Here is a 72,089-nt window from a genome sequence, read left to right on the forward strand (position 1 = left end):
TTGTGGCTCTTATTTCTGAAATAAAACCCAAAAGCATAGAAGAAGCTTTATCGATGAAAGGTGGATTGAAGCTATGCAAGAAGAACCAGCAATTCAGCATTAATGATGTATGCTGGAGTTGACTCATAAACCAAAAGGTAAATCTATTATTGGAACTAAATGGGTTTCGGGAACAAGATGGACGGGAAAGGAAAGGTCGTAAGAAACAAAGCAAGACTCGTGGCCAATGGATATACGCAAGAAGAAGGGATAGACTATGGACGAGACTTACGCACCAGCAATAAGGTTAGAAGCAATTCGATTATTACTTGCTTTTGCTTGTTATAAGAATTTCAGGTTATTCCATGGACGTCAAAAGTGCTTTCTTGAATGGATTTATCCATGAGGAAGTCTATGTGGAACAACCCACTGGTTTGAAGACCCAAGGAAACCGGACTCGTATTCGGGCAAAAATGCCTTATATGGTTTAAAGCAAGCACCTCGAGCTTGGTACGACAGTTGAGTAAGTTTTAATTCAAAATGGCTTTGTTAAAGGTAAAGTAGACACTACTCTATTTATTAAAAGAGAAAACAAAAGTTTTATGCTTGTTCAAATATATGTAGCTGATATTATTTTTGGATCCTCTAATGAAAGTTTGTGCAAGAAATTCTCTAAGTCTATGCAGGATGAATTTGAAATGAGCAAGATGGGTGAACTAACCTTCTTTCTTGGACTTCAAGTGAAACAATTGAAGGAAGGGACTTTTATTCATCAAGAAAATATGCTAATGATCTTGTCAAAAAGTTTGGACTGGATAATTGCAAAAGGCTGATATACCAATGTCAAGTTCCTTGAAGATAGACAAATATGAAGGAGGAAAGAAAGTTAATCGAAGCTATATAGGAGTATCATTGGTTCACTTCTTTATCTTCTTTGCTTCTAGACTTTGACATTTTGTTTAGTGTTTGTATTTGTGCTAGATTTCAAGCAGACCCTAAGAATCTCATCTAAGTGCTGCAAAAGCGTATTATCAAATACATTACTTCAACCTCAAGTCTTGGTCTTTGGTATCCTAAAAAGGAGACTTTACTTTTCTTGGATACTCGGGCGCTGAATCTAGCTGGTTGCGAGTTGATAGAAAAGAGTACCTCGAATACACAACTACTTGGAAGCAGGACAAGTGTCTTGGTTTTCAAGGAAGCAAAATACGGTAGCTCTTTCTACGGTAGAAGCGAGTATCTAGCTCTTGGAAGTTGTTGTTCACAAATTATGTGGATAAAATAACAGCTAAGAGACTTTGGAGTGAAGATTCATGCACGGAGATTAACCGTGACAACACCAGCGCAATCAATCTCACCAAAATCCAATTCTTCACTCAAGAGTAAAGCATATAGAGATTCAACATCACTTCATTAGAGATCATGTTCAAAATGAAGAAGTTTCGATTCGGTTTATTGACTCAAACCAACTGACGGATATATTCACAAAGCCTTTGGAGAAAAATCAATTTGAAATCATCCGTTCCAAACTCAACATTTTGAGGTTTGAAGAAGTTAAAGTCTAGAGACTCTCGAGACTCGACAAACAAAATTTTGACCGGTAAGTTATTCTCTCTCATATTAAATCTCGGAAAGGTACGATCATCTATCTTTAATTGATTTTTGCTACTTTCAAATTTCAGTGATAAGTGCAATCTTTCTTTTTTTCAAAAAGGAGTTAATTTTTAAAATGGCAGTTATCTATTCCTTTTAAAAAGGTGGTTATTTTTAAAGGGCATCTTTTACTTTCCATTACGGCGCTTTGTATGCCTCTCTCTTCGGCTGATTTATATACTGTTCGTTCCTCTTCGTTTTACTCCAAAAACCCTAAAAAGCATCGATCTTCCACTCCTGTCTTCTTCTCTTGTTTAATCTTCGAAAAAGTTGTCATCTTTCTTGGGAAAGTCAAGTTTGGAATCTTTCAAAGACTGTGAAAGATGTCGTCTCAAATGAAGTCTTCGGGATTGCAAGTAGGGGACCGCAAATGCGTGAGGGCCTACGCACTTTGATCTCACACTGAGGAAGAAAAAGTCTCCCAATCAGCAGCAGAGCCCACAATATTCTCAGCAGTGTCATTCTCCTCCATCTAGTCCACAGGATGTTGCTCATCGAGAAAATGAAGAAATCATCGAAGGCGCAGAAACTATAAGAATTCGAAAGTCCTCTTTTATTTATAAGCTTTATCGTGCTTTAAAGAAGACCGTACTCCATTGAACTACATCGATGAGTTTATTAAGGACAAATGGTATGGAAATGAGTACATCTTTTTACGAAATATGGAGCGTTTGGGAATTGCCCCTGCGGGGTTGGCAGAAGAAACCCTTGCTAATATCCCAAGTGATCCGCGTGTTGGAGGGTTGAATCAGCCAGATGGGAATAATGATGATAAGATGTACAATCAGTTTCCACCGAGAATGGGTGTTGCGGCAAAAATTCGGGGACAACGGACCGACTTGTTTCGATCGGAGGAACAAAAGCTTTTATACTCTAAGTTGTTGAAGCATGGGGTGATAAACCCTAGAAGTGTGGATTTTAATTTCCTTGATGCTGTGAATGTCAATTTGAGGGAAAAATTCAGTCTTCTTCAACTTGAGCAGTTTTGTTCTAATTCTACAGAAGCCTATGCTGAACTCACTGCATATTTCTATTCGAACCTCAGTTTCTTGGATGCAAATTGATTCTCTTTTAGTGTCTGAGATCAGGACTATGTGGTGGATGTAGATATGTTGGCTGATGTCATTGGGGTTGAGAGAGGGAGATATCAACCTATCAATGTCTCTATTGCTCGTGCTATGTTGTAACTTGTTAAGGATAGAAAGACAAAGAGGAAAAGATTTCCTACTCGAGGATGAGTGCATTTAACATTCTGCTTCACACGATTGTCATTAATTGCCTCGGACCAAAATCTACTTCAAGACGATGTTTCAAACTCGAGAGGCAAAGGCGATGTATGCTATCAATCTTTGGGAAAAAGTTTTCTCTTCCTCACACTATTATGTTCCACATGTATAGAGCAGTGGTGAAGGACAAAGGTCAACTTCCTTATCCAAGTCTTGTGACAAAGTTATTCGGACATTTGAATGTTCGGCCTCACGAATTCTCGTACTCGATCTTGTGATCAAATGGTGGTAGGACTGAAAATGGTGTCTAAAATGCGTCTGAATGAACTCAACAAGGCGTTGGAGAAATTCATGGAGAAAACCCCTATCAAAACTCATCAAACCTCTTCGGCTGCAAAAAGAAAAGGGAATGAGCCCATGGTTGCTCCATCCAAGAAAAGAAGAGCTCTCATCGTTGAGGATGAAGATGATGAGGAAGACATCACCATTTTTGTTATGGCATTGAGGAATCTGAGTCGTTTTGTTCCAGAATCAATGGAACGACAAGAGAAGACTCAAAACAGAGGACTAGAGAAAGAGAAGATTTGGAAGACGAGAGAGAAAAGAAGCAAAGGAGAGAGAAGAAGAAGAAAGAGATCTTTGAGGAGGAAAAGAATTAAAAAGAAGAAGAAGAGAAAAGAGATCAAGAGGAAGGAGGCATGAGGAACACTCTTCTCCACACGAGACATGGAAACGAGGAGACCGTGAGAAGAGGAATGTCCTCATATCCTGCTACCAGTGAAGGAGTCGATCGCTCTCCCGGCGGATCAGAGGACATCTATACCTCTCAATTTCCTGAGGAGGGACATGATGTTTCATTGCCCAATCTGCGTAACTATCTTTGATTTGCCATCGTCCGCCTTTGCTCCATCGATTGTGCGAAAGCCGGTGCGCGGACCCATAATTCAGCGAGATTTTCGCAGAATTCTTGATGTTCTCTTGGAAATGCGGGAGTCGATATATGCTCGGATGCGAAGTTCGGAGTTTGCGGGAATGCATGTCAAGCTTCTTCGATTTCTTTGAATGATCGAGATCCAACCCCTTGCTCTTGATTCAAGCAAATGCTAAGGGTGAAGATGTAGCTCAACTGAATGAAGAATTAAAAAAGCTGGAAGGCATCGTCCAATCAATGGGAGATTTCCAGCTTGTTCGTGTTCCCAAGCCATCTTGACTCTATTCTATTTCCATCTCATTCTTTTTTTTTATAACAAAAAGGGGGAGAGATGCGAGATTTGAAAACTTTGAATCTTAAACTTTTTGAACTTTTGGATTGTTTTGATGTTTGACTTGACTTTTGTGTCTGGCTGTGGACTGAATTTGGGATTTGGATTTGACTGCTTATATTAAGTACTTTTGATATCTTATGAATGGCTTTACTTACATGAAAGACTAACCTATTTTATGTGGTTGCATATTCTAGTGTTATCATTCAACCATTTATCTTTATGAGATATCCATTTTTACTTGAGTAATGTTTTGCAGGTCAAAGTTATCCAAATCTGCATGAAAGTTTTGTCACCATAAAAAATGGAGAGATTGTTGAAGAAATCTTCCTGGAGTATTTTGAAGCCGACAAAACGTTTCCATCAGTCTAGTTTGAAGATTTGCAAACTCTACTATTTAAAATAGAAGACCTCCGGACTGCTAGACTCAAGACTCAAAGTCTATTCTCATTGGCCAGGTTTCTAATCCGTCGAAAAAGGGCTATCGGTAACGGGTGCTTCATTAAGGATTTGACCTTATCGGCTGGAGAAGATCTCTTGGCCGGATATGACATAACGGAATCCTTTATTCGAATCAAGATTGATTAAGGATTCAATGATTGACGAAATATACTTGGAAGGTTCTACTTATGGAAACCGAGATCCCGATTGTATGGGCGAGCATGATTGATGGGCTATCGACATGTTCCTTTAATAGCTCAAATGATCTTCCTAATTAATTACGTCCAACGGGTAGATTGGAGGAATTCCTTTGGTAAGTGCCAACGGGTATGATGACATAAAGGAGTATATAAGGAAGACGTTCCAATTGTTCAAGTGAGTGTGCGATAGAAGAATTCCAAAGTCTTGCTCCTTGTTCTTAGTCAATTCATTTTTGAGCGAAATCTTGTACGCAAAAAGAGTCTATATTCGTGAGAAATCTTGAGGAAGTGTGGTAGAATATCTACATTGTGGAATGAAGGAGAGCTTTGCTGTAACATCTCTTTTGTTCATAGTGAAATCCAGCCGGTGGGGCTGTCGATGCATGAAGAGTGGATGTGAGGCTTGGAATAGCCGAACCACTATAAATCTTGTGTTCAATTTTCTCTTCCCTACTCTCTTCTTTACTTTGATCATAATTCGTTTTGTTAACCAAAGGAGTTCTATTGTCTGCTTAGTATTGCTCTCTTATCTCGAGAAATTTTTTTTCACCTATTCACCCACTTCTAGGTGCTTATACTAGCTATCTCAGCTTCTACTCCATTGACCAAGTTTTTTTATATTTTTGGGTGATTATGCAAGGTGCTCTTCAATTTACTTCTTTCTTCTGGTAAGATTACTTTCTCGGATTTCTGACATGCTTGTTATTCTTTTTAGATAATAAAGTCCATTATCAAAAGGAACTGCAAACATGCCATCTCGGTACGTTTCTGAGATGAAACTTGCTTTTTTGTGATTCTAGCCTACACCATGTTTCACGTTGTCCATTCTTCCATTGTCGGTTTTCCAAGACAAGTAACGACAATGTTGGACGTACTCTGGATATTGTTTCTTCGCCATTAAGTGCTGAAAAGTCTGCCGGTTCGGTTGCTTAGGTCAAAGCAAGTTCTGAGAAGTTAAAACTACACCAGTGGGAGAATACCTGACTCCAGCATTGAATGACTTCGATTCGGATCAGTATGACAGTCTTGCTGCCATTTCTGATGGAGCAAACAAACTCTTGATGTTGGTATGCTCACATAATGATATTCACATGCCTTTGAAAAATAATGAGGGTGTTCATTAAGTGGAAAAGAAAAAAATCTGATGAATGTTTCATCACTGGTTTGTCATTCAACATGTATAAAGTTTTATCTTTTGTGGGTAGTAGTTTCATGATCGAATCGCTATCAATCGGTGTGCTTTGTCTTTGGTAAAGAACAATAGTGATTGGCGATAGTTTGTTACTTCGTCTTGTAATTTTTATCTCAAAATTGTTCATTTGCACTTCTCATTGGGTGTGTTTCATTCATTTTGTGAAAGACCAAAAGCAGCTTTTGGTTTTCTCTTCTGAACAGTTCGTTTTTGTAATTTTGAAATGATTCTACATGACTTCTAATGAATCTACATGCTAATTTTGTCTTTAAACATTTGACATGTTCAATGTCAAAGAAAACTCAACGTTCAAGTGCTAGAAACAGAAGCACGAGCAAGAGCTAAAAAGAAGTAATTGCAAGTACAGTATGTTTCATGAATATGCAATTTCTGATCTCCACATAATTGGGCCTATGTGATAATTTTTTTCCTATTTTAGAAAGAATTACAGCATGCTGGTGAATGGATGTTTCAAAAATAGAAAAATACTGCGGTCATTTATGGCATGTTATTAGTCTAATTTAGTATTTACTCCATTTGGCATAATTTTGTTATTTCTGTTGATAATGGTGAACTTCTTAAAATATATCATAGTTAATTGCCAATATTATCATAGTGCAGGTTTTGGCCGCTGTCATCAAGGCAGGTGCTTCCAGAGAGCATGAGATTCTTGCAGAAATTAGAGATGCTGGTTTTACATTTATTCATAAAATGGAACCGAAGAGAGTTATGGATACCATGCTCGTCTCACGTGTCGGGATATTGTATATTCGGTCTTTGCTTGCTAGATCACCAGAGCTGCAGTCTATCAAGGTAACAATTTCGGATATCTCCTTTAGGCTTCAAGTTAGGCTGTCAGCATTTAATGATATGCATGTTATTTGGATTTTTATGTATCTGACTAAACATTTCATTTTACCCCTGGTGTTTGTTGTCACTCTTTCAGCTGTAGGTTTTGCCTGTTGATTGCTTCTTAGAAAAAGCAAATTCTGGACGGAGTAGAAGCTCTAGCCGAGGTAACAGCCCTGGGAGATCACCTGTACGGTGTGTTGACGAGCAGATCCAGGGCTTCGGAGTCAACATAAAGCCTGAGAAAAAGTAAGTTTTCTTCAGTAGTCTTAAAAGCATCGAGGTATCGATCAGGTTCGTGCTGTTCTTCTAGTGTTGCTAATCTTTTGAAAGACATGAAAGATACACCTGCCACCAATTTAAAACCAAATAGAAATTGATGTAAACAACAGAACTACGTTGAAGGGCATCTTTAGTCTAGCCCCATTTTAATTTATATCATGAGCTTCTTGCTCATATTTTCTCAGTATTTCAACCTTTCCCTCTTTTACCAAATGCTATAACATCTTTTTTAGGAAACTTGGAGGCAACATGTCACCGGAGGAAAACTCAGAGCAATAACGGAAGAGGCTAAAAGCTTTTCTATTGGAAATAAGTCCTTGCTGCCCTCTTTGTGCATACACCAGCTGGGGAGCTGCAGCGGCAGATTAGATCTGGCTTGCAGAGAACTTCGAGTTCCTCTCTTTGACTGGAGATGATGCAATGGGAGGAACAGCTGGTCAGTTAGAACTTCTCTCCACTGTCATTATGGATGGTTGGATGGCTGGACTTGGCACTGCTGTGCCTCCCAACACAGATGCTCTCGGTCAGCTTCTATCAGAGTATACCAAGAGAGTTTATACTTCTCAATTACAGCACCTGAAGGTAGGTTTTGATCAATGGTAGACTTCATCAATTGGATGCATCAAACATGTCGCTGCAGCATAATTGCATAATTTTGAACAAATGAGTGCAAATATCTGGCGATTTTAGGGATTGACCCTTGATGGGCGGTTGTGTGTTTTTCATTATTACCCGTTCATTATGCATGTGTTGTAGCTCCAGAAAAACATTACTTATGTTTAGATGCGCAAATTGCTAGCATCACGGATGCCATCATGGGGTGCCTTTGTGAGGCAAGCAACCCTTGAAGGATATGAAATTTAAACAAATGACCTGTTGCTTTATAAGGAGAGTAGACGAATCCAGGAAAGAACAAAACTCACCATGTCTGGGTCGTCTAACGGAACTTATACTTCAACCAATAACCTAGTGTCTCTGTTTTTAAGATGATGCTAATTTCCATGGCTTACATCAGGATATTGCTGGAACCCTGGGAACAGAAGAGGCAGAAGACTTGGCACATGTAGCAAAGCTTCGTTCAGCTCTTGAATCTGTTGATCATTAGAGAAGAAAGGTACTCCTCTCTTCCATATTTACCGCTACTTGGGGCCTATTTATTCAAATTTAACATGATTATAGATGGATATATGAACTCTTAAATAGCAGTTAATATTAAAAAGTGACATACTTACATATATATTTGTATATATACATATGTATGTATGTATTTCCGATGCTTGGAAATTTCGGGTCTTTCCATGGTCAAGTATGAAGTTATGCCATATTGGTGCACTAGTATAAGAACTTCTCAATGCACAAACTGAAAATTTGCCGATTTTAGAGTACACTTTGGATTCATAATATTGCATACCATTAATTGTGAATAGAGCAGTTGGATTTGCATGAATTTTTATCTAATTGAGCTGATTATTGAAAGAATTAAGTGATGTTTATGATTGCTTAATTGATGGGGCTATTTCCTCCCCCTTTTCTGGCTGCAAATGCACATTTTCTTTCGCTTAACACCTAAAATACCTTTCAGATACAATTTTCCCAAGCCTTAAATTGCCACACCTCTCTTTTTCTGTCGCTTTCTAGTCTACATGCTGTCATGTTCCTATTTCCATCTACAAAATGATGTTTCCTCCTGTTTTGTGTTTCTTCAGTGCATAAGATGAAGAACATTGGCTTCCTCCACCCAAGAAAGGTTAAAAAAAACCAATCGGAATAGATTATTTTGGTAGAAACTGTTGCATATGTAACATGTTTGATCTTCAGTTCTTCGTTATCTTAAGATCAAGGAAAGATGAACAAAATAAGAGAGGGAAAAAATGGTACTGAAAGGGCCCATAGATGGACCTCAAACAAGAAAATCCTGAGAGAGGGAGGGAGAGAAGAAGGGGTGGAGGGTTAGGAGGGGGGGGATAGAAAGAGAGGATGATGGTTTTATTAGCTGATCTCCTCTGCTCTTGTTGGTGGATCTTTATCTTTCCTTACCGAGAAAGTTATGTGATGGGAAAGGGGCAAAGCTGCGATGCAGAGTGTGACTCAGGCCCTCTTCTTGTTAGTGAAGATAATAGGATTAATGCAATCAAAGGAGCTTTTTGGTTGGACTTTAGTAATTGAGACCTAGATGAGGAAAAGCAAATTTGACATAGTGCTCGTCGCTGTGTGTTGGGGGGTGGTGAGGAGAGAGAGAGAGAGAGAGAGAGAGAGAGAGGGAAAGGGAGACGGAGGGAAAGAGAGACGGAGACGGAGACGGAGAGGGGAGGGGGAGGGGGAGGGGAGGGAGGGAGGGAGAGAGAGAGAGCTGAGACCTAGGTGAGGAAAAGTAAATTTGACACAGTGCTCGTTTGCTAAGTGTTTTGGGGGGTTGGGGGGGCGAGGAGAGAGAGGGAGGGAGTGTGACATCCCAGATTTTTCAACCCTTTTTCTATTTAATAAATGGGCTTTTTCATCGACGCGTCATGTCTTGTTCTGAGTGATCACTTCTCGAGATAACTAGACTATCCTAAACCATTAAGGATTTTAAGGGCGAATAGACTTGAGAATTCGATCGGGGAATCGGCTGCTCGACCGTGTTCATCTGGGCCGAGATCATTACGGCACAGACATAAATTAATTAGAGATCAGAGATAGGTTGGTTCGACAGAGATGTGTGGCTAATCGTGGGTGACACCACTAAATTAGAAAATTCCCGTCTGCCGACACTAAACTGAATTCTCTATCGTTTTGTACCCTGTGTCCGTATATGAATTCTCGAGATTTCTACGATAATCGAGAGTCACCAATGTCTCGAGTGGGTTCATTGTGGCTCGAAGAAAATCGACCACGGGTTATTTGCACTAAAAAGTTCTGAAAACTACCAAATAGTCTAGGTCACGCTAAAAACGCGCCGAATGGAAATTAACCGCTAATTCAAGTCCGATTTCAGAAATTGAAATTTCCGTCGTGTCACAATCTATTTTAGGAACGTCAACTCATCCTCCGAATAATTTTCAGAGATTTCGAAAATTTTACGGAAATTTAATTCGGAAGTTGCGGAAAATTAGTGGAAATTCATACGGGCCAAATTAAAGGAAACTTGGACTTCCAAGTCAAGCCTTTGAGTGTCGGGGACTAGTAGAAAATTGTGCGGATTTTCATTATCGAAATCGGACATCAATTTGGGGAATGAGTAAAAAATGAAGGGCTAAATTATGAAATTCGGATTCATGGGAAGGGCTTCAATTTGGGTATTTTAGTGGAAAATTTGGGTGGAAAGTATTAAAAGGTGGGGACATGCCATCAATGCAAGGGATGTATACGTGGACTTTTGGCCTAAGCTATGATGAGGAATTGGATATTTTTTCTTGACTTATCTCCTCCCCTACGGCAGCTTCTTGATCACGCCTCCTTCGCCCCGTCTTCTTCACATTTCTCTTGTTCTACTTTCATTTTCTCTGCAACCGAAGCTGCCCATCATCTCGCCTACATCCACCACCGAAATTTCTCCACCGAGCTGCCAACTGCCCATGATTCAGCCCTCCGCAGTCAACAATTGAAGACGGTGTTGACTCCTTGCCACGATCTCCCACTCAGCAGCGACAAAACACTGCAACTCCACTTCATTTTGCCGCTACCAGCATGTCCACGTCCGCACGATTCCACCGAAGCAGTTGACTGCTTCCGCCTCTGACCTTGCTCCGCACGAACCACTGCAGCAACGACACAGCTTCATCTCCTGCCCCATTTGCTGCCACGAAGCCACTCCACCGATTCTCTTCTCCACCGTTGACCCATCTGCCACGTTGAAGCTGCCCGCGCCCGTCTTCACTGCTCGATCTTCGGCCAGCAAACCCAGCAGCTGCTTCACTTCGGCTTCAGTGAAATTTTGGCCGCCCATGCGTCTTCATAGTCAACCGAGCCGCCCACGTTCCAGCAAATGTCGAAGACCCAACAAGCTGCTCCCTTCGTCCACGATCTCTCCTCCAGCTGCCCGCAACCACCGAGCTTCCATCTGCACGCAAGGCCGCCCCGCCAGTCCACCCTCGAGGAAGCAGCTCAGTCGAGCAATCTGCTACAGCCCAGACTTGAAGCCCATGTGAATTTCCAGCAGCCCAAGCAAGTCCAGCCGTGAATCTCAGCCCATCCACAGCAGCAGCCCAAGTGAAATTCAGATTATTTCAGCCCGGTTCGCAATTGTTTTCAGCAGCCCATCATCAAAAGCCTGCGAAGACAGCCCATTCAAGGCCTGTTCAGTCTAGCGAGGCCCAGCCCAATTCAAAAGCAAATCTCAGATTTGGGTTGAGATTTGTTGGGCCCGTTCTAGGCTCGGTCCGAGTGTTCGTCGACGTCGCCGAAAACCCGATTTTCGGCCACCTTTGCGTAGTCGTCGCGGTGATCCAGTCTTCGCAAATCAAGTGAGTTTTACTCACTAATGCTTTCTTAGTTTGCTAATTATGCTTGGGGTTGATTAGATTTAATTAAGTGCAATTATGCGGTTAGATTAGAGTAGATTAGTGATTATTAGATCATTGTGATGCATGTTAGACAATTGAATTATGCAATTAGCAAGTAGAGATGTACTATTATTTATTGAGTGCATCTTGGGATTTTTCCCGACCCGTTTCGGGCTTCAATCAAAAGCATTATGGGCCTAAATTGGATTTTAGTATTTATTTATTAATTTTCAAAATTATTTATTTATTTATTTATTTATTTATTTATTTTTCGGAAATTAGGCTGGGATAGTGATGACCCGAAATTTCGTGATTATTGTCGTGGTGCAAAATCTGTTTATTTATTTGAGCACCGATTTGTGGAAATTGAGTGAGTTGATGAGTATGTGGGGATTTATCCCAAGATTGGTTAGTGTTGGTGTTCAATTAGAAATCGACTATGAGAGGTTGTGAGTTGAACCTCGGAAACCGCCGAGGTATGGCTATGCGAGTTGGGCCGAGATTTGCCACCGAATTTGGAGTCGGTCGCGCCTATTGGGCCGTAAACTGCCACCCGATAGAGGTCGCGCCCATTGAGCCGTAAATTGCCACCTGATAGAGGTCACGCCCATGGGGCCTTAAATTGCCACCTCACAGAGGTCGCGCCCGTTGGACCGTAAATTGCCACCCGATAGGGGTCGCGCCTGATAAGGCCGTAATCCGCCACCTATTAAAGGTTGTGCTCATTGGGCCGTAATTCACCACCTAAAGATAGGTCGTGTCCTTTGGACCGTAATTTGTTGCTAAGAAATGTGGCAAACTGTGCTCGTGAAGCCGTGAGTAAGATTTGAGACTGAATAAGGGAGACGACCGGGGAATGGTCGGATTGACATGAAATCGACTAGGTCGATTGATTGAGATATCGATCTGTGATATGATTACTTGGGTGCCTATTGAACTGTGCTGATAAGCAGGTGGAATCTGAGGCCAAGGTAAGTCCTCTGACCCGTGCGTGCATAGGCAGCTCGGATAGCATATTGGTTTACTAATCGAGTCTTAGGGGGTAGAACTTGCTGAGACGTAGTCTCATCCCGGTTGTGGGACAACATTTCAAGACCCTAATGAGGAGCCTGAGGAGAAAGAACCCGAAGAGGAGTACTTGGAGGAGAACCTCGATGATGATTCGAGTACGACCTGGATGAGGACTATGATCCCATCCTCTTTGTGAACCATGTTTGTAGGTGGTTGAGTGTGAGACTAAACCTTTGTGAATAGTATAGTAAAATACTTTGAAGTGTGGTTGTATAAAAGTTTGGTTATGAATTTCAATATGATAAATATGGCCCTACTTTTCTATCACATTGTTTTATTGTCTGTGGATTATAATTGCTTCCGCATGTGCATATTAAAATGAAAAGGGTCGGCGATACGTCCTAGGATATCACTTTTAAATCGACCAAAGGTAAGGGATGGGTGCATGCCTGAGGATCGGGGTGTGACAGGGAGGGAGTCAGGGAGGGAGGGAGGGGTAGGGATGATAAACATTTCTTTTGTCAATTTCTAGTTGGACAAACATTGTCGAAAAATGACATGAAACCAGTTGTTGGCTAGATGTGAGAGGGTTGTCAATTTCTAGTTGGACAAACATTGTCGAAAAATGACATGAAATCAGCTATTGGGCGCACGTGAGCACGAGAGAGAGAGAGTCTCTTGTCAATTTCTACTTCGACAAACATTGAAAGTGGGGGAAAGAGAGTCTTTTGTCAATTTCTTCTTCGACGAACATTGTCCAAAAATCACATGAAACTGGCTGTTGGCAAAGGGGGAGGGAGGGAGAAAGTGGGAGAGATAGAGAGAGAGGTCTTTTGTTAGTTTCTACTTTGACGAACATTGTCCAAAAATCAGAGGGAGAGAGGGAGGGAGGGAGGGAGGGGGAGGTCTACCATCGATTTCTACTTCAACGAACATTGTCCAAAAATCACAGGGAGGGAGAGAGGGAGGGAGGGAGGGAGGGAGATCAGTCTATTGTCAATTTCTACTTCGAGAAACGTTGTCCAAAATCACATGAAACTGGCTGTCGGGAAGGGAGGGAGGAAGAGAGAGGGAGATTGGTCCATTGTCAATTTCTACTTCGACAAGCGTTGTCCAAAAATCACATGAAATTGGCTGTTGGCAATGGAGGGGGGCGAGGGAGGGAGGAAAATCGGTCTATTGTCAATTGTCCAAAACCACATGAAACTGGCTGTTGGCCAGGGAGGGAGGAGCGAGGGAGGGAGATTGGTCTATTGCCAATTTCTACTTCACCAAACATTGTCCAAAAATCACATGAAACTGGTTGTTGGCAAAGAAACTGATAATATGGTCGAGATGGGATAAGAGAAAGGTGTTGTCCATTTAACTAATAATATGGGTGTCTGAAATAGTTATTGGAATTAGTTGACTGTTAATTTGCATTATGCAGTTCTATTCAATTCAATATCCGTTAGGTCAATTGTTAATCTCCTGTATCGCAAGTGAATCTGTCACTTGTGGATCTACGATTCTCTATGTATATACAATTCAAGTGATTCCTTTTTTTTTTCTTTTTTCGTGTAGGTTTACCTATAATCTAAGGAAAATCTTGTCCTGTTGTAATCTGCAGGCTATACTTTGATAGTAACAAAATAATTGAATATATGCTTCTTTACAATAAAAGACTAAATAAAATGACAGAAATTTGTAATTTACAGTGTAATACTTATGTTAATTAAACAATGCAAAAATTATCTTCTTATGCATAGGATCACTACACGTACTTGAATTTCAGTTTTCTTTGTCATGGATCATAAATCTCACTCATTTCATATTTTATAACATGGTTCACAAAATTGAAAAATGCCTAACACATAACCTACTTTTCGGAACTGTACCAAATCTTATGATTAAATTCGATTCAATTCTCGATCCTAGATTCATAAATTTAAGATTTTGATTAATGATACATACCTTGATTTGACAATTATGTTGAAGGTACTTTTGTTAATACCCAACAAAATGTGTTTTTGCATCCAAAGAAAGGTGTGCCAAAGTTGATTCATTGCTTAATTAGGAAAGTATAGGAGAATGACTTAAAACGATGTTTATTTGATAAATGCATAAACTAGAGGCAGTGGCACTTTGACTCATCTCTATTACATGATATTGAGTGACTTTCCTTAATGGACATATTGTCAGTGGTCACCAGACTTCAGAGTGGCTTTGCCTCGAGAGTATTCTCAATCATTGAAACACTAGGAACATTTTATTTGAGCGTGCTAGTGAAAGCAACAATAGGACATAAAAGCTTCCATCCTTTCTCTTTGTACAGGGACTGATTGACATTTCTAATGGAATATACAACGACAACGACGACAAACCAAGCCTTATCCCACTGAGTGGGGTCATCTATATAAATCCTTTCCTCACCATGTGTTAAAGCTTATGTAAGTGTTAAATGTTGTATATCTTTTCTATCATGTCAGGCTCCTCCTAGTTAGTGTCTCTTGATCACACTCCTCATTGAAGCATCCAACTGGTATACTCGGCCATCTACCAACTGTTATTCGGTTAACTTGAGCAAATATTATTTCTAACTGGTATACTGGAAATAATAAATAATTCGGGCTATTAGTGTCACGCCCTAATCCTCGAGCGCGTGCCCATCCCTTACCTAGTCGATTAAATAGCGATGTCCCAGAACGTATTGCCGACCCTTTTCATTTTAATATGCACATGCGGAAGCAATTATAATCCCTAGACAATAAAGCAATGTGATAGAAAAGTAGGGCTATATTTTTCACATTGAAATTCACAACCCAACTTTTATACAAACACCTCATAGTATTTTATCATACTATCAACAAGGTCTAGTTTCACACTCAACCACCTATAAACAGGGTTCACAAAAGAGGATGTGATCTCAGTCCTCATCCCGGTCGTACTCGGGATCATCATCGGGGTTCTCCTCCAGATACTCCTCTTTGGGTTCTTTCTCCTTAAGCTCCTCATCAGGGTTCTGAAATATTGTCCCACAACTGGGATAAGACTACGTCTCAGCAAGTTCTACTCCCTAAGACCCAATTAGTAAACCAATACACCGTCCGGGTTGCCTATACACTCATGGGTCAGAGGACTTACCTTAGCCTTAGATTTCACCTGCATATTAGCACAGTTCAAATAGGCACCCAAGCAATCATATCACAGATCGATATCTCAATCAATCGACCTAGTCGATTACATGCCAACATGACCTTTCCTCGGTCATTTCAATTCCATCAATCAATTCACAACATTAGATCCAAGTAATGATCAATCGACATAATCGATTACATGTCCGTCGGACCATTTCTAGGTCATTTCACCCCACTCCATATAACCTCCAATGGTATATTTAGTCATAAAGCTTCATCAATGCTCTCGAACGTCGTTTTCGCCAAGGTGACGTATACAATGGACAGCACTCGTGCAATCTTTAAGGCGCTCTTTTCACCAGTGATATCCTCAATCACCGAACCACGTATGTCCATAATGATGCATACAGTAGACAGCACTCGTGCGTTGTTTAAGGTGCCGTTTTCACCAGTAATTTCCTTATCACCGAACCACGTATGTTTATACTGATGCAGGTAATAGACAACACTCGTGCATTCTTTAAGGCGACATTTTCACCAGTGATTTCCTTATCACCGAATCACATATGTCTATACCTCGTACTTGATTGGTCTTAGCCAAGAGTATTCCCTATTCAATCCCACGATTCTCTTCACTTTACAACTCATCAAAGCATTATAAATGCTGAATAATCATACTCAGCCATCTACCAATCAATCATTCAATTTCACTCAATTTTAATCAATTTATGATAAATTCCTAAAAATATCACAATTAATTCATTTCACGCAACGTAGAGCTCAATAAATAAACGGATTGCACTATGACAATCAGCACGTAATTTTCGGTCGTCGGCTATCCTAGCCTTATTTCTGAAAAATAATTAATTAATTAAATTAATTTCAAAAATTAATAATTAATACTAAAAATCTAATTTAGGCTCGTAATGCCTAATTGGACGCCAGAACGGGTCGGGAAAAATCCCGAGATGCATTCAATAATTAGAAGTACGTCTTTACTTGCTAATTACACTAATCAATCACCTGACAAGCATCATTAAGTCACTAATCTAATCGTTCTAAACCAATCTAACCACCTAATTGCACTTAATTAAATCTAATCAACCCTTAAGCATCATTAGCAAACTAAGAAGGCATTAGTGAGCAAAACTCACTTGAGCAAAAAGAATATCGGATCATCGCAACAGCGACGCGACGGCGGCCGAAATACAAATTTATGGCGGCGTCAGTGGACACTCGGGCCGAGCCTACAAACCTTGCAGGCCCACAGAAAAAGCTGGGCTTGGGCCGAACTTGGGCCGACTTGCTTCGCGGGCTTGGGCTCAGAACTAGGCTTGCTGAACCTGTGGGCTGAACTTTGGAGATAGGCTGAAACTTGGGCTTCGAATGGGCCCGATCCAAAACTTAAGTTGGGCTGAACAAATGCGAGCTGGGCTTGCTTGAAGATGGGCTTGGGCTGCTTCGTGGCCACAAGACTGGGCTGACTTTAGCTGAATTCTTAGGCCGAAGTTGGGCTGAATCCCAATGGGCTGAACCGTGGGCTTAGCTTGTGGGTTGCAAAGAGGAAACCAGCGGCTTCAATGGCGAAAACGGGCCAATCGAAGTTCTGGCGAGTGGGTGGTCGGCAACCAATGGCTCCCAGGGGTCAAGGGGGTCTTGTAGGTTGATGGAATGGCCAAAGGAATGGTCAGAACAAAAGAAAAACGAAGAAAATCACGAAACAGTGCAAGCTGGCAGGGGACCGACAGACCGGCGATCGACGGCTTGCGTCGGCCATATGGGACGGCCGGCGGCTCTGTTCGGGGTGAGGTTGGGCTCGTTGGAATGGCCCAGATGTCCTCTTCACGATGATAGGTGGCTCGTTTGCTGGTTCATTTGGAAAGTTTATTGTTTACTCAGATTTTTGGCGAGAGGTCAGTTGGAGCAGAAACCGGTGGTGGCGCGGGTGGAGGCGTGCGATGGCTGCAGCTCCTTCTACCGGTCTTCTTGCTGGCTTGAGGGTTTCGAAAATGAAGAGGAGAGGGTCTTGGACGGTGGAGAGGTGAGAGAGATGGAAAGGATAGAGATGAGGGAAGAGATAAGAGATAGGGTGGGCCATTGGCTTGATATTTTCCACAAAATATCTCCAAGAATCAACCTAGGCCAAGCAAAATCCCTTGGCCTCCAATGATCCACACCAACACCTCTCATGACTTCACTTTTGGTCCATTTGGCTAAGGGGAAGGGAGAGTTACGAATTTTACAAGAATTATCTTCAATTGGTGGCTTGATCCACTTCAATTCCATCTCAATTGGCCTCCATAAAATCAATTGGTCATCCATCGACTATCTGGACATTTTTTCGCACTCATATATCCATCTTGCTTCCCAATTTCGCTATCAAAAAAAAAAAATCACTGGCTTTTTCTGTACAAGAATGACCCGCGACAACTTTTTCCCAAAAATATCTAGTGTCAAAAATCTTCGAGACTAAATCAACACTCCTAGAATTTATTGTGACATGACGGAAACTTCAATTTCTGAAATCGGACTTAAATTCACAGTTAATTTCCATTTGGCGTGTTTTTAACGTGACCTAAGCTACCGAGTAACTTTCAGGCATTTTTAGTGCAAATGGCTCGTGGTCGATTTTCTTCGAGCCACAATGAACCCACTCGACTCATTAGCGACTCTTGGTTGTCGTGAAAATCTCGATGACCCAAATACGAACACAGGGTACTAAAACGATAGAGAAATCGATCTAGTGCCAGTCGATAAGAATTTTCCAATTTAATGGTGTCACCCACGATTAGCCACACATCTTTGTCGAACCGACCTATCTCTGATCTATAATCAATTTACGTCTGTGCCGTAATGATCTCAACAATTGAACACGGTCGAGCAGCAAATTCCTAGTCGAATTCTCAAGTCTATTTGCCTTAAAATCCTTAATGGCTTCCCGAGATAGTCCAGTTATCTCGAGAGTGATCAGCTTTAAGAATAGCCCTATAGGCGCGTCAATGAAATGCCTGATTTATTCAGTAGAAAACGGGGTTGAAAATCTGGGATGTCACAGTTAGGCAGTGTAATTATATATGTGCATCTATTATGCATTTATAAGTTAAAATAGATATTAAAAAAAAAAAAGCAAATACATACATATATATATATAAAACTTGTGCATTTGCTGTGAGTCTTACTCGAATCATTGATGATACACATATTCCTAAAATGATGTTGATTATATATGATATTATCAACCTTAGTGGTTGTCAAATCCATATTAAAGTTAATTCTTTCATGCTTTGACTTGATTGACTTAGTTCTTTCTTTTTGCTCCTTATGTTGCTAACAAAATCAGATTTTGCAACAAATGAGAAGTGATGCGGTCCTATTAACACTGGAAGGTGGTGGTTCATCCATTCGCAATCCTTCCACTGCTGCTGCAGATGCGAGATTAGCATCTCTTATTTCTCTTGATGGCATATTGAAGCAAGTCAAGGTTTTAAGACTGTTCTTTGTACTTATTTCCCATTGTGTGTGCCTAGCCTATGAACAAAGTAAGGAGGCTGGTTGTTTTTCAGCAGGATATAACGAGACAATCATTTGTCAACACCTTGAGCAGAAGTAAGAAGGCAGCAATGCTAGCATCTCTGGATGAACTGGCAGAGCGGATGCCTTCTTTCCGTGACATGGACCATCCTTGTGCCCAGAAACAAATCTTTGATGCCCGTAGTGCTGTTGAGGTTTGTCAACCTTGAAAAAAATCCTCAATCCTGCAGATTCTTTTTTCGGGTTACAGTGGAATTCATGTGCATCTATACCATATTGTAGAGAACCATGCAGGATCTCATAGAAACCGACAATCATTGTCAGTTATCAGTAAGTAAAATGTTGGATGATTAGGGAAATGTCCTATAGATCTGCATAACAATAACAGTAAAGTCTTTGGGCAAAGAATCGAACCACGAGCTTTTGATGGCAGAACTTTTGATGGTCCAAGTGTTTGGTTGAGACGGTCTATCAAAGGTAATTGGAGACTTTCATGCTTCCTAAGACCTTGCTTTTGAACTTATAGTCACCCTCACTCTAGACTTTTATCGACATCCGGATCCCTCGAATGCCATACCTTAGCAGAAAATGGACACTTAAGTATCATAACTTACGAAAGATATACTTAAGTGCCAAAATCAAGCAAAATAGATCACTTGAGTTCCAATCCGACCAAAATCCAACCCGACGTGTCAATTTTCCGACGAAGCGAGTGCAAAACGGTGTTGTTTTAGTGCTGACATGGTAAAAAATTAATATAAAAATTAATTAAATTAAATTGAAAACTAAATTTATTTAAAATATTTAAATATAAAATTTTTAAAAATTACAAAAAATTTAAAAAATTTACAGAAAATTTAAAAATAAAATAAAAAGGAGGCGGTTGAGGGCTGAAATTTTTATAAATTTTTAAATTTTTTGTAAATTTCTAAAATTTTTGTAAAATTTTTAAATTTTTTTGTAAATTTTGTAAATTTTGTAAATATTTTGTAAATTTTGTAAATTTTATTTTTTAAATATTTTAAATAAATTTAGTTTTAAAATAAATTTAATTAATTTTTATATTATATTAAAATTCAAATTATTCCAAAACGACGGCGTTTTCGTTGATTTAAGGGCTCTATTTTGGGCCAACACCCGAAACAACATCGTTTGGGGTGAATTCAAGCTGACTTAGCTCTCCGGCGAGACACATCGGCAAAAAATATTAATATTTTAATGCCACGTATGATTTCCGGCTAGCTTCCTTGGAGATGGCACTCAGGTGCCTCACTTTTATTAAAATGTGGCACTTAAGTGTACCTTTAGTAAGTTATGACACTTAAGTGTCCCTTTTTGCCAAGTTATGATACTTGAAATGTTCTTTTGCCAACGTTTATCATATAGAGGAATCCCCTAATTGTTCCTTAAAGAAGTATTCAAAAAGACAAAAACAAGTAACGAGAATTTGATTAGGATTTGCACCTCCTCATTGATACAACATAATAGTTTTTTGCTGGGTCATTCCTTCTTTGATTTGCTGCTGCAGTCAATTCCCAAAGACGATAAGCAGGAACAGTTGCATGCTTCTAGACCCGCGGATTCAGGGCCTGCAGTAGACACGGATGTGGCTCAATGGAATGTCTTGCAGGCTCAACGACTCCATTCATTATCAAATGTGAAGCCAACTCTAACTCAGAATTGGTTATCAAAGCAAATGCCCATGTAAAGGCGGTGAAATCGTGAGGGTGGTTCCCAGGCCATTTGTTCTGAAAAATAAGAGCTTGGAGGAGATCAAACAGCTCTTCTCCCAACTACCCGAGGCTCTAAGCTTGCTTGCCCTCGCACGGACGACAAATGGGACCCGTGCTCGGTATTCCAAGCTGTACAAGACCTTGTGTAAGAGTTTTTATAATGTGGACTGCATTAATTGATAGTATAATTTACCGTTTTACGAGTTTTAGTCTAAGGTGAGATAGAATGTTTCTTAATTAGTCTAATATGGGGTTGGCTAGTGTGGGCCAAGTTGCGCCCGGCTCGTAATGAGGAGGCCTGGTTGGAAACTCTATAAATAGTGCTTAAATCTCTCCTCTAACCCTAATTTTCACATGTATTCTTACATAAGGAGCGTTTACCTAACGCTAAAGATGAGGGGGCCACTTCATTGAGCCAGTGATACGGAGGGCAATAGAAGAGAATAACTTGCCCGTGGAACATCAGTTTTCCACTTCCACATCAAGAACAATGGATTTCAAAACAGATGTGTTAATCTTTCTACTCAATTATGCATGTTCTTATTCTGGTTATGAAGATCTTGAAATTGCGCAATTTGCATTCTATACCTTGGCCATGAAGGTGCCGTCGCTTCGGGATTGTCGCGACCAATTTTTCGGGTGTGAACCACCTAAGGTTTGGCTAATGAATTGTTAAGCTTAGACTTAACTCGAGCTCTCCCAAGCCCATACCAATTCGCGACTTAGGTTCAAATTTTTAACATGCAAATGGATTTTATTTAGGAGTCACCACTAATCAGTTTATGGTAGGTCGATTAGACACCTATAAAATAATGAGAGAATTACTTTACTTATACGAACCAAAGACTAAGGGTACGGGAACTTGGTCTCTAATGCCCTTTCGGTACCATTCTTTTTATTTTCAAAAATGTTTTTTGCAGGCAGCTGATTTATTTTAACCTAGATTATTATGATGCAAAAAGTGACTACACATATGCTCAAACATTCAATAAATAAATTGCATCACACAAAGCAAATAATTTTTTTGGGTTTTCTTGAAATTAGAATTTTTTTCATAAAAACATGCATTTTAACTACATGACCTAAACTATATGACATGAAGAAATGCAATGATTAAATGCGATCTAAATGACCTAATATTAATGACATACAATGCAATGCAATGACATACAAAATTATTTCACCTAAAATGACATGTAACATGCAATTTAATATGTGAGTTATATGTCACGCGACATTTATTAAATGACCTAGTCTAATGATGAGCAATTCCTAATATAATGAACTTAACAACAATCACTAAATGACGTGCATTTCATGAACTTAATTCTATATGATGTACATATGATTTTTTATCCTAAAAATGCAATCTATTCTAAATAATGAAGTGAATTTAAAATGAAACTTGCAATTTTATCCTAAGATGCCATGACGTGCAAAGAATGCCCTAATTCTACATGATATATGCATGATGATTCTTTTGTGTTTTTATTTTTATAAAATTCGAAATTCACAATTGCCAAATAATTAAACGTGCAATTTAAAAAAAAATAACAACCTAAATGAATGCACTTTTTTGTTTTTATATTTTTATATTTTTGAATGGAAATCCCTATCCTAGATATGCAAGATAATAAAAAATATTCTAAAACAAACAATATCTTAATTCAAATATTTTTTTTTCTTAGTGGTTTTCCAAAACAAGCGATTATCAACTAAACCTTAAATATAAACAAACAAGATATTCAACAAATAAATGATTAAAATAAACGAAAAAATAACATGTTATCTCACAGGTTAAATTAACGATTACTTTTAACCCAGAACATCACGACAAGAAATCAAAATAATTAAAAATCTGATCCGAAATCTTACGGATCAAATTAATAATTATATTGATTCAACAATTAATATACTATCAACAAACCCCAAGAATTAATATAATTAAAAAAATGACCCGACATCTTACGGGTCAAATTAATAATTACAAATATTTTAGGGAGTAATGCCTACAATATCCATAACCTCAAAGTCACCTCACAATATTCAAACTTAAACAATAATAATAAAACCAACTAAAAGTAAATTAAAATAATATAAAATAAGAAAAATAAACAACCTAAGGAAAATGGAGGGGCAGCCAATTCGCCGACACCGGCCGGCGGGGGTTTGGGTCGCCGGCGTTCGGGGTTCCAGCGAGGTGAGTCGCCGGTGCGGCTGGACGATGACGGCTCAACTCAGCTCGGGCGGGGCGGAGCAAGGTGGACGAGGCGGTTGCTGTGGTGTGCGTCGCTCGGAGCAACTCGTCGGGTGGTGGGTGGATCGTGCGAGCTCGCGGGCAAAGGAACCTCAGTGGTGACGTAGCGAGGCGGATCGACTCGGGTGTTGCAGAGGCGAGAGATTGCAGCGGCGTGGGGTGCGGGATCGCAGCGTAGCGGCGCGGCGTCGACGGAGCGAGTTGTCGGAGCAAGGCTCAAGCACGGCGGGCTTCGGCCACCGAGCGAGCAGGAGGCGAGGTGCTGCGGAGGCGAGTTGCTGAGGCGGAGGTCCGAAAGGCGTGCAGTGGGGTCGCGGGTCACCGGTGTGAGGCGATGCTGGTGAGGCGACCGGTGCGGCTCAGTGGCTTCGCGGCTGCGGGTGGAGGACGGTGCCACTGGTGCTTGAGCAGATCTGGGCGGAGGGTCTGAGCGGTGTGCAGTGGTCACGGTTGGCTTCGGGGCGGCGAGCGGCGCGAGTCAGCAGGACGTCAAGGGAGCGAGCAGCAGGGGTCTGCCTGGCTTCGAGCAGAGCAACAGCGGTGGGTCGGATCGAGTGGGGCAGGTCCGCCTGGCTTGCGACCTGGGTCGCTGATCGGAGGTCATGGCGGTCGGATGGGCGGCGGTGGTGCATGGGCGGTCAGTGCAAATGGTGCAGCGATGAAGGAGTCGGACCCCAGGGATGTGTTGCTGAAGAAGATGAACATGAACAATTTTCCTTCTTTTTTACTTTTTCCTTTTCTTCTCTCCTCTGCAGCCACACACTCTCCTCTGCCTTCGTACTCTCTCTCTTTCTTTTCTTTTACTTTTCCCTTCTTTTTTTCCTTTCAACGAAGAGAACCCCCTTCTCTCGCCGTACACGATTGCTTTTATAGGCAAAAATAGGTAATCTTTGTAGAATATTTTATCTCGCTTTTTCAATATACACGAAGATAATCTTTAACCTTCCGATCACCCAAAATCCTCTTATTTTCCTTATCTCCTTAATATTCTCAACGATCTTATCACCTAAAGACTAAAGATAAGATTGCAACCCGATTCCAAAAACCACCGTAATATCGCATAAAATCTCAATTTCCCATGAGATAATTAATTTTGAAAACAACGGGCTTGAGCTAATTTACTCCTTTCGCAGGCCTAATCCGGCCTGCCAAGCTAGAGCTCAGAAATATTAACTCACACCCCTCCACCACCAGTCCTAAAAAATAAAATGCAAATATGCAGACTAAAAATAAATGAATCTAAATTTATATGCTATGCAATTAATATTTTTTCAGAGAAAATTACCCATAATTTTCTATGCAATAAATAAATGACCGACTCGCCAAAATTTAGGTGTCACCAGGGATCTAGTGGTCAAGTTGGAGAAGGGCGGTGTGTTGAAGGATGTTAGACCTTGAAATCGGTGTTCTCTCGTGTACTCCCACTGGACTCGCTGTCGCCGAGGTCTTTTTGTAAGGTTGACGAGAGGAGATTTTTCTTCTTTTCACTCGTCCATTCTTGGGATAGCGTCTATCAGTTTTTGGTGGGTTTTGAGTGGTGAGCAGAAGTGTGTAAGAAACCGTAGGTATTCTAATTTTGTCCAGGGCTAAGCCGATGGCTTCTTCAATGTAAAGATGAGATTACTGTATAGCTCGATTCTTGGGGGATCGGTTGGAGCGATAATTATGCGGCTTAAGCAGCTGTTTCACCCAATGTGCTAAATTCTAATGTCCCATGTCTCATGTCATGAGCATGTGACCTTTGCAAATTGAGAGATCTTCTTGAGTGATTTGTCGTTCAGCAATTACATTCAAATGGTTATCTTGTGTGGTTATTTAGAAAACAGCTTTTTGGGGCTTCGCCCATGTAGAGCATGTCTTTTGGACTATGTGGTTCTTTTCTTGGAGAATTTGGTAGTTGAATGTATCAATACAAGATTCGTTTTCAAATCATAATGGCCGGCAGCAATTGAGGGGAAAGTTTATGGTCCCACAGTCGAGGTGAAGGCCATCCACGCCTTAGTATTCGAGCTGGATTTGGGAGATTGATACCGTAAAATCCAGAAATTGTTGATCTTCGGTTTTGTTGTTTGGAAGCTGTAAACCTTTTAAATTCTGAACGCAATTGTTGATCTAGGGTGAAGATAGAAAGTGGTTGTTGGCAGTTTGATTGGCATCTTACCGACAACCAACTAGGCCTATTATTAGTTAGATTTGGAAGTAGTTGATGATGTTAATGATATTCTGTCTTTTGTGACGCAGACGGGGACGACTAGTTGTCAAGCAATTTTTTCACTTTGTTTGAAATTTAACAGCGATTGGTTAAGGAGCAATGACTTCATAAGTACATGAAACTTTGCATTTTTACGTGGGTATACAAACTAATATTTGTTCAATCAAGTATCTCAATTTTCCCAATCTGGTTCAATGTGAGGTACTTGTTACATAAGTAGTCATATCATGTGATTTTATTGAAACGACTCGCTTGCTCGATAAAAATTAAGCACAATCAGTGACGTGCCTCCTCTCCTTAGCCAAAATCGTCTCATCTCCGTTTAGGTGTCAGCCTGTCAGGTGATGAGAAAAGAGAGATAATACCAACTAAGATGATCTTAGCCATCAAATCTGCCTCAGTTTACTCGACATTTTCTCCAAAGGACACTATTGGACGTTAACATGGATTATTACCGTCTATTTGACGACATTGGTGTCCATTTTAGCATTTACCCATCACTAATTTTAGCAAAGGTTTCGAATTGACTCATATTTGAAAATTTGAGATAGAGACCAACAATAAATTTTAGCTACTCAAATGTAAAACAGGCAAAAGTTTAAATATTTACCTTATCACCACCTTAATTTTATGAACATGTGAAACTGTTTCGATTTTTGGTGTGCGTAATAATGAAATTCTGCTATTTATTTAGAGTCCAATTGTTTGAAGGAAAACTGTTTTTGGGAATTATTTTTTAGACTTTTGGTGCTTGGATGATGGAAGGCTAATTGATTTGTGAAAAATATCTTATGATAAGAAGGAAATCATATTCCCTAAACTCAAAACATCACATGCCACTTAGTCGGGAAAAAAAAAAAGCTAACATATTACTCAAACAAAGATGGTGATTTGACATGAGTCTTAGTAAGTTATTTAATCGTAACTGGGAATTGATCAAGTACGTGTCATCAGTAAGTGGCGGATAAAAAAAAGAGTTGATAACTCAAAACTGCTTTCTAATCCAATCAGATGAAAATCGGTAACTTGCTCTGATTAAGCTTGGTAATTAATTTGCGTAAGAGCTAGTAATATGTTTGACGAGTGGGGTAAAACCTACGCAAACAAAATGTTAGCGATTTAATACGAAAGTCAATAAATTACAACAAAATTGCAGACAAAAAGCAATTTATGGGTTTTCTTATTACCATATATAACCCCAAAACGATTTTAGATTTACAAAAAATATTTATCTAAACCCCACCCTGAAACTCTCCCAAGCGGAGTAGGGTTTTCCTTCCGTTCCCTAGCTCTAACGGCTACATTTTCAAACTCGTCGTAGTTGCCTTGGTCATCTTCCTCTTCCTCCTATGTATCTGGATGAGAGAGAGAGAGAGAGAGAGGGCATGTCTCCTTCTTCGATCGTACTCGAGATTTTCCTCAATTGCCATAGCTGCAGTTCTTCTTCGATCCCTCGGCATCTCCCTCTTTCCATCTTCGGCTTCTTTCCCACCAAACCGGCTCTCTCTGGTGTGAGGTGCGTTCCGAGACACCCCAAATTCCCCAGTGATTGAAACGTGCTCGATTTGAGTTTGAAGATGATCTGGATGCGAGGACCCATCTTGCATTTTCTGAACTTTTTTCTGTTTGTCTCTTGGGTTTCGCGCTCGCATGGTCAGTGAGCCGGAGAGCTTCCGTGCGCCATGGCCTGATGGCGGTGGAAATAATTCAGCGGCGGGCATTGCCTACTCAAAAGCTCGAGCGACTATATCGGGTTTGCTATGTCCTTCCCCCTGTTCTGTGATGGCGATTTGTGAGTCCCCTGCTTCGGAGGAACCTCAATACACGGCTGGATTTCTTCGGTCTTAATGATGCTATTTGTTACAGTCTTGTGGAGTACTTGTTCGACATTAAATTAATATTAAAGTAAATGCATGAAGCAAACGTTGAAAACTCTCTCTTCAAAACTTCTCCATGGAAAGCGACGTTGTGCAAACAAAAAGCACAAAATTTTCTGAACGATGACTTGTCAAACAAGCAGTTGATCACTTATATGGATATCTAGAGTAGGCGCGAAAAAATGAACTTGACACTAAAATGAAAATTTGCGAATTCAAAAAATAAAGTTAGAGCCAAGGGAAGAGATTTAATTTTTTTTGATTGTTATAATTTTCAAGGAATAAGTACAAAAAATCCTAAAACTTATCACGAAAGTGCAATTCAAATTCTAAAATTTTTAAAAAGTATAATTAAATCTTAAAACTTATTATAAAAGTTCAATCAATTTTTAAAATTTTTAAAAATGCAATCGAGTTCAAAAACTTGTTATGAAAGTACAATTGCGTCCTAAAATTTTTAAAAAGTGTGATAAACTAAGGACTTGATTCAATCATTTTGATAAGTTTTCAGATTTAATTGTACTTTTTAAAAAATTTAGAACTCAACTGTACTTTCATGATAAGTCTCAAGACTTAATTATATTTTTGAAAGTTTTACAACTCAATTATACTTTAACATTTCCAATGCACTTATCCCAATTTTTAATTATCAAGTGCCCAGTGCCTATTTACTAGAAATCTTTGGCAGATCTTCTAGCGACCTACAAGCTTGTTGCTATGTTCTGTTGTAATAAAAGGAATTTCATATAATAAGAGCCATTGACATTGGTCCTGTAGATCTTGCTGACCTGTAATCGAGTCTAGGGTAACACGTTTGAACAGCTACTCTAACCTGAGGTTGTTAAGCTATTCTGTAGCAAGTCTACTTTTGCCTCATGGGCATCTATATAAATCTGATTTCAACCTGCATTAGGTCCAAGTGACAGCATCTTTTAAATCAAATAATGGTGAGGTTACTTTTCTGCCCAAAGACCGGTGAAGAGCAAAAACAATATCTTTCTCAATTTCTGTTTGTTGCTAGCAAAACTGTTTTCAAAGGACTGTACCAGGGTCATCAAAATATGTTATTTTGTGATTTCCTCATTTATTTTATTGGTTTTCCTTACAATCCTCTGATTTTAATGTTTTTAATATTTATGACTAACTTATAGTTCAACAACCTTCGACTCTTCACTTATTCTCCGTGATGCAGATTGACATTGCAGCCACTGTAGCTCTCCTCTTCAATGTACCAATACCCAAAAAAAGATAAAAAAAATATCGGAGTTGTCATTCCACATGCTTCTCTCCTCCCCCCCTTCTCTCTCTCGCGTTGGGATTTATCGTCTGTGTACATATATATTGCTGACAGAGTAAGCATAATGCGGCTTCACTGGGTCAGTCCTTTGTTTCTGCATTGGTTGTGGCCCATTAATACTATTGGAGATGCACTGATTTATTTTCTTCTTGAGCTAAGTCTACCCTGTCATGGACATGCATGGCTCAACAAGTCAAACAATTTTCAGATACTACGAATTTCAATAATCACAATATTTACTAATCAACTGCTTATTGATCAGGTCAAGCATTTCTCCCCATATTGGCTGTGTCCAATGGGATTTTCCTTGGTGCAGATAGATGAACTGATCTCGAGTCTTTCAAATTTAAGAAGGCTATTTTCAACCAACCCATCAAATGATAAATTGTGTAGTCACATCCACATCCTTATGCTGTGTAATCCCGCAAAGGTAGAGCGAAGGATGGCTAGCGGCCGATGATGGAGCTCCAGTGATGAGAAGTAATTGATAGTGTAGTACCGGGATGTTCTTTGCATAAGGTTTAGGCCTATAATCACTTAATTCGTCTATTACAAGCATTTAGTTAGAAGATTGAAAGTGAATAGAAAGAAACATTGACCAAAAAGAGGTGAGGGTTCGAGTTTTGGGTAAGGGGGGACTGACAGACGATGGGCTGAAGAAAGAATATAAAAAATAAGAGGGATAAGTTCTTTAGGAGTCTGAAAAATTATTATGAAAATGTAATTGGGTCCTAAAACTTGCAAAAAACTGTAATCAAATCTTAAAACTTGTCAAATAAGTATAATAAAATCCTAAAGTGAGCATCATCGATTTATATGATGGAAAAAGCTGATGTGGCATTTTAAAATTAATTTCTTTCTCCTAGTTGGCATTTTTTATTGTTTTATTTTTAAAATCTTATTTAAATATGATTAAAAAACTAAAAAAAGCTAAAAATTTTATTAACAAACAAAACTGGAGAGAGAGAGAGAGAGAGAGAGAGAGAGGAGAGAGGTGCAAGGCAAGGCCACACCGGTAAGCGCCACTACTGCTGCCACCCATTGCCGGCCCTAGGCAAGGGTGGTCAGCCCTCGCCCGTCTTAAGGAGGCCTTGCTAGCTCAAGTGAGGGCTGGCGACCCTTGCTCGGGCTCGGGCTTGGTCACCTAGATCTGGGTGATACTCGCGCTCGCTCGAGCCTAGCGAGCATTGCCAGCCCTCGCCTGGGGTCGGTGAAGCTCATTGACGATAGTTGACGTTGCCCAGATTTTGGTGGATATTGAGATTGGCCTCTCCGGTGATGGGTGGTGGCAGGATGCCCCCATCGGCGTGGCCTTACCCTACCCTTTTCTCTCTCTCTCTTCCAGTTTTGTTTTTCAATAATTTTTTTTTATTTATCTTTTAATCTGATTTGAATGAGATTTAACAAAGAAAACAATAAAAATACCAACAAAGAGAGAGAAATTAATTTTAAAATGCCACTTTAGCATTTTCTATTAAATAAATTGACAGTGTTAACTTTAAGACTTGATTGTACCTATTTGAGAAGTTTTAGGATTTAATTACACTTTTTAGTTGTAGGACTTAATTGCACTTTCATGACAAGTTTTATGACTCCTAGTGAACTTATCCCCAAATAAAAACATAAAAAATAATTAAAAATAATTAAAAATTTGAAAATTGAAAAATTGGTTAAAGAAATTGGCCTTAATTTTTTTTTTTTTGGGTTAGAGAAATTGGCATTGATCAGGTTGTTAGATTGTAGTATTAAAATTAGTTTAGCTTCATTTAGGTAGTACACACATGATTCAGGATATGTCATGATTTTCTCTACTTTAGATAAAAATTAGTTTCTATTTGAATTAAGCTCATGCGGAATTAATTATGTATTCACAAGCTATCATGATTAGAAAATTGAAAATATAATTTCACAAATTAAAATTGACAACATTTTCCAAGCAAAGTTACAGTAAGGTGCATGATAAAATGATATTTGGTTGGGTGTAATTGAGCATCTATAATGTGAAATTGATGAGAGAGATGATAAATATAAAAGTAGTTTTGTCACACTCCGGAACTTCCCTTGCCACGGGAATGCAATATTCGCGGGATTAATTTGCGATGTCCCGAGAGGCATCACTGTCCCATTACTTTTATCTTTTAATTAAGCATATGTGGAAGCATTAATTATAACACCCAATCGACAAACTCTAAATAGATAGTAAGGAAAACACATATACAAACATGTTTCATTAGGATCGGAAAGTTGTATTTACAATCTTGCTTAGTTGGGTCATTCCAATTATATCCAAAATGGGGTAGAGGGTTAGTCCTATCTTCTCTATGAAGGCGACTTCCAAAATGGTTTCCATCGAAAGGCCGACTTTCCATGGCTTGGGCTTGGGATTGTAGTCGGGATTGGAGTAAAGGTCATCCACGGTGCCATCAAGAGGATTCATTACCGTGGGTTCTGGTGAGGATCCATCGGAGCCACTGGGTTGTCTGTCAAATCCGCAGATTGGCCCGAAGACTTCCTTGTCAATCCAAACGAACCACGGCTTGTACCAATGCGGAACCAAATATCCTAAGCCATTATCCACCCATACTAGTGCTTCTGGTACGTGATATCAGTCGTCACGTCCACTATATCCACAATAACCATCTCCATCTATACAGGCAAACCAAAATGGATTGGATGGAGACTCATACCTATGGGTCTAAAAGGGTAAAACAACAACAAATGAGTGAACACTCAATAAGTAAATTGCCTAAATCTCCTATAGGCGAATGCCTCGTATTGGAATCGTATGAATACTTGACGCCAATAAGTCAATGGTAGATTAATAGCAAAGCCCTTGCTTTTGCTTTAACTATGTACATGAAAGGGGTTCTCAAGTACTTAAAATGCTCACATGATCAAGGACCCACAAAATGGTCCATAAGCATAAAAATTATAGACGTACCAAATAATAGTTTCTAAAGTATTCATGTGACTCTTGAGTCCCAAATAGCGACATATAAAATATGCACGTGCCTAATAATAGTTTCTAAAAATATGTATGTGACTCTTAAGTCCCAAATAATGACGCATAAAATGTGTACATGTCAATAATAGCTTCTAAAAATATATACGTGACTCTCAAGTCCCCAATTAATGACATAATGTATGGATGTGTTAAATAATGACTTCTAAAATATTCACGTGACTCTCGAATCCCAAATAATGACACAAAATATATGGATGTGCCTCTCAAATTCCAAATAATATCATATATAAATATGCAAGTGCCAAAATAATGACTTCTAAAATATGTACGATGACTCTCAAATGCTTAAAATGCAATCATGTTCAAGGGCCACATAATGTTCCATAATTTATGCACACGAGCATTATTCACACATCACATGGCAAACCAAAATCCATTGGTTCTTTCAGAATCCACTTAACATTGTCCCACCCCGTCATGTATGGCAACATTTGAAATCCATCGGTGACGGCATCCGAAATCCATTGGGCTTCGTTCCAAAATCCTATCTGCAAACGGCATCCGAAATCTATTAGGCATCGTCCCAAAATCCATTAGTGACAGCATTGTCCTGAAATCCATCGATGACAGCTTCCCTTGTGTGACCACACATGCAAGCAAGCATACGACTAGTTCTTATCTTTACTTTAGTCCGATGCAAGAGTGCCTCAAAGGTGTTACAAGAGAAGTGTGTGTCATGACTTACCAAAACCGCATTGTTACGATATGCCAAGCATGAAGCGAGAACTGTGGCTTGACTTGTTATGTTCAAGCACTGACCTATGCTAAACTTGGTTTGGAAATGATACACCTCAATATGCCAAATCAAGAGAGAGACTTGGCTTGGCATGCTTCCACACACATTCAAGACCAACGCAATCTCTTTTCGGAGGCTTGGGGCGTGCTTTCAAGCATCGACAATAATATATAGACAAATGTTATCCACTAAACAACAACAAATCCTTATAACCAAGCATAGACAATAGCATATAGACAAACTGCATCTACTAAACAACAAAAAAATCCTTGTAACCTCAACAATCACATAGCAAGATCTTGACCTAGTCTCAAACCTCATAACCCAAGCAAAACATGAGCAAATCATACAAAATTAGTACACGTGTCTAATCTACCTAGGATGGCATGATCCTATTCAACAACAAAAACACAAACCTAATCTATGTCCGGACTACGCAACACAACGGCCTAGCCAATGTTTAGGGGATCTACTTATGAAACCGGAAGAATGATGACAAATGGTGGGCGGCGATGACAGCAATGGCAGGCAACAACAACAGTGGCTCACTATGGGCGGCAGAGAGAGAGAGAGAGAGAGAGGGGAAACTCAATAATTGGATAGGTAATGATGGCTAATGATGATTTTCCTTGGCTTGGTTTGCAAAATTAAAAACTATCTATCCAAGTGTCAAATTAAGGACTGATCTTGGCCAATCTTATCCTCCAAGCTTCAAAGGTTTAATCATTATTTAGTTTCAAGGGCAACTAACTTAGTTACACTAATTGGACTTGTTTTTCTCCTTACCTCCTTCAAAAGTAGTGCCCTCTCCCTTTGCAAGGCCACCAAATGTTAGTCTACTCCTCAACTTATCCTCGAGAAGCCCTTTACGTCTCACCTTTAGGGTAATTATGACCTAAATTCCTAAATAAACACATGACTCAACTATTGCATTATGGATTACCTTCCAAAATGCAAGGATAGGTTTAAACTTTGCAAGACAACTCGATCCTCAAGTTCTCTCCCATCTTAGGCGTGTGGGGCTTACCTAGCTTTCCAATAATTGTTCACTTTTAATTGATTTAAATTCAATAGGACAAAAGATAATTATGATGACTAGCTAAATATTGTCTTAACTAGACATGAATATTTTGCAATCACCCATGATTGATAATTGTAATTGGACCAATGTTTGTGGCTAAGTTTTGACTGGAAGTGGCCCTAACGTGGCCTACACGTATTGAGTGGCTTTGGTGGTGCTCGGGCAGCCAGACCTAAATCAAATTCAGCGCCTGTTCAGGGTTCCACGTGTGACTCATGGTTGGTTCAGAACCAACTCATGTTTGAGTCTGGTTGATCCATGAATGATCCTTGGCTGTCATGTAATCGTGTAGGATCCATTGACTTGTCTTGGTTCACGGTCACTCGAAATTGGATTAGGGTCATTCATTAACGGTATAGTGATCATGCAGAGTTACCCGCGACCGGTATATACTAAAGATGAATCGATTCATACCCGTCCGTTGATTGACTCGTGATGGCACGTGATTATCCACATTGATCCATGTGGTCGAGTGGTCTTTTCATGGTTGAACACTTTGATCTAAAGTTTATGAAGCACGGACACGTTGCCCGTGCTTCCGTGTCCTGTTTGACACGTGTCGGAGCGTGTCGGACACGGTCGGACGCACGGTCAACACGTGTCGGAAAATTCGGACACGTGGTCAACTTTTCGCGACACATTTTGACACGCGTGTTCGGAAGATGATGGAGGGTGGAGATGAGGGCAAGGGAGTAGAGACGAGGTTGCGGGCGATAGCAAGCCCACGATGGTGAGAGACAGTCAGAGAAAGAGCATAGACTGAGGCGAGGGCCGCCACTGTGATGTTGTGATGGATCGGCGACGAGGCTGCAGCTGCAAGGGAGAAAGGGCCGAAGGCGAGGCAGTAAATGATTGTGATGAGGACTGAGAGCAAGTAGAGATCGAGAGGAAGAGGAGAGGAAGGGGGTCGTGCGGCGAGGAGGAGGAGGAGAAGGATCGAGAGGAAGAGGAGAGGGAAGGGGTCGAGCGGCGAGCAGTGAGGAGGAGGAAGAAAAAGAGGGTGCTAGCTAGGGTTTTTGATAATGAAACTCAAATATAATAAAAAAAGGGGACTTTGATGACGTGACTTTTAATTTTAGGGGGAGGGGAAGTGACGGCCTGTCTGTCAAGTGGTGGGGAAGGAAAGAAAAGTGAAGTAAATTTTGGGGGTGGGGGAATCGGACGAGGAAAGAAAGGAGTGGGGGTGGACCCTAGTGGAGACTTTTTTTTTTTTTTAATCGGAAAAATAAATAAATAAGATTAAAAAATAATTTCGAAAAATAAAAATACTGAATTTTGAATAATGATAAATTTTGGTCGTAGAAGATCGTAGATTTATCTAAATAAATTGATTCTAATTTCTTATTAGTCATTATTTTCATCAATAACTTTTGTTAAAGTTAAAAACATATTTCCAAACATGAATATGCATGAATATGTCTTTCGAATTTCTAATAAATTGATTCATTAATATTATTAGTGTAAATTCATTGTAGGCTCTTTTATAATTAATTAATTATTTATGAATTTGAATTAAATTAATTAAAAATAAAAAATATTCATTTAGTATATAACATGTCCCAACGTATTGGAATTCTCTATTTTTCAGAAATGACGTGTCATGTCACATGTCTGTGTCGCGTATCGGTGCTACTTAGTCCAACGTAACCCTGATTCTGAGTTGTCGTGTCCCAATCAGCTAGTTGGCTCGTGAATGATCCCTAGCATTTGTTGGAGAAAACTTCTCTATTTGTTTTGAAGTTGACAAAACGTTTCCATCAGTCTAGTCTGAAAACTTACAAACTCTATCGTCAAAGTCTGAAGACCTCTAGACTTAAGATTTAAAGTCTGACCTCATTGATAGTTTCTAAACCGACGAAGAAAAGTATTATCTGTTGAAGAAGACTTATCCAGATGCGAGTATATCTTTAAGGATTTGATTCGTGCGGTTGAAGAAGATCTCACGGCTGGAGATGGCATCTCGAGATCTATTATTCGTATTGAAAGTAATTCGAGTAATTTAGATCCGTTGATTGGCGAAGTATACTTGGAATGTTCTACTTATGGAAACCTAGATCCTGATTGTATGGGCAAGCAGGATTGGTGGGCTATCATCACTTTCCTTAAATAACTCAACATCTCCCTAATTGATTCTGTCCAACGGGTTGATTGGAAGAACTCATTTGGAATGTGCCAACGATTATGAAGGCATGGAGGAGTATATAAGGAAGACACTCTAGTTATTCGAGTGTGTGTGTGATAGAAAAATTCCAAAATCTGAAATTTCTTGTTCTTTGCTGTTTCAATTGTTGAGCTTAAATTTGTATTCAAAAGAGAAATTAGATACTTGTGAGACCTTGAGAAAGTGTAGCAGAGTTTTTATACTGTGGAATCAATGACGTGAGACTGTAAAATCTTTTTTGATTCATAGTAAAATTCAGCCGGTGGGCTGTTAGTGCGAAAGAGTGGATGTAGGCTTGGTCTAAGCCAAACCACTATAAATCTTGCATTTTGATTCTCTATCCCTAATCTCTTTACTTCAATTTGCAACTCTATATAACTGTTTATGGTCTTTTACATTTTCAGTTTATCATTCTTAAAAGACAAATTAATTTGCTAAGTATTTAGAAACGTCTTTGATCACCTATTCACCCCCTCTAGGTGCTTGTGTACTCATTAAATTGAAGTGTTTTTACTTCTGAGTTAAAGATCTATGGCTAGTATGTTGGCTCCAGATTTGGTTGAAGGCCAAAGCAATACCAGACCACCTTACTACAATGGAAAGGAATACAGCATATGGAAAAACAAGATGAAGGCATTCCTAAGATTTAAAGATCCTCTGGAATGAGATGTGGTAAAAAAAGGAATCATTCCTAAAATTACATTAGTCTCAGAGAGGGGAAAAAAAGTTGTAGAAGCTAGCGAGATGACCCAAGAAGAAATAACCAAGAGAAAAGCTCTTGATGTAAAAGCGATTTACTCTTTATATTGTGCGTTATCTCTTGCTATTTATAATCGAATATCTTCTTGTGAAATAGCCAAAGAAGTTTGAGATAGACTGCACATTACCTATGAAGGAACTGATCGAGTGAAAGAAACAAATATCAATATTCTACTCGGATAGTATAAAGCCTTCAAAATGAAGTCAGGAGAATCTATCACTGATATGTTTAGTCGATTCACTAAAATTGTAAATGGTCTTAGGAACAGCCAATCTCAGGACCCATGAAGGTTAACAAATTGTTGCGTAGACTTTCCAAAGACTGGAATCATGTAAAGACTTCAATAAGGGAAACATAAAGGATCATGCCGCTCTCCGTAGACGAACTAGTTGGCACACTTCAATCCTATGAAGTGGAGCAAATCAATGATGAAGAAGATCCCAAAGGTAAGAAGTCTATTGCTTTAAAATCTAATGATAATTCTAATGTTACAGACTCTGAAGAAGAGCTAGACAATGAAGAGCTAGCACTTATGATAAGGAGGTTCAGGAAACTGAACAAAAAGGGAAGAAGATTCAATTGGAAGAAACAAAGTACTCAAAAGTTTCAAAACAAATCAACTAAGGATGATGAATCCAATAATGTGATTTGCTTTGAATGCAAGAAAAAAGGACACATCAGACCCAACTGTCCTTTGTTAAAGAAAAAGAAAGGAAAAACTGAGAAATACAAGAATGCTCTCAAAGCAAAAACATGGAGTGATACTGAATACGAAGAAGGTGATGATGATTATGCCAATATTTGTTTAATGGTAAAATCAGAATCAGACTCAGACTTTGAGACAGATCTGGACTGAGACTCGAGACGGTGAAATTGAGGTAAGAAATCTAAAAATTCTTACTAAAGTTTCGAAATATATTGATGACCTTTGTCTTAGACTCAAAACTTCTCTTAAGAGGATTTCCAAGCTAAAAAGGGAGAATTCTACACTTAAGCAACAGGAAAACTCTTGGAAAGAAAAGTTTGGAAATTTAGATAAAAGTTTTGTAATTTTGAAAGAAAATGCAGACTTTCTTTCAAAAGAAAATACATGTTTGAAAAATGACATTTCAAATATTTCGAAAATGTTTTCAATAGGGTCCGAGAAGCTGGAAAAGATTCTTCGATACAAAGACCTTACTTTAATAAATCAAGTTTGGGAATGACTTCTGAAACCATTCCTCTAATTAATTTTCCAAAAGTAAAGGAAAGAATCAAACAGAGACCTACAAAAGCCTTTTATAAAAATCATTTTTAAAAAGTTTTTGTAAAACCTGTTGGCCGAATTGCTCTCAAATGTTCCAAGTGTTACAACTTAGAACACTTTGAGAAAAAAAATGCCCTATGATTTGGAGGCATGTTAAGAAGGATTTGGCAAAGACTATTTATTGCACTAACTCCACTGGACCCAAGAAAATGTGGGTACAAAAAAAAGCTTGAGTTTCTTTTTTAATTGTAGGTCACTATCAAGAAAAATGTTAAAAGGTATTTAGATAATGGTTGTTCAAGACATATGATAGGAGATTCAAGTTGTTTTATAAAGCTTGTTCAAACAAATGGTGTAAAAGTCTCTTTTGGTGTAAATAGCAAAGGAAGAATTGTTGGATGCGGAACGGTAAAGATTGAAGGTCTCACAATCAATAATGTCTCCTTGGTGGAGGACTAAATTATAATCTACTTAGCATAAGCCAACTATGCGACATTGGGTTCAAAATCAATTTCCAGGAAGTGATATGTTCAGGAACTAGTAAAGATCTCTCTCAATCTTTTACTGGGCGTAGACATGGGAATATTTATCTTCTGGATATAAAACCAGAAAGATCTCAATGCCTGATATCATTACAAAATGAAGCAAATCTCTAGCATCGAAAGCTTGGCAATATCAACATGAAACAAATCGCCAAAATCTCTTCTACGAAGCTTGTTCGTGGACTACCCAACCTGAAATATCAAAAATCTGACTTATACACACCATGTGTATTGGGAAAACAGGTTGGAAGTTCTTTTAAACTATTAAATCAAGTTTCCACTAATCGTGTGCTGCAACTCCTGCATATGGATATCTTTGGACCAACTAGAACTCAAAGCATTAGTGGAAAGAAATATTGCCTAGTAATAGTGGATAATTATTCACGATTTACTTGGGTTTACTTTCTAGCAAGTAAGTCTGAAACCTTCTTTCACTTTTCAAAGTTTGCCAATAAATTACAGAATGAGAAATGATATGTTATTTCAAGCATACGGATAGATCATTGAGGTAAGTTTGAAAATAAAGATTTTGCTAAATTCTGTGATGAATCTGATTTTCAGCATGTGTTCTCCTCTCCATACACTTCTGAACAAAATGGAGTTATGGAAAGAAAGAATAGATCTTTGCAAGAAATGGTATGAACTCTTTTAATTGAAAGTAATATTTCTGCTCGTTTATGAGCTGAAGCAATTTCTACAGCATGTTATATTATTAACAGAGTATTCTTGATGCCTATTTTAGAAACTCCCTATGAGTTATTCAAAGGAAAGAAGCCAATTGTTTCTTATTTTCTGTTTGGTTGCAAATGTTTTATCTTGAAAAATGCAAATGATTGAATTGGTAAGTTTGAAAAAAAATCAGATGAAGGAATCTTCCTTGGATATTCAATCTCTAGCAAAGTCTACAGAGTATTTAACAAGAACTCAGTCTGTGGAAGAATCGATGAATGTCAAATTTCAAGACTCCCTACAAAATTAATCGATTCAAACTCAAATTGAAGAATTTGAACTTGCTCCAAACTCTACAAAGTCTACCTCCCCGGAATCTACTCAAACTTCAAAAGGACAACAACGAACAAATGTTAAGAATCAACTAAAGAAGAAGATCAACAATCTGTCAGACTGACCAGCAACTCGAAGCATAAGTCCAGTCATCCCAAAGAACTCATTATTGGTGACATTAATGAAGGGATTCATACCAAATCCAAAAGGCAAGAATAGTTTAGCGCTGTGGCACTTATTTTTAAAATAGAACCCAAAAGCATAGAAGAAACTTTGACTGATGAAAGCTGGATTGAAGCAATGCAAGAAGAACTCAAGCAGTTCAGCATTAATGATGTTTGGGAATTAACTCCTAAACCAGAAGGTTAGTCTATTATTTGAGCTAAATAGGTTTTCAGGAACAAGATGAACGAAAAATGAAAAGTGGTAAGGAACAAAGCAAGACTCGTGGCCAAAGGATATATGCAAGAAGAAAAGATAGACTATGATGAAACCAATGCTCAGTAGCAAGATTAGAAGCAATTAGATTATTACTTGCTTTTGCTTGTTATAAGAATTTCAGGTTATTCCAAATGGACGTCAAAAGTGCATTCCTAAATGGATTTATTCAAGAAGAAGTCTATGTGGAACAACCTCCCGGATTTGAAGACCCAAGAAAACCAGACTCAGTATTCAGATTGAAAAATTAGCTATATGGGTTAAAGCAAGCTCCTCGAGCTTGGTACGACAGGTTAAGTAAGTTTTTAATTCAAAATGACTTGGTTAAAGGAAAAGTAGACACTATCTTGTTTATTAAAAAGGAAGGTAAAAACTTCTTACTTGTTCAAATCTATGTTGATGATATTATATTTGGATCATCTAACGAAAACTTGTGCAAGAAGTTTTCTAAGTCTATGCAGGATGAATTTGAGATGAGCATAATGGGTGAACTATCCTTCTTTCTTGGACTACAAGTGAAACAATTGAATGAAGGAATTTTCATTCACCAAGAAAAATATGCTAAAGAACTTGTTAAAAAGTTTGGATTGGAGAATTGCAAAAAAACTGATATACCAATGTCAAGTTCTTCGAAGCTAGACAAAGATGAAGGAAGAAAGAAAGTTGACCAAAAGCTATACAGGAGTATCATTGGTTCACTTCTTTATCTTATTGCTTCTAGACCTGACATTTTGTTTAGTGTTTGCATTTGTGCCAGATTTTAATCAGATCCCAAAGAATCTCATCTAAGTGCCACAAAACGCATCATCAAATACATTGCAATAGCCTTTAAGTTAGGTCTATGGTATCCCAAAGAATGAGACTTTACTCTTATTGGATATTCAGACGCAGATCTAGCGGTTGCGAGTTGATATGAAAAGCACTTCCGGCACTTGTTAATTACTTGGTAACATAACAATATCTTAGTTTTCAAGGAAACAAAGTACTGTAGCTCTTTCAACAGCAGAAGTAGAGTATGTGGCTCATGGAAGTTGTTATTCTCAAATCCTATGGATAAAACAACAACTAAGAGACTTTGGAATTGAAAACTCATGCACCGAGATCAAATGTGACAACACCAGCGCGATTAATCTCACAAAGAATCCAATTTTTCATTCAAGAGCAAAGCACATAGAAATTCGACACCATTTTATTAGAAATCATGTTCAAAATGGAAAAGTTTTGATCCAATTCATTGACTCAAAGAATCAGCTAGCGGACATATTCACAATACCCCTAGAGAAAAGCTTATTTGAGTCTATTCACTCTAGGCTTAACATCTCATCTCTTAAAGTCTGAAGAAGCTCAGACGCATGGATAAAGTTTGAAGATGCTCAGACTCAAAAGACCAAGAGTTATGACTGTAAGTTATTTCGGTTCTAGCAATTTAACTTTCGGATAGAAACTCGAAGAGGTACGTTTGCTTATTAATCGCCAATTGATTGATGTTATCTTTCTAAGTTTTTGAAGTTGTAGCAATTATTCTTTTTCAAAAAGGAAGTTATCAATTTTGAAAAGACAATTATCTATTTTCAAAAAGGCAGTTATTCATTTTTGAAAATGCATTTTTATTTTTCCTTTTATGACGATCTGTATACCTCATTTTGACTGCTTTATATACTGTCTTTCTTCTTCGTTTTTACTCACAAACTCTAGAGCACAAAACTTCACTTTCTTACCTTTTTTCTCTAGTTTAATCCTTAAAGTTTTCATCTTTCTCGCGAATCGAGTTCGAAAAATCTCTGAAAGACCGTGATAATGTCTTCCCAAAGAAAGTCCTCAAGGATTGCAAGCAGGGGACCACAATATGCATGAGGGTCCTATGCACTTCGATCGACTAAGGAAGAAGTCTCTACAAGGCATCAGCAAGGTCAACAACATTCTCAATCCTGCCATTCTTCTCAGGCTAGATCACAAGAGCCTCAGCAACAACAGGCAGAGGAAGAAATTATTGAAGATGTCGAACCTGTAAGGACTCAAGCCTGCATTTACTTTCAAACTCTACACCGCCTTGAAGGAAGGAGGTTCTGCAATGACCTTTATTGATGAATTTTTTAGAGAAAAGGGGTATCGAAATGAAACCAATTTTTTAAGAGCAATGAAACGTTTGGGAATTGCTCATGTTGGTACAGTAGAAAGGGCTTTTGCAAATTTCCCAAGTGATTTACGTTTCGTAGGAGTTAATCAACCTGAGGGAAAAGATGATGATGAAAAGATGTTCACTCATTTTAAACCTAGGATGGGTGTTACTGCGAGCATTCGAGGAAGAAGAGCAGATCTGTTCCATTCAAAGGAACACAAGCGAGTCTATTCTAAACTTCTGAAGCAAGGGGTGATGAATCCAAGGAGTGTGAATTTTGATTTTCTCGATTCTTTGAACGTAAAGTTACGGGAAAAGTTTGCTCTACTTTAACTTGAATGATTTTGCTTTGAGATGGTTGTAGCTCATCCGAACTTACCGCGTATTTCTATTCCAATATAAGCTTTTTAGATGCAAATAGATTTTCCTTCAGTGTTAGAGACTAGGACTATGTGGTGGATATGGACACTCTGGCTGATGTAATTGGAGTAGAAAGAGGGAATTTCCAAACAATCAGCGTGCCTATTGGTCATGCCACTATGAAGCTTGTTCGAGATAGAATTGCAGAAGGCCGGATTTTGTATTTGAGGATGAGTGCCTCTAATGTCTTGCTCCATAAGATTGTGATTAATTGTCTCAGACCCAAATCCACATCAAAGACCGATGTCTCCAATTCTAAAGCAAAGCTGATGTATGCCATCAACGTTTGTTACAAGTTCTCTCTACCTCACTCCATCATGTTTCACATGTATAGGTCAATAGGAAAGGACAATGGACAACTTCCTTATTCTGCTCTTGTTACTCATCTATTCAGGCACCTTAATATTCAGCCTCTCAAAATTCCGTATGTTAGAACCATTGATCCAATGGTGGTAGGACTGAAGATGGTTTCAAAGATGCGTCTAAAAGAGCTAATCAAGACTTTGGAGCGATTTAAGGAGAAGACCCCAATCAAGACTCGACAAGACCTTGTGGCTGTAAAAAGGAAAGATAAGGAGCCCATGACAGCTCCATCTAAGAAGAGGAGAGCACTCATCTTGCAAGATGAAAAAGATGAGGATGACATCACTATCTTCGCTCTTGCCTTAAAGAACTTACATCGTCTTGTTCCAAAGACAAAGGATCGAGAGAACCAAGACAGAGAAGAGATAGAGCAGAGGAGTGAAGAGAGGGAATCGATGAGGAGAGAAGAAGAAGAAGGAAGAATAGAAGAAGAAGAGTGAAGATGAGAACAAACAGAAGGAGAAAGTCATGGTGATTCTCTAGCAGAGGAAGAAGGACAAGATCATCGTGACATTGAAGAAGAACTTGAGCAAGAAGAGTACTTCTCTCCACCTGAAGGCACTGAAACAGGGGGAGCTGTTGATAAAAGAGTTACTCCTTCGCTTGCTTTTAACAGTGATGATATTAGTCGTTCTCCTTCCGATCCAGAGGATGTGTATGCCTCTCACTTTCCTGAAGAAGGTAATAAGGCTTCATCTCCAAGTCTGGATGTTCATGCTGAAGTCCCATCAGCTGGCAACACTCCATAAATTGATCATGCTGAAGTAAGCACTCAAACTAACAACTCAACAGACTTTAAAAGATTGCTTAAACTACTTTTGGAGATCAAAGGTCAGGTTTATGCTTTGGGATGTGAATTTCAGAACATACAGAATGCTCATCAAGCCACCTCAGTTTCTTTGCACGATCAAGTTCAAGCCCTTAATCTTTTAGTTCAAGCCAATGCAAAGGGTGAAGAGTTAGCGGAATTGCAGGAGGATCTGAGAAAGCTGGAAGAGACTGTCAAGTCTATGGGAGATTTTCAGCTTGTTCACGTTCCCAAACAACCTTAATTTTATCCAATTCTCTTTATATTCTCCACTTTTTGCTGTTGACAAAAAGGGGGAGAATGGTGCAGATTTGACCAAATTTGACTCTAATTTTTTATTTGGCTTTGATTATTTTTTGACTTATCTTTTGTTTGAATGGACCGGTTCTGGTTTGGACTATTTTGACCTTTTTAATGCTTGCAGTATCTTAAGCTATGTTGGTGATTTTGGTAAAGGTAGTTGTTTTTACAAGGCTAACTTGTTTTCTGTGGATGCAGAATCGCTACTATCTTTATCCTAATCTACCTATCTTTTATGAGATATCCTTGTTTGCTTAAGTGTTGTCTTGCAGGTCAAAAATATCCAAATCTACATGAAAGTTTTGTCACCATCAAAAAAACGGGAGATTGTTGGAGAAAACTTTCCTATTTATTTTGAAGTTGACAAAACGTTTCCATCAGTCTATTCTGAAGACTTACAGACTCTATCGTTAAAGTCGAAGGCCTCCAGCTTAAGATTTAAAGTCTGATCTCATTGGCAGTTTCCGATCGATGGAGAAAAGTATTATCCGTTGAAGAAGACTTATCCAGATGCGAGTATATCTTTAAGGATTTGATTCATGCGGTTGAAGAAGATCTCACGGCTAGAGATGGCATCTCGAGATCTATTATTTGTATTGAAATTAATTCAAATAATTTAGATCCATTGATTGGCGAAGTATTCTTGGAAAGTTCTACTTATAGAAACCTAGATCTTGATTGTATGGGCAAGCAGGATTAGTGGCTATCATCATATTCCTTAAATAATTTGAGATCTTCCTAATTGATTCTGTCCAACGGGTTGATTGGAAGAATTCATTTAGAATGTGCCAATTGTTATGAAGGCATAGAGGAGATTATAAGGAAGATGCTCTAGTTATTCGAGTGTGTGTGTGATAGAAAAATTCCAAAGTCTGAAGCTCCTTGTTCTATGTTGTTTCAATTGTTGAGCTTAAATTTGTATTCAAAAAAGAGATTAGATACTTGTGAGACATTGAGGAAGTGTAGCCAAGTTTCTATACTATGGAATTAAGGACGTGAGACTGTAAAATCTCTTTTGGTTCATAGTGAAATCCAGCCGGTGGGCTGTCAGTGCAGGAGAGTGGATGTAGGTTTGGTCTAAGCTGAACCGCTATAAACCTTGTGTTTTGATTCTCTATCCCTAATGTCTTTACTTCAATTCGCAACTCTATATAACTGTTTATGGTCTTTTACATTTTTAGTCTATCTGTGACAGTCTGATTTTCCACTTTTGTTTTCAATTAAATAAATCGGGCTTTTCGTCGACGTGCCTATAGCACTATTCTCTGAGCTAATCACTCATGAGATAACTTGACTAATCGGGAAAGTTATTAAAGGATTTTGATGCAAAAGACTTGAGAATTCGACTAGGAATCGACTGCTCGACCGTGTTAATTTACAAGGATCATTTCAGCATAGTCGAAAATCTATCAAAAATCGGAAATAGGTCGATTCAATAGCGATAAAATTAGGCTTAGGTGATTCCATCTAATTACAGAATTCCCGTCGATCGGCACTAAACCGATTTTTCTGTTGTTTTGATACCCTGTGCTCATAATTGAAACATCGAGATTTTTCACGACAATCGAGAGTTGTCAATGTGTCGAAGATGTACATTGTGGCTCGGGAATAATCGACCATGGGTCAGTTGCACCGAAAATTCCTAAAAATTAACCGATAATTTAGGTTGCGCTAAAATCACACTTGACTGAAATTAACCGAGGAAATGATGTCGATTACATAAATTAAGAATTTTCACGTGTCACAATTAATCCCGGAGAATGTTGTTGCATCTTTCCAAATTTTATGGATGACGAGAATTATTAACGGAAAAGAGGCAAGAGTAACAAATTAAAAGAATAAAAGGAAATGCCACTTTTTAAATAGGTTTTGGGCATTTAGTATGGAACAATTAGAGAAGATTTATAAGTGACTAATAGGGGACTTGACCCTATTAACTCAAGTGGTAAATTGGTAAAAAGGAAATGATGATAGGTTTCTTCAAGTGAGGAAATTCATAGGAAGGCCTTTGGCCAAGAATTTCACCTCAATTTCCATACCATTTGTGTGGAATAAGGATGCATAAAGTAGATGGACCACTTTATAGTGATAGGAACTCAATTTCCATGGGAAAAAGCTACGAGAACCAACTTCAAATTCGGATTCAGCAGTCTACGATGGATTCCAACCCCCTTTTTCATTTAATTTGGTGGAGATAAGCATAGGAAATGTTGTGGGGTATATGATAGTGACGGGTGAGCCAAAATTCCATGGAAAAATAGGCCAAAAGCTAAAGCAAATTTTAGTGAAACTTACAAGCACTTTCCTCCCTCTTTCCCATCCTTTTCCTACGCATAGACGTCCAGCTACATCCACCTTTTCCTTTCTTTCTATTATTTTATTCTTTCTTCCTTGTCTCTTTCAACGTACAAGCTGTTGCTTTCTCCTCCCTTGAACGTGTAACTCCCGTTTCTGCTCCCTCTTGGACGACAAACCGGCGACTAAGAAACAAAACAAAGCAAGGCGTGAACGTGACGTTACCAAAAAAAATTCTTGGACCCACATAAACATCGGCCACCTACCACCATGGTTTTTATATATAGGTTGGATAGTTCAAGTGAGGAAAAAACCCCCTCGCCCGCACAAGAACCGCGCAACCGACCAAAATCCATATTTAGTTCTCTCTACCGAAAAATTTATAAATTCGTGTGTTGCTGCTGCCATCACACCACAGCACATTCTTCTGTGATTTCGGCTCAACACCATCACCAAGAGGATTAAGGCTGGTCTCTTTCTTGCTGTCCAACCATCAACGAGAACCGCCGTTAGCTGTAAATATGTGAGTTGTCTTCTAAATCTGGATTAGGGGTTGAGTACCTCTATTAGGAATTCGTACAAGTTAGAAAGATATAGATGACATTATATATGGATGGATGTTAGTTAAGGATGTTATGATGGCCATAGAAAAGCTTAGATAGGGTTTAGAGAGCAAGACAAACGTCGTGGAGGAAGATTCGGACTAGAACAATAGCTGATTTTTTAAACAGTTTCCAGGACATGTGTGTTTTGCTAATTTTGTAGACAACTGTGTGTTGCGATTTTGAAGGAATTTTATTCTGAAGAAACGTTTTGGACATCCTAAATAGTAACATATATTTTTCTTAGAATTTGTAGAAATTAAAAAGATGACGATTTTAATGACGTCATCCTCGGAACAGTAATTCTGACAGTTTTGTAACCCGTGACCTGTTATGATTCCGAGGGCTGTTACTGACCTTTAGAGGTCGAATTTCCAATCGGTTTCTTTATGAAAGTTGTTCATTACAACTTTTAGTTTAACATACTTGAATTTAAAATCAAACGAACTAGATTTCGACCCAAAAACGAACTGATTTCAGTAAGTTAAGCTCTGGAACTAGACCCAATTTTTGTGCTGGATAGAGAGAATTTCTGGGCCGAATCCAGAGAGATCTGGATCTCGGTGTCTTCATAAAAAAAAAAAAAAAAATTATGTGTTTTCTAGCATGTGTCCAAATTTGATAATTTTTTGAGCTCATACGAGTGGGTTTCTGACTTCAAATTTGGGAGAGCGTAATTAGACTGTTTTTTGTCAATTTGGGTTAGTAAGAGTGTATGCTTGTTTTGAAGTATTCTTGTTGTAAAATTTCCCAATTGATGTTGTGAATGCTATGTGTAAGTGATTATTGAAATGTAACATTGATTATATGCATTCACGACATGAGATTCCGCTACGAGCCTTTGGGGCCGGGCGATGCTCCTTTGGGAATGCCCCAAGTCAACGGATGCCGGTCGCGGTGGAGGCTGGGCCGATGCTCCTATATGGAATGCCGTCTAAATATAGACGTTGCCATACTTGACGGTGCGAGGTGATGTCCGGTTTTTCCAGAAGACTGTTATCTATTGCATTGACTGTGGTCTGTATACTTACATGGATATGCACGCCCTTGCATATGCTCACGTTAAAGTATTCATGTGATGTGTCAACTTGATACTGTTAGGAATGTTTTAATTGATACTAATATGCAGAAACTTGCTGGCATTAAAAGAGTGGTAAGAAACGTGATTAGATTGCGTATAGGGTGTATCCTTCTCCTACTCTGGATTTAGGGGATTTACTCGCTGAGATGTGATCGCACCTCGTTGTGGGCTAAAATTTTTCAAGTCCCTAAATGGAGGAAGGCCAGGTCGGGCACAGTCGATCGCAATAAAGGAGGAATAGGACTCTCGCTATCTCCTTCCAAGTGATGATGGGTTTTCCGTCAAGACTGGATGTAGGGTGATGACTCACCCTCGAGAGATCGAGAAGTATAGTAATGTAGTATGAAACCACAGTCTTATAGATAGAAGCTTAGTTAGTGAGTAATCGAACAGCTTCACTTTTTGTATCAGACCTTGGGGTATTAAATTTATCTATATATATAAGTACTGTAACGTTGTAGGTGTGGCTTATAAAAAATATTATCCTACGTTTCTATCCCACTGCTTTGTTGTATGGAAATTGTTTTACGTTTTCGCATGTGCAAAATAATGAATGGGTCGGCAACAGTTCCTGGGATGTTGCAAATTTTTAAATCGACCATTGAGGGATGTGCATGTGCCCGGGGGTTTGGGTCGTGACAATATCATTCTTAAAAGACAAATTAATTTGCTAAGTATTTTAGAAACGTCTTTGATCACCTATTCACCCCCTATAGGTGCTCCTACTAGCCCTTTCAGCATTGACTCACGGTCCATTCTCATTATCGGCGTATCGATCCTTAGTCCATTTCTTGTGTCTGAGATAGGGATCCAAATCTCAAATGTCACAAGTTTTGTCAATTAGCTTGATAAAAAAATAATTTAAAGAGAGAAAGAAGGGTATTTCAGTAAGTTAAATGGAAAAAAAAAAAGAGAGTGTTTTAGCCAAAATAAGAGTGGAAATAGTGTCACCCTAAATAAAATTTAAATTGTTGTTTTGTTGTTATTTTGAATATTTTATATTATAATTCAAATATTTTTTTTATTAATTTAACAAGTTTGTTATTCGAGAAAAATAAATTTTATATTTTGGACATTATAAATTCTATCCACTTTTATCCCACATCTCCTATGAGATATATCATCCAGGGTATATTGCTTTTATATTCGATTTTATCCTATCTTAACCAAGTATTAGGTGTGAGCAGTTCTAGGTTCCGTAATAGTTCCACTTGGAATCTAGAACCTACTTGTTGGAACAAATTCCTCATTTTTTTGAACCTGCAAGTTATCATGCATACTGTGAAACTCAAAACCCATCATGTCACAGGTTTCAAGGTCTACTCAGGTTCTGCTTGTATTATTAATTAAACAATTGCAGTGAATTATCGCTTTTAATAATCACCACTTGTTGCTGCAATTCACCGACTATAATTTATATTTACACACACGAAAAATATGAAACATTGATAAAGTAAAAGCCTTAGTCATACAATGAAATATCAAACCAGTGGTTTCAAATTATACATTTATCATTGAACACTATGGAATACCACAGGATCACGTGAAGACATAAACTAAGAAAAACACAAAAACTTGTTTCAAGTTCTAGATTACGAGTTTCCAACTCGTTAAAATAGGTTCTCTAATTTTTGGAACTTGTACCCTGGAACCTACCCTGAAACCTAGAACCAAATAGGTTCCTACTGATTTGGTTCTTAGCTTCGGTTCTTAGGCTTCGGATTCTACCCTAGAACCATGCTCACTTCAAGCAGGCACCAAATACAGAATATGGTCAATTTTATCCCATCTTAAAATTTATCCTAACTATCAAATGTAGCATATGCTTTCAAGGAGGGAAAAACCCCCTGGAGATCTAATTATTAGAGAGCCATCACCGTGAACAGAATTTGGCGACTAATGATTGTGGACTAATGTTATAGCAGACCAAAGATCTAATTAAGGGTGGCCCTCTCGCTCTTGTTAGAGTTCTCTCTCGAGATATGCTCGAGATTTTCTTCATGTTTTCATCTTCAGACTTTCTCCCTCACAACCGAACTCACACACTTACCTTCTCCATTCTCCATTGAAGCTCTTCTCTGGTGTTAAACCATTTTCCCTTGCATATCTGACCGTGCACCTTGCTTTACTTCCGAATTTTCTTGGTGCATGTTGGTCGATCCTTGACATGCAACCCAAATCGGCTTCTGCTCTGTAATTGGGAGCCTGTCAATTAACTTGTATCAGTATCTACTTGCTCATAATGGCCACGGATGAGGAAGATAATTCCTCTCGAATCGCATCACTATGTCATTGCAGGACGCCTATGTTCAGAACAAGAATTGGAGGTTTGGGAAGATGTACAGGCAATGGACAATATCGAAGAATGTCGCCTCATCCTTATGGGTAATATTTTCACAAACCCTACAGTTAACTTACCTACTTTTCCAATTGCGATGAAGAAAGCATGGCGTGTAGACCATGTGGACATCTCTTCCAGCGATAGTGGCATCTACATTATCAAATGCCGATCTGAAACCGAAAAACGACGTATATTAGATGGAAGCCCTTGGTTATTTTCTAGTCATCTAGTCAATTTACGCCCGTGGCAACCAAAAACTCCCTTACACTGTTATGACTTCTCTAAGTGTCCATTCTGGGTTCATGTTATCGATTTACCTCTGGAATGGAACACTCCTCAACTTCTAAGTAGAGCAGTTCAGCAGATGGGAAGAGTTTTAGAGGTCAAACCTGATGCCTCTAGCAGAGTGCATATTGAGATTGACCTGCAAGCACCCTTAAAGTCAGGTAAGCTCATCAGCATAGCAGGAAAAGCACTATGGCTCGATTTTAGGTATGAAAGACTCTCCCACTACTGTTATTCATGTGGGAAACTAGGGCATTATGCAGCATCATGTCAAGATTTCCCTTATGATGAATCACAATTCGAGGGGTGAGAAACAATGGTTTATGGCCCATGGTTGAGGGCAGAAGTCCGACAGTATAGCCCCTATTGGGATGCCTTTTACAATCCCAAATCTCATTTGGAACCTATGGAAGAAACCATACCTGAAACTCCTCCAACTCTACCCCTTCCCCTCCCAACATTACCTCCAATCAATCCTGTTCTTGAGGTTTCTATTTCCACCCCTGTTATTCCAACTGAACCACAGTATCAACATCCAGTTTCCAGAACAACTGACTTGGTCCCTGCAAATACCAAGTTAAAAGGTATTCAATGTCCTTCCATTGTCAATCCTCAACAGAAGAAACAAAAGAACCCTAAAACACAGATAGCGGGGGAACAAGCAAGAAAACAAAGAGATACTCCCCTTATGAGATTAAATCAAACTATACATCTGAGTTGGATGAATCCCACCTGTTAGATACCCCTATGTTGGTAGCTGATGATCACTCCCCATGGGCTTTGGCGGCTGGCCCTCAACAGCCTCCACGTTCCCAATGAAAATACTAAGTTGGAATTGTCAGGGGTTGGGCAATCCCTTGACAATTCAAGCCCTCAAGGCTTTGTTAGCCTCCGAAAAGCCTGATCTAGTCTTTTTAATGGAAACTAAGAATGGAGAAACAGTTTTGAAGAACTTACAACGCTGCTTTCACTTCTCTCACTCTTTTTTGAGAGATCCAACTGGTCTGTCTGGAGGTCTTGCAGTTTTTTGGACGGATCTTTTTGATGTTACTATTATAAACTCTGGTCAGAATTTTATCGATCTTATAATTCTGGACCCTTCCACGGCTGCTTCGATGCAGATCACCTGCCTTTATGCCCCTGCAATATATCAAGCTCGGCAGGATTTTTGGGATATAATCAGAACTATCGATGCAGCTAATTACTTACCTTGGATGTGTATTGGGGACTTTAATGATTTCCTATTCCCCTGGAACAAAGTTGGAAGAAGACCAGCAATGTATTCCAGAATGCAATCTTTTCGGAAATTGATTAATGACTGTGCTTTAATTGAATTGGATAGTAAAGGATGTGAATTTACCTGGTCTAACAATAGAGAGGGGGATGATTTGGTGAAGGAGAAGTTAGATCACGCCTTTTGCTCTTTGGACTGGAGCTTATCATACCCCTCTACAGAAGTGTTTGCTCTTCCCTCGATTGGATCGGACCACTGCCCACTTATGCTGCATACTCATTATCAATCTGCTAAGCCACAAAAGACTTTCCATTATGAAGCTTTCTGGAGCCATCATTATGAATGTAAAGAGGTAATTAAATCAGCATGGGAAAGTAGTCCTACCTCCTTAATTTCAAAATTGAAGACGGTCTCCCTCAAACTTGATAGATGGAGCAGGTCTCGGTTTAGTAATGCCAAACAACGCATTCTTCAATTACAGCAACATCTTCAAATCATCACCAATAGAAAATCTTATCAGGTGGGAGACAAGGAATTAGCCATTTCAATTAGAACTGAAATTCAACAGTTGTGGAATCAAGAGGAGCAGTTCTGGGCGTTGCGCTCCCGACTAAACTGGTTAACATGGGGAGACAAAAACTCAAGATTTTTCCATGCCTGTACCGTGCAACGAAGACAAAGAAATCGCATTTGTATGCTAAAGGATGACGACCAGAACTGGATAAGGGAACCACAACAACTCAAAGATATCACTATGGGGTTCTTTTTTCAACTGTACCAATCAGTGGGAACCAGAGATTTTAACCCATTTCTAGTTCAGTGCCCTCCTATTGTTACTCCACAAATGAATGATCACTTACTAAGTCAGGTAACTGAGGAGGAGGTATATCAAGCTACCTTTCAGTTAGGTGCTTCCAAGGCTCCTGATCCAGATGGTCTCAACGGTCTTTTCTATCGGCATCACTGGAATATTATCAAAGAGACCATTGTCAAAACAGTGCAAGATTTCTTCCAATCAGGTTTCATGCATCCAAATTTAAATAAAACAATTCTGACTCTGGTTCCTAAAGTCAAACACCCAGAAAGCATAAACCAGTATCGCCCCATTAGCCTCTGCAACTTCGCATACAAGATTATCTCTAAAGTCATGGCTAATAGACTCAAGTCTTGTTTACCTAGATTGATTAATCCAGAACAGGCAGCATTTGTAAATGGCAGACAGATTCAAGATAATATCATGATTGTTCAAGAAGTACTCCACTAGTTCAAGGTTAGATCTAGATCAAAAAGATTCAATCTTATTCTGAAAACTAACATGCAAAAGGCCTATGACAGGGTTGAATGGGACTTTCTAGCAGCTTATTCACAGCAGTTGGGCTTTACTAATCGATGGGTTACTATGGTCATGGCTTGTATCACTACGGCTTCTTTCAGCATTCGATTCAATGGAGTACAACTCCCATATTTTAAACCTACTAGAGGAATCCGGCAAGGTGACCCCCTATCACCTTACATATTCGTTTTGCTTGCTAATGCTTTATCTACAGTTATAAAACAAGCAGTGAGTATAGGTCACTTACAGGGGATCCAATTTAACCATACCTGTCCTAAGCTATCTCATTTAATGTTTGCTGATGACTCAGTCTTTTTCCTCAAAGCCACAGTTTTTGAATGCCAAAATCTTGCTAATATACTTAACCAGTATTGCCAAGCAACAGGGCAGCTTATCAATAGGAACAAATCTGGTGTTTTTTTCAGTAAGAACTGTCCTATAACTCTACATAATACTTTAGCAAGTGAACTGCGCATACCTATGGTTAGCAAATATGGCAAGTATCTGGGCATCCCTTCGGACTGGGGACGTTCCAAACGTGAGATGTTCTCCTGGATCCTGGCCAAAATTAATGCAAAATTAGCCAGTTGGAAGGAAAACCTTTTATCTAAAGGGGGCAAGGAAATTTTATTGAAAGTTGTAGTTCAGGCATTACCTCAGTATGCCATGTCCATCTTCAAGCTTCCCCTGTCGCTCTGCAGATTAATAGAAAAGAAGATATCAGCTTTCTGGTGGAGCAAGAATAATATTGATTCAGGTATTCATTGGACAGCATGGTCAAAATTAAAGAACTCCAAAGCAGAGGGGGGTATGGGTTTCCGAGATCTCATAAATTTCAATTTAGCAATGCTCGGGAAGCAAGCGTGGCATCTTTTCCAGCAACCTAATGCTATATGGAGTCAGCTTTTCAAGGGTCTATATTTTAGACAATCTTCCTTTCAAAATGCAACCCCAGGCTATAGACCTTCCTGGGGGTGGCAGAGCATATTAAAAGGCCGAGATGCAATTCTTCCTAAGCTTCGATGGTTAGTGGGGGATGGTTCCAAAATTAACATTCGAGAAGACACTTGGCTGTCAATTGGTAAAATAGGAGGTCAACCAGAGGAGGGTGAACCCATTACGGTTGCAGGAATTTTAAACCCATCTACTTCTACATGGAAGAAGGATCTCATTTCTCATCTGTTCAGTGCCCAAGTTAGTGAAGCGATTTTCAATACCCCTATAATCTCTGCTCTTTGTTCGGATCAATTAGTCTGGACAGCTACTTCCTCAGGTGATTTCTCAGTTAAGAGCTATTACCATTACTTGTCTTCAACCCAACAACACCCTCCCACTACTGCCTCATCTTCATACCAAAACCCTGTTCAATTATGGAAAAAGATATGGCATATGCAGACGGCTCCTAAGATTCGAGTATTTATGTGGTTAGCATGTAAAAATGCCCTTGCGACTAAAGCCAACCTATATCACAGACATATTTCCCCAAACCCATACTGCAGCCTATGTAATCAGAATAATCCTGAGACCATCGAACATCTCTTTTTCTATTGCTCTTGGACACGTGAAATATGGAACCATAATAAGATCAAAATCCCTATCTCTCTTACCTCTATTCGTTGCCTGGATGAATGGGTTGCTTTTAGAGCCACTCAGTCTCGACTTCCCCCAAGTTTTGAAGTGATTGCCTATCTGATGTGGGAGATTTTCCGTCAACGCAACAACGCTATCTTCAGACAGCAACCCCTGGATCCCACCCGAGTCGTGGAGAATGCCCTAACCCAAAGCCGTATATTCCACTCTCTTCAGCCCTCTCAACCTCGTTTTCAAGAATCGAGTGTTAGTAATGATCATCAATGGAAACCTCCTGTTAAGGGAACTATCAAATGTAATATTGATGGATCATTTTTACCAGGCGATCAGCATGGTACAGTGGCTTGTATTTACAAGGATTTTAATGGAGTACTCACCGACATGTTCACGAGCAGCGTTCCAGCCCATTCAGCGTTTCAGGTAGAAACCTATGCCCTTATTCTAGCTCTCCAGCACCTGATCAAGCAGGGCTTTCATCTTCATCGAGTACAGCTTGAATCAGACTGCTTATTTTTGGTGGAGGTTCTTCGGAATCAACAGCCGCAACCATGGAAGGAGCGGCACCTTTTTGCAATTCTTCAAGAACTATTTTCGCGATGCCCTAATGTTTCCGTCCAGTATGTTCGCCGAGAAGCTAACCTTGCCGCTGACTGGGCCGCCAAAGCCCACAGGTCTCTCGGCCCAGTCAGACACTGGCTTGTCTTCCCTCCTCCCCCTTTCCTTGATATTGTACTAAGTGACGCTGTTCTAGCAGGATGTACCTCTCTTATATTATAATATTAATCGGTAGTTTCGACCAAAAAAAAAACTCAAGATTGGATAATAGTTAAAGAGTGTGGATTAAATGGAGAATACGTGGCCTATGCATCTACCACTTTCACAGTATGTCCACGAAGAAAGCCGATAAATAGGCAGATCCCCAATTGCAGTAACAAAGAGAGGAGAGAAAAGAAGAGAGTGGAGAGAAGCAAATGTGGGAGAATTATTCTCCATTTGTGAGAAAAGGGAGGTGTGTGTGGGAGTGAAGCGAGGGAGCGAGCGAGTAAAATGAGTGAGTATCCTCATTTATATTTCATATAAATAGTGAAGGAATTTTGCTACTTTGAGGAATAGCAAGACGAGCCTCACTCAAAATTGACTGATGGTTCTTGTTGCCTTTTAACCGTCCTTCTTCAGAGCCTCTTCGCCCCCTCGGTTCGAGATTATCTGCGTGCAAAACATCCTCCTCAGCTTGTTTGTGAGCTCCACCACATCTGCATCCCCGATCACCGTCAGCATTTGGTCCTCCATGTTTAGCACACTCAAATGGACCCCTGCACATTTGCAGCGAAATTTGCACTCTGTTTGGACTCGGTTTTCTGGACTACAGAAATTAAGAGATCTGGGGTTGTTCTTTTGTAGAAGTAGAGAGACAGAGGCGAGAAGAAAGGTTAATTTGATTGATACCTGCAGTTTGTGGAGAGCGTCTTCGTGGCCTTCTTCTTGTCCTCGTCATCGTGCGAGTTCACCTTCAACACCCCATACTGTCACCACAAAAACGAAGGCAGCAACGTCAAAATAAACCCCTTTTAGCCCAACTAAGGACCACTTTCTCTTCAACCACTGCAAGTCAACGTCCTAGATCGCTAAAGAAAGGTGAAAATTGAATAAAAATTAGATCCTCGATTCCGTACCTTTTTTGTTTTTTTTTGGGGGGTGTTACCAGCCTGTTTTCGTAAATGTGTTGAATTTGACAGAACTGATGTTCGTATAATTCAAGTCAATGGAAATCTCGAAGAGAAAGGTCTAAGTCTCTTCTCGTATAATTAGAGAGAGAGAGAGAGAGAGAGAGAGAGAGAGGTGAAGAAGTCGAGCAGACGAAGAAGCAAACAAGTGCGTGGGGGAGAATCTTGGTGACGATGTGTAATCAGAATTAGGGAAAATTCCAAATAAGGACTCGAAGTAGACTAATTTTCTCAAATAATGATCCGAAATGAACTTTGTGTCAGATAAAAACCTGAACCCATTGTTTCAAATAATAACCTAAAGTGGTTGAATCAATTCCAAATAAGGACCTAAGCTTGCTAGTCAATCAAATATTCGCCAGCTATCAAGCATGTGACATTTCCGACGATCGAAGTTTGGGCAATTTTGTAGATGATGCAGCCGGTGGTCGTCTCGTATTACCCAGCATTAAATCTCGTAGTATCATCTAAACACAGTCGTTTCAACCTATTTTTTTCAAATCTATAATCTGTTATCCATCATCTAATATCTTATCTACAAAATCTATAAAAGGCAGACGTTGTGTGGCTGAGGAAAGGAAGCAATGCTTCATCTGATATACAAGACTTTCTTTTAAATTTTACTCCTTCCTTTACTAGCAAGAGAGCGCATATCCATGTTCCAGTTTTTTTCTTTTTTTGGTTTAGTTACCAAAAAAAAATACAAGAATCTGTATTCTCCATACGTTTTTACTGTTCATTAAGGATTTTCTTTTTGCCAGGTAATTAAGTAACTAGTCCTAGCGCTTTGAGGACTTCAGAATGCTTACAGATAATATTAGGTTATCTATTACTGAAAGTTCCAAATCAAACGAAGTCCTTATTTATCTAGTTAATACATGAACTGTTAACTTCTACGGTTAGCCTTACATTAAAGATTAGGGGTAATTGCTTAAAACCCTATTGAACATTAAGCTCCCTTGCACAATAGCTCTGCACTTTGAAAATATCAAATTACGCTCCTAAACTTGGGCCATGCTCAAAGTAGCAAGCAAACTTGGAAAAGTTATAGATTACTCCCAAAACTTCCATTTTTGTTTCAACCAGTACTTTTTTCAATTCGTACGGCGTAAAATGTTAATTGAAATGGATTAACTCATTATGAACAGACTAACATCTGTGACATGCCTAACCAAAAAAAAATAAATAATAAATAATCTGTGACATGGTTTATGAAGTTAAAAACAAATAGAGAATGATGCACGGTTAATAAAATTGGTTAAGGAAATCCGATCAAGAAAAATGAATTGGTCCATTTTAGGTAATCCTTTGCGGCTATGCAGACTAAAAAGCTAATGGATGCAACATAAATCAAATTTTTTTCTTTAGGTGGGGGCGAAGGTGGGAGGGTAATTATAACTTTTTAGATTTTGTCGACTATTGAACAACTGTGTCAAAGTCCAGGAGGGCAATTATTGTAAATGTTATGATATCGAGATTGACACAGATCATACATAATACTCAACACTCAATTACATGCAAGAAATCAATTTAAAAACTACACTTTAAAAAACTTTTTGTGTATTTGTATAATTCATACAAAGCAACATTGCAAATTAAAAAGAACATGTGGAAGGAACACCAATTACTTATTAGTTAAAGATCATCTCTGGTAAATTTTCTTTTTGTGATTAAAAAAATTTTTTTTTTTCATCCGTGTGAAGTTTAAAATAATATTTAACTTTTTACGGTTTGTTTAGTTTTACCGAATTATAGCATCAAACAGAAATTAGAACCAATCAATTTCCAAACCCATGCAGTCACACTAGTAAAGAAGATGTCGTACCTGATCTGATGGATCCAGAAGAATTTTTTCTCAGGAACACTGCAAAAAGATTGCACGCCCCCTCAATGATGCGTCCTGAATGATGTCCCAGGACTCTTAACTCGTGAAGTCCCTCAACAACAGTCTGTTCGTTGCACAATAGGATTGTGAAATTCTCCGGATTCTGCAAGTACGATAACCCACTTAATCTTATCAGAGATTTACACTTATTAATCCATAAGGATTCCAATGATTTCAAAAGACCATTTGTATCTCAACTGGCTCTGGACAAGACAACACTCTTACTCGCCGTAGCTTTCTTAATTCCAAAGAAATGGATAACCTCTTCAGCAATTTACAACTTTGAACGATTAACTTCTCCAGTTGTGGAAGTCCATTAAGTGGAATGTCTTCCACTTGACCATCACTTAAATCTCGACAAATTTCTCAATCTCAAACACAAGGGAAGCTACTTTGCCCTCCTGATGCTAAAGAATTGAAAATCCAATCTCAGCAGGGAAGACGGAAGCTGCACGAGGGTTTCTAAGTCTAGGTGTCTTAAAAAATGCTTTTCGAGATAAGAAAGAGAAGCCAAATCTGGAGGTATAGGGACATTTAGAGCGCATTTGGCAATGCTTCCATTTCCGGGAACAATTTCTTATCAGAAATGATTCCTTTTATTTTTGTTTCTAGGAACAATTTCTAAGTATTTTAAACTGTTTGGTAACTATTCAAAATTTCAATCTCTGGAATAGAATTGTGTTTGGCACCGTTCTCAAAATTTCTAATTCAAATCATTTTTAAAAATTTAAAAATTTTATTACTTTTTTCCTTTTTTTTTTCTTTTCTTCTTTTCCTTTTCTTTCTCATCTTCTTCTTCTTTAAGGTGGCTAGTCACCAACCTTGGGATGATCGGCGGCCGATGAGGGCCAGCGACCTCACCGGAGCGTTGTCATCCCTTGGTGAGGCCATGCCTCATTGGCCGAGCCTCGCCGGCGGTTAGGTGAGGCTCGGCCAAGCCTTTGGCTGGGCAAGCGACCTCGCCCCGGATTTGGCGAGGTTGAGCCCCGCTGGTGGTTGGGCGAGCTTGGCCTTGCCGGATCTGGGTGAGGTCAAGCCTAGCCCAGCCATGGCTAGGCCGAGCCTTGCCGGTGGCTAGGCTCGCCTTTGGCGAGCTCGTCGGACCTCGGCTTGGCCTGACGAGCCTCCGACAAGTTCGTTGGACCGGTCACCAGCGACCGGCGGTGGTGGGCGACGGATGGCGGACAGCAATGACAGCGGTGGCAACGGTTGAAGAAGAAGAAAGAGGGAAGAAGAACAAGAAAAAAGAAAAGAAAAGAGAGAAAATAGGTTGCTTGATTCTCAAAATGTTCCCAAAAACAAAGAATCAACTTTTTTTTACTTCTCAATTCTGTTTCAAATCTACTTCTGAGAACAAAAAAATAGAAATTTATTCCGGGAAACAAAAATTTTACCAAACGAATTTATGTTCCAAATCTACTCCTGAGAACAAAAGAATAGAAATTATTACTGTTTGGCAAGTTGCCGAACAAAACCTTAGCAAATTTAATAACTTTTTGGGTTAATACTCTGAAAAACCCCAAATTGATACATATGTGACAAATTTATCTCAAATTATTTTTTTGACCATGAAAAACCCTAAACTAGTACACACGTAACAAATTTACCCCCGACCGACCATAAAAAAACCCTAAACTGGTACATTTATGACAAATTTACCCAAAACTAATTTATTCGACCGCAAAAAACCTTAAACTGGTAAATTTGTGACAAATATATCCTCCATTAAATTAGATTAATACCACAAAAAAAAAATCACAAAAATTGTAAACTGTGACAAACAGAGCGTAGAATCTCAAATTGGTATACTAGTCAATTATCACGTGTCATTTAACTTAATAATTTGACAATAAAATTTAACGAAAACTAACAGAGAGTAAATCTATTACAAGTGTACCCGTTTGGGGTAAATTTGTCACATGTGTACCGGTTTGGGATTTTTCAGGGTATTTACCTAACTTTTCAATCTAGATAACCTCCCAATACACCTTAAGTTGCATCTCGTGACCAGTTTTGATTTCTCTCCAAAAGGTTTGTCAATACTTAGTAGTAGTTCAACTAAGTTAGTAAGGCTTGGTAGATTAAGGACCGAGAGCAATGATTCAGATTCAAGATGTAGACAAGTCAAGCTTGTAGGAAGGTCTGGCAACTCTTGAATCTCATGACAATCATTTAGTTGTAGTGTTTGGAGGTGATGAAGCATGTTGATTGTTCTTGGAATTCTGAAAATATTCGTTTGCTTTAAATTTAGGATTCTTAAAGATGACAATTCTCCAATTCCAATAGGAATTTTACCTCTCATTTCATAATGCCGCAAAGATCCAACTCTTCAAGATTTACCAACCTACTGATGCCACTAAGTAACTGCCAAACATGATCCTTTTGATTATTATATCCATCTTTTGTGAAACGCAATATGCGGTCATTAACTTTGCAATGGAGTTAGGAAGTTCCCTTATACTTGTGCCAGTTAGAAGAAAAAATTTCAGGTTTCACACTATAAATATACAAATAATACTTTCTAATGGAGTTCAAAAGTATGGTTATGCCTGTACCCGATAAGTCTAACTTTGTTAATGAGGTTAAATTCCCAAGTGAGCTAGGAAGTTTTCTCAATTTTGCACATCCCAACAATGAGAAGTGCTTAAGCTTCACTAGCGCCCCAATTTCTTTAGGCAAATCTGTAAGATGCCAGCACCTTTTGATGTTTAACTCGATCAACGGCCATAGATTTCCAATGAAGCTTTCAATTCTCTTTAGATTGCGGTAGTGTACAATAGTCAACCTCTATAAACCAAAGCATTTAGAGATTTCTGGGATTGTCTCTATGCCTGAACACTGAGTAATAGATAGAACTTTCAAAGTCCGTGCATTCTGAAAAATTGGTTGGCATGTCAAGTGTAAGAACCATCACATAGTACACATGGGAACTATCATATTAGAATTAAAACATGTAATTTACCTTAATTAAGACCCATGCTTTTGAATCATTATTGAAGGCAACATCCTCAAGTTTACAAACAACAAGACGATCAAAATATATATTGTCTGCCCCAAAATTCTTCTTAGGAGGAGAATGCCGATGCAACCATCTCAAATTTGAACCACACCTTGCAAAGTCCCCAACATAAGTTCCACTATGCAACTTTAGGAATCTTAGATTTGGTAACCTTTCAAAATCTTCATTTGTAATCACTATGGGGAACCATATCTAGCTCAAGTGCTTGAACCTCATGCTTCCTCTACAAGTGAGTTTGTGTAATGATGTGAAGAATTTTGTCAATTTCCAACCACTATGTTTTACAACTCAAATGAGCAGGCAAAAACAAAAAAAAAGATAGATCCTAAAATAAAAAAGGAATTCTAAACCTCAGGATATACAACTTCTCTTTGAAAATGAAGACTTTCTTACTTACCTCTTGGGTTTTTATGATTTCAAGAACCTCTTCTACAATCCATAACCTATTTTGCTTTCCAAGGTCGCCTAGATTGTCTTCATGAACAATTTGCTGGCCTAGTGCTATTAGTTGATCATGCATCCAGAACTTATTATTGTCCAATATCTTTAACAAGCACCTATCTATAAGGACCTTATGTGGCACCCCTCGACGGCCCCCGATCCGATTAGGGTCGCCACGGTTAAACTTACCTTTCATTTTCCTTATTAACATATCACTCTGATACAATTTCAATTGCAGCGGGTCCATACAACCTGGGGGTTTACATCTCTTTTTTTTTTTTTTTCATCGGTCCCTTGCGCAATTCATATACGGAAGCACATCCAACAACTCCCTTCCTTATATTCAAAAACAATGCACACCTACTAAACATTTATAGGTAAAAGCCGTACACTTTTTTATTTACTTAAATCAGATGGACATCGTTCATCGGTACATCAAAATGCCGTAGTCTTCTATATTCGGCTACACTCCAAAAGATGACCGACATTTCCTCCAACAGTCATACACTTAAATTCCATCGATTAGTGTCGGCGTCCAAAAGCTCCTTCCCTTGCTATCCTCCTCCTCACGGTCATATCCAACCGTTCAAACCATCTACTAATCTGAAATGTTGGTCCCCAAAAGGGGTGAATACAACCACTCAGCAGATAAAGGAATCCAATAACTACTCAATGCATCATACAAGTCATACATGCATTTCAAGCATTACTTACCTTGAAGCCATGCATATACTATCATGCATCATCACCACAGTCATAACACATACATGTGTATCATCATGTCATACTCATATCATCGTCATCATGACATTATTACATCACACACATGTCGTCGTCATCATATACATGACACCATCATATCACACATGTCATCATCATCATCATCATCATCATCATCATCATCATCATCATCATCATCATCATGCATATCATCATGCATATCATCATGCATATCATGCCATGGGTGATCATCATCATTTCACATCACATATCATCATCATCATCATGCATATCATTATGCATATCATCATGCATATCATGCCATGGTTTAATTTCCACTTTTCATCTTGGACCGTCACATTTCTCATACCCGGGACCAATGTTTGCATCCCACATTCATCACTCGCGCCCAATCCTGGCATTGCGAGAAACCTCCGGGCATGTATCCAAGATACAACCGGACATCCGGCACCCCCACATTCCGGGCATCTCGTATCCCAACTGGCATCACGAGGCATCCGGGCATGTATCCAAGATACAACCGGGCATCCAAAGGGCATCGACTCATTCGAACCTCTGGGCATCTCGCACCCCACCTGGCATCACGAGGAATCTCCGGGCTTGCCATGAAAATGGTTACCCCTACCCTCCGGGCATGCATCATGATACAACCCCTCACCCTCCGGGTATGTATCATAATACAACCGGGCATCCCGACACTCCCGGGGAAAACCTCTGGGCATGTATTCATAATACAACCAGGCATCCAAAGGGCATCGAGTCATTCGAACCTTTGGGCATCCCGACACTCCCGGGGCATCGTCGGCTCACCTCCGACGGCTTCCTCATTTATCTCAATTCACATCATTATGATTCAATTTATCATGGCATGTGATGTGATGACAAATCAAGATCATACTCATCATTGAATTCATACATGCATCTCAATTCCATATTACAGACATATCAAGGCTTATTCACATGTGCATCTCAATTCAATATCATAGACATATCAAAGCTTTATCACACATGCAACATGAATTAATTGAATGGAATCTATGGCCAATGAAATAATTCCTTTTTATTCATTTATTTTTATTTATTATTTTTTTTATAACTATAATTTCCCAAAATTATCAAAATTCAAGAAATTGTTAAACAAACCCATAGGATGATAATTACTTGCAAAATTCATGGCCAAACTGAATTTTTATAAAATTTCATAATTTTCCCAAAACATCCTATGCTTCTCGGATGAAACCAGAATGCACGGTTTCCGAATAAATTCAATTAAAATATCCATATGGCCTCCAAAAATTATAAAATTTTACTGGATTATATCCAAGATATTTTCGTACAACTTTCATGAAGAACTCCAAGCCAGATTACTTATATATTATTTTATTCAACCTCACGAAGCTTCTAGACCCGTTACCGCATCGTCCAGTGCCTCCATCTCCGAAATATTGAGATTTCACCTACCTATTCTCTTTCTTTTCCTCTTAAATTTGGATATGTTATGTGTAAATATTTCCTTTACAAGTTTCATGAAGAGATCTAGGTCAAATAACCAGAGTATAGTCATCATTTAGGTCCTTGAAGTCTCGGGTGTCTCGGAACACATCACCAGAATCATCGTCTTCAAGATCTAGTCGATTAACCAAGCTATACTTGTTATTTTCACTTCAAATTTGAGTATGTTGTATTTTAAGATGTTCCCTACAACTTTCATGAAGAAATAGAAGTAATATTCTCAACAAAAACCAACATGCAACCATGAATCCAGCAAAAGGTCAGTAAAAACTCTCCAGATCTGAGGTCTCCGTAAGATGAGACTTTAACCCATCAAAACTCCATCATTTTCCACGAAATTTTATTATGTTGTAGTACAAGATGTTAGCTACAACCTTCATGAAGACATCAAAGCCAAAATAGGACTCCAAACACACATGCAAGCTCAAACAAGTTACTGACTCACACGATCCGAGCAAGAACAGTCACACCACTCACACACAACTCATCCATGCTTCGGTTTTTCCCATCTAACGACCAAAATTTCAACATACAAACAACACACAAGCATACAAGAGAAGCTAAAGGACTCCCACTTGCCTCTAGACCAAAGAAAACGACGGCACACGGCGGACGAACACGGCGGATGGATGGCGGTGGCTCCTTCCTCTCTCGGCCTCCCTCTCTCGGTCGCACCCTCTTCCTCTCTCTCTCTCACACGGTTCTCTCTCTCCCTTTCTCTCTTGGCCGAATGGCTAACCAGCCATTCTCTCTCCTTTCCTTCCCTTTTATATTGCATGTATCCCCTCTTTGCATGGGGGACAAGTGTTCTCATGAGGAGAACAAGTGGCAAAAAGGAGAGGACAAGTGTTGGAGGACATGCAAGGTTAATGGGCCTTCTTCTTGGGCCTCCTTTTGGGCCGGCGACAGCCCCCTTTTCGCGGGCCTAATTGGGCCGACTAGCTTGGCCCATCAAAGGCTCAAGCTATTGGGCCTAAGGCCCAACCCAATTAAAAATCAATTTTACCCCTTTCTTATTCTTTCTTTTAAGAATTAAATTACTAAATTCCACATGGCCAAAATCTTGTAATATTTTACATATAGGAATTTAATTTATGAGGTGCATAGCCAAGCATAGATTATTAATTTATCCTATAGTCCTAAATTCAAAATTCATAAACACAAGCACAATAACACATAGCCTTAAGAAAACTAATGGCTAACACATAGACCATAGGTAATTTCATTACCTAATTATAGGCTTTAATTTCTCTAGAGGATGACTTGAATTTTGGGATGCCACACCTTAATTCCTCCTTTGGGATAAAATTGACAATTGGTCCACATGTAAATTGCATCATTTTTATTCCCATTGAAAAAGAAGCATGCTATTCGAAAAAAAAAAAAAAATTGCTTATGATGTTGCTCTAAGTCATCATAGCTAATCCTCAACTTCTCTAGAATCTTTTCCTGAGGTACTTTCCTTAACTTTTCCAACGTCTCTTCCCATATTTCTTGGTCTTTCCCATTAAGCAATGAACCTAGCACTTCAATAGCCAAGGGAAGTCCTCCCATAGTTGAGACAATGTCAATTGAAAGCCAACGATGATCATCCGAAGGAAAGTCTCCACTAAAGGCATGTCGACCAAAAAGCTGAAGTGAGGGATCATCATCCATCTTTAGCATCTCATATTGTAGAATTTCACCTTTAAATTCCTCAACTTTTAGAACAATTGTGTCTCTTGTTGTAATGATTATCAATGAACAATGCTCTATACATTCTTTACGTGATGACATTCATGTGAGATTGCACCTGTATTTCCAAAATCATAGAAAAATACACAAAAATACCTTAAAAATACCCAAAAAAACATACGTATTTAAGGTTTCATAAGTATTTTCACATCTATAAAATTATCAAAAATAAAAAATAATTATATCACAGTGTAAAGCATCTTTATACGAGCACATAAACTCCAAGAACGCCCCAATTAGAGCTCAAAAGCGTAGTCATGCACCTCCGCAGTGCACGCGTGGGCCACCTGGATCGATCTGATTGTCGGTTCAATCAATTCAATTAGTTAGACCGGTCAAGGATCGGTTTGATCGATTGACTGATCTAGTAAACGGAGAACTGGGTTGGGTCAATGATCAACTAGGTCAAGTTAACGGGTCGGGTTAGGGGGTCAATGGGTTGGATCGGTGGTGGTTGATGTCATTATGACGTCGGCCTTGGCGCATGTATACGTGCACTAGCCGTCGCCACGAGTAGCTAGCGTGAGGGCCCATGGGAACGCGTGGCGACGCATGGCCCAGCGTGGGGGCACATGCGGCCACCCCCGGTGGCACGTTGGCCAATATTTTTCCCTTCTCGATGAGCTCATTCTATTTTTGTAATTAAAATGATTTTTATTGAACAAAAAATCACGAAAATAGGCAAAAATTTATGCATTTGTGTTCTAATCTATGGGGGCTCTAATACCACATATAAGATGCGAAAGCACAACCTAAGATCTCCATAAGTAGAACCAAGAACACATATATAATCATATAAAGAGAAAAATTATGCACATGATTTGGACCACCGTTCTCGATGCGGAATAGTGACGATCCAAACTCGAGAACTTATCCTCTATTACACTGGCTCAATGAAATGACCCCTCACTTTTAGCACTTGGTAAATGCTCCTTTTTGAAGATGATTGTGTGTGTGGAAATTAGATGAGAAACTTGAGCACTATTTACAGAATTTCCAATCAAGCCCTCTCATTATGGGTCAAGCTTAACTTGGCCCATACTAGCTAGCCCTATATTAGATTAATTAAAAAATATTCTATCTCATCTCAAACCAATTTCGTAAAGCGATAAATTACTATATCAATTAAAGTAATAGGAAAACTATTACAGTTAGGTCCCTAGAAAGTCGGAAGCTCTTTCAGTCGCATGGTTTCCAATTGAATATGTTTTATGATATGGTCTCTGGCTGATCAGGTGTGTCAATGGAGAGAGAAACACCGCATGACATGAAAACCGTATGCATGTATCTACACTATATTCAAGTGTTACAAGATAGGAAATCCAAAATTGCAAAATATTACACAATCAATATACACATCTAATATGATCCTACTTCCTAGTTTCTAACCGTTAGAATATCTAATTATGAAAATCAAATCTTCATCTAATGGCTTGATTTTGTAAAACCGTTGAGAGTTGTCTCGCAAAATTTTACATGATATCAAAGTAGAAAGTTCCGAATTTAAATCTTTCAGGACCCTTTTTGTAGTTTAGTTGGAGCGGTCTCACAAAATTCTGACCTAAAAGGGTGAAATCCAGTATTATATACTCCTGTTTCAGCTTTTATTTGGAGAAGAAACGGTGTTAGGTGTATATTTTTAAAGCTTCTAAACAATCACATTCCGTATCTTGTATTTTCTAAGCTAGCGTGCTCTTTGGGGTGAAAGAATTCTAAGTCAAGAGACATCTCTGTCCATGCCTTCTCTGTCCATGCCTTCTAAAGTAACGTCCCCCAACGATACGGCATAAACAAAGTTTGAAAGAAATCTAAAGAATGACTTCGAAATTAGGAGGACAATTGCGACTCGTAAGGCTTCAATTCATTATTTTGTTGTCCTCCATTGGAAGAGTCAAGCAGTCCATATCTTGAGGCTTATCGATAACGGAGAATCGAGTTTAATGTCGGTCTCAGGACTAACTAGGTGAAATCAGCTTCAGGATCCTTTTCAAAAACAGTTGCAGTGGTCTCACGAAATTTTAAACTAATTAGGTGAAATCAGGTATTATATACTTACGTTTCAGCTTTTGTTTGGGGGAGGAAACGGTGTTGGGTGTGTATTTTTAAAGTGCCTAAACAATGAAATTATGTATCTTGCATTTTCTAAGCTACCGTGCTCTTTAGGCTGCAAAAATTCCAAAGCAAGAGATATCCCTGTCCATGCCTACTAAAATCAATGTGGTAACAGGATCCATTGACTATAGTCAACTCACTGCATTAGATTAAAGCATGAAAATGACATCCGAGAAGAATCACATTCCGTATCTTGTATTTTCTAAGCTAGCGTGCTCTTTGGGGTGCAATAATTCTAAGTCAAGAGACATCTCTGTCCATGCCTTCTCTGTCCATGCCTTCTAAAGTAACGTCCCCCCAACGATACGGCCTAAACAAAGTTTGAAAGAAATCTAAAGAATGACTTGGAAATTAGGAGGACAATTGCGACACGTAAGGCTTCAATTAATTATTTTGTTGTCCACCATTGGAAAAGTCAAGCAGTCCATATCTTGAGGCTTATCAATAACGGAGGAATCGAGTTTCGTGTCGGTCTCAGAACTAACTAGGTGAAATCAGTTTCGGGATCCTTTTCAAAAACAGTTGCAGTGGTCTCACAAAATTTTTAACTAATTAGGTGAAATCAGGTATTATATACTTACATTTCAGCTTTTGTTTGAAGGAAGAAACGGTGTTGGGTGTGTATTTTTAAAGTGCCTAAACAATGAAATTATGTATCTTGCATTTTCTAAGCTACCGTACTCTTTGGGGTGCAAAAATTCCAAAGCAAGAGACATCCCTGTCCATGCCTACTAAAATTAACGTCGTAACAGGATCCATTGACTATAGTCAACTCACTGCATTAGATTAAAGCATGAAAATGACATCCGAGAAGAACTTGGCTATATAACATCTCCATCGTGAGGCCTCATGTACCCCTGAGTCGACAGAGAGAGTTTGAGAGTACCACTAGATTTGTTTAGGTAAACATGGAAAAAGAGTCACTTCACTTCAGCTATATGATACTCTTGCTTACTATTGTCGCTTCACACTCTCTTGCTTCAACCCAACGGCGTTGCCATGAAAACGAGAGATCTGCATTGTTGGAGTTCAAGACAACCTTCTTCACCAGAAAGAGTCCATATTGTTACTATTGCTACGACAACGCTTCAGTTGAGCAAGCAAAGATCGAATCTTGGAACGCATCAGAAGGGAAAACTCAAAGCGATTGCTGTTCTTGGGCTGGCGTTGAGTGTGATAAGGTAAGCGGTCACGTGATCGGCCTTGACCTCAGTTGCAGTTGTCTCTCCGGAAAAATCAACTCCAACACCAGTATTTTCCATCTTCTTTGCCTAATAATCAATTTAAGGGCCATTACCTAGGTACTTACAGGCTAGGAAGAGTAGGAGTTTCTAAATGTGCAAGATGACCAAATCAATGATACTTTTCCGTCCTGGTTGGCCTCACTTGTCATCATGCTGATCTTGCAAGCTAACAGATTCCATGGGTGATTGGGGAACTTGTAAGTAACTATAGTTTCCCGAGGGTTCAGATCATCGACCTATCCCAGAACAATTGCTGGTAGCTTGCCATCTAAGTACTACTGAAATATAGTTTCCGGAGGGTTCAGATCATTGGACTGCCACGAAAGTTGAAGCGGTGGATCAAGCAGACTATTTGGGCTACACAGATCAGTAAATCGTAAATCCCATCAAGAACTACTGAAATAGGTTCTACCCGCGATACATGCCCTTCAAGTTCTCTATGGTAATGACCAACAAAGGCTCGCACAACTAAAGTATTCAAGGATCTACAAAAATATGTCACATTGACCGATCTTTCAAGCAACAGTTCCGGTGGAGAGATGTCCGAGTCTCTTGGAAGCCTAAAGCAGCTACAGTTGCTCAACCTTTCCAATAACATTCTCGGCAGTCCCATCCCTCAGTCCTTGGCCAACCCTTCTGTTGTACTTTAGCTGGTACGTCCATGATGGGGTGCGATTGACACGCACCATTTCGACTTGATATGCTACGATGAAGGGGTGTGATGGGGTCATATAAAAGACCCCTGAAGACAACCATTGGAGAGGTTGGACAAAACGTACATTCAGAAAGTTTTCTTCTTTTCTCTCCCCTTTCAATCAAGGCGTTCGATTTCACTTTTACAAGAACAGTTTGCATTTACGCCTTGGAAATTGGGTGTTTTCCTCGTGATTGCATCTAGACCAACGTGAGGTAATATCGTTCGTGATTCGTCCGCAATTCAATGTTCGTTCCGGGGTTAATTGCTGTTTGCACATCGGAATCGGGTAAGTCTTCTTTCGCCGACTTGAAATCCTACATTGGTATCAGAGCCCGGTCGCGATTTCTGCCTTGTTTTTCCTTGAACTTTCTTGTGTACCTTTTGATATTGAGATCAAGAGTATGAAATCTACACTATTTGGATGTCTAATGGTCGGAATTACCATCTGATAACTCGAAATCGAATCGAAGCAAAGAATGGGTTCGGGGTCGCGTACAACCGTACGGTTTTGGCCATTTTTCAAAATCATTTTTTGGCCAAAATTAATTTTTGAATATACAGCGTGAAAGAGCTCGTCGAGATGAGTCTAGCGATGGGTCGAGCGCCACCGGGAGACGCCGGACGCGCCCACACGCGTGGCCAAAAGCCGCTGCGCGTGGGTGTCACGCACCTGAAACGCTGGCAAAGCCAGCGCGTGCGCCACACGCGCCGGTCGGCGAACCGGCACGTGCGCGACTTGCGCTGGCCGACGAACCGGCACGCGCCGATCGGCGAACCGGCGCGTGGTGACGTCACCGTGACGTCATCCAACGGTCGCCGGATGACGTCATTGATGACATCATTGCCGGCGACGTTGGCCGGCCGGTCACCGACCAGCGACCCGACCCGTGACCCGACCCGGTTGACCCGACTCGACCGTTGACTGGTCAAGGGTCGGTCCAATGAATGGTCGAACCGGTCGGACTGGCCAGGAGCCCGTTTGGCTCGCTGGCGCTTGCACCACACGCGCCATGTACTCAAGCGGCGCGTGAAGGCGCGTGTGAGCTCCGATTGGAGCGTGGTCGGAGGCGTTGGTTCCGTATGGATGTGCTCTACACTGTGGTATAATTATTTTTAATTTTGAATTTTATAAATATATGAAAATGCATAGGAACCCTATGTACGCGTATTTTTTGGGGTTTAAATGCATAGTTTATTCATTTGTAGCTTGTATTTTCTTGTGGTTTAGGAAATACAATAGCTAGCTTGTGTGCAAATGATGTCATATATGCTGTGTAGAGCTTGGTTCAATGATATCATGTATATAGTTTAATATACTTGCAATTTTCTAGTTGTTAGAAAATTTGAACAATGGTAGGAAATCCATTACATGTTGAATTGCGATTTTGATTATAGCTGAAGCATGATTGTTGTTTGTACGTTGATTATTATCATGTTATGTTTTTGAGTTAAGGAAAAATGTAGAAATTACATAAGGTCGTGTAGTTATTTTTCCTAGTGGAAGTTCGTAGGTTGGTAGAATTTGATGGCGTTCTCACCTAGAACTTAAAATTTGCGCAAATTAAACTAATTAATGATAATAGAACGATTGTACATAGAAGTTGATTGGGAACATAGTGAACTTTTGCTTTTGTGTATTTTGTTGAATTATCATTAATTTAGTTTGTCTATGCTGCAAATTAAATATGTGTGTTACTCTGTAAAGTGTGCTAGTATTGATTTTGCATTTATTATGTCAATGTGATATAGCAATTGATTATGGCTTCGGCATCCAAGACTATTGTGGCTGACCTCAATAAGGGTGAGAAGCTGAATGGTGACAATTATGATATTTGGCACCAAAAGGTTCAGTACATCCTTAAGGAGCAAGAGGTTTTGGAAACCCTCAACCATACCATGGATGAACCTGAGCATGGAACTTCAACTCAACACAGAAGAGATCTGGAAGCTTATCAAGCTTGGAAAAAGAAAAATAGCATTGCTCGCATCACGTTGTTGAGTTGTATGCAAGATGATCTCATGTGTGATTTTGAAAGTTATGATAAAGCTCAAGCTATGTGGGTTGCCTTGAAAGATAAGTTTGGGGGTACATCTGCCACTAAGCTGAGGAGACTCACTATCAAGTTTGACACATTCCGAAAGCGCCCAAATGTAATGATGAGGCAACATCTTCGGGAGATGTCAAACATGATCCGTGACCTAAAGTCGGCAGGTCACTCCCTTACTGATGAACAGCAAGTTCAGGTTGTTATAAGGTCTCTTCCTGACAATTTGGAGCATATGAAGATCAATATGACGCATAATGAGAATATTGTCACTTTTGATGATATTGTGCATCATTTGAAATTAGAGGATGAGCTCTTAGAGGCTACCAGATCCTCTACCCATGCTTATGTTGCTGAATTGAGTTCGTGCAAGGCTTCGGGCTTCAAGCGCAAAAGGAATTCTCAATTCAACAACAAAGGAAAGAAGACTGATCAGGCACCTAACAGGGCTAAGACCTTCCAATGCAAGAAGCGTGGTGGGAAGAAGGATAAGGCCAAGATGGAGTGCTACAATTGTGGCAAGATGAGTCACTTTGCTCGTGAATGCACTGAGCCGAAAAAAGTACCATATTAC

General features: G+C 39.3%; 2 protein-coding genes across 3 annotated transcripts; both read left to right on the forward strand.

Annotated features, from left to right (window-relative positions):
• Positions 1–5,738: 5,738 nt before the first annotated feature.
• LOC120286275 (kinesin-like protein KIN-14A) lies at positions 5,739–7,080 on the forward strand. The gene is made up of 3 exons (XM_039301731.1): positions 5,739–5,828; positions 6,575–6,766; positions 6,906–7,080. Exons 1-3 carry the CDS (start codon positions 5,823–5,825, stop codon positions 7,053–7,055), a joined length of 348 nt encoding a protein of 115 aa, XP_039157665.1. The 5' UTR covers positions 5,739–5,822; the 3' UTR covers positions 7,056–7,080.
• Positions 7,081–7,475: 395 nt separating this feature from the next.
• LOC104420263 (kinesin-like protein KIN-14B) lies at positions 7,476–19,627 on the forward strand. 2 transcript variants are annotated; one of them, XR_005546521.1, is made up of 4 exons: positions 7,529–7,666; positions 8,100–8,198; positions 19,033–19,173; positions 19,259–19,627. XR_005546521.1 is itself a non-coding variant. In XM_039301732.1 (2 exons), the coding sequence occupies exons 1-2, from the start codon at positions 7,505–7,507 to the stop codon at positions 8,187–8,189; spliced, it is 252 nt and encodes an 83-aa protein (XP_039157666.1). In that variant the 5' UTR covers positions 7,476–7,504; the 3' UTR covers positions 8,190–8,205. The 2 variants fall into 2 exon arrangements, 1 of the variants encoding a protein (XP_039157666.1); XM_039301732.1 differs by lacking the exons at positions 19,033–19,173; positions 19,259–19,627 and having other exon boundaries at positions 7,476–7,666; positions 8,100–8,205.
• The last annotated feature ends 52,462 nt before the right edge of the window (positions 19,628–72,089 follow it).

Source organism: Eucalyptus grandis, chromosome 9, assembly GCF_016545825.1.
Source record: "Eucalyptus grandis isolate ANBG69807.140 chromosome 9, ASM1654582v1, whole genome shotgun sequence".
Lineage (NCBI taxonomy): Eukaryota > Viridiplantae > Streptophyta > Magnoliopsida > Myrtales > Myrtaceae > Eucalyptus > Eucalyptus grandis.

Bases quoted from the DNA above. Each gene is read 5' to 3' on its own strand.
- LOC104420263 (XM_039301732.1), top strand. From the start codon at position 7,505: ATGGGAGGAACAGCTGGTCAGTTAGAACTTCTCTCCACTGTCATTATG. The intron at 7,667-8,099 runs GTAGGTTTTGAT...GGCTTACATCAG, and splicing joins CTCAATTACAGCACCTGAAG to GATATTGCTGGAACCCTGGG.
- LOC120286275 (XM_039301731.1), top strand. The intron at 6,767-6,905 runs GTAACAATTTCG...TTTCAGCTGTAG, and splicing joins CAGAGCTGCAGTCTATCAAG to GTTTTGCCTGTTGATTGCTT.